The following is a 59,768-nucleotide window of genomic DNA, read 5'->3' as shown; positions in this document are numbered from 1 at the left end:
AGTTTCGTCATCACACTGGTTGTCACGCCAATGGCTCTAGAAAAACCATGAGCCAGATCCCATTGCAGTCCCTCATGGTTGTTGAATGATGCTCCATTTGTGCTTAACTTTCACCCAATCCTCCACTGGCTTGGCATATTTCACTACAATAGCAACTTGGCCAAAAAAGGAAAGAACTCTGCAACCTTAAAGCAACAAATTTCAATAGGTTATGATCAATAATCTTTCCTTGGAAAATCACAATACTTTGGACCCTGGTATAGCCATAAAACCAATCTACCAGAATTAAATAAAAGATTTGCCTTCCATCCTGCAAGCTTTTGTTTCACCTTACTAATCACAATGTACTCATGACTGCCTTAATCTTCGTTCTAGGAAGATGATTATTTGTTATGTCTCTTTCTTGAACTTACCAAAATTCAAATATATAATTGTGTCAAGATTTTTATAGCTTAGTAGTATTGCTCGATCTCTCATGAGGAGAATCTGGTATTTGAAAAATCTTACCTATGATTATTCTCCTGATACGGAGGACAGGATGAGTTAAAGATCAGATTCAATTTTTCTAGTTTTTGTTTCAAATGTCCATCAATAAGGGGCTTTTGGGCAGGTTATTTTGTAAAATTTGTGTTAATCTAAAACTCTTTGGGAAAGTGATACGCTTTTCAAATTATATCTTAAAACGATTTTAAGATGGGTGATGCTATGGTTATATCAAGATAATGTAAATTTTACAACATAAACTTTATAAATTAATTTATCACCAATCACAAAAAATAAAAACTTAAATTCTTTTTTTTTTAATAAAAAATTCTTAAATTCTTTTGTTAAGTGCCCTCGTTTGGGAGGAGGAAATGAAATGACATGGAAATGAATGAAAAAAATAATTTTAGAATATTCTTCCCTTCCCTTGTTTGAGAGTTTTAATTGAGAAAATGAAAAGTTCATTCCCTTGCTTAGGAATTTAAGTGGAAAGAAATGGAATGAGTAGGGGAAAACACTCATATTGGGGAAAAATCCTAATCCTCTTAATGTCTATGTGTGAATTAAAATATATAACTACCAAGCAATAGCAATATTATGGAAACAAAAAATTTCAGCAAGCACCATATAAACACAACGACACAAGAACACCAAATCTTATGTGGAAAACCCTCTAGTATAAAGGGAAAAACCATGGGGCAGTTTTGAAAAATATCCACTATGAAATAGAGATTACAACTATCAAGTTTATGCTAAACTTGAGTCCACAATAAATTGGATATATGACAACTAAATCTCAAGGAGTGAATACAATCTCACCACAAAGCCAGTAGCAAAATCTTCTTTTGAATACTCCAACTCTCCATGGTTCTAACACTCAAAAAACTCCATGAGAACTCCACCAATTTATCTTCCTTGTGTCTAACTTGAGCAAAAGAAAAATGTCTCCTTTTTCTTTTTCACTCTCTCACACTCTTACTGTGTTTCTCTCTATTTCTTCATTCGGATTGCACCTCTCAAGCTGAAACTCTCTCTTTCTCTGTGTCTTGCTCTCTTTGGAACTCACACAAAATGGCCAAAAATGGCACTCTATTTCAGCTCTCCACTCAAGGCCAAATCACCCTTGCTTTTTGCTTCACCCAATTTTCTTTCTTCCTCCAGCTTGTTAGACACGCTTGAGTCAAGTCTCATTAAGAGGAATGGCTAACTTAAAGACTTTTGGAAGCTTGAGGAAGCAAGCTCATTTAATGAGCTTTGACCCAAGCATGTGGGTTGGACCCACACGGTGCTTTACATCTAATAATCTCCCCCTCTAGCCCATTACGGAGGAGATCTTCAATCCAACTCTTCAGTTAGAATTCATGCCAACCAACCTGGCACAAAGCTTTAGCTTTTCTCTAGACATAACCTTGGTCAACAGGTCAGCTAGATTTTCATCTGTGTGAATCTTCTCTAATTCAAATGACCATTGTTTAACAACTAGTCTCAACCAATGGTATCTCACCTCAATGTGCTTTAAGTGTGAATGGTACATAGAATTCTTGCTCAATTCTATAGCACTCTGACTATCACAATTAACTACATACCCATCTTGCTTAAAACCCAATTCTTGGAGAAATCGTTTCAACCAAATCATCTCTTTACCTGCTTCATTAGCTGCAATGTACTCAGCTTCAGTTGTAGATAAGGCAACACACTTTTGCAATCTTGATTGCCATGATACAGCTCCCCCTACAAAAGTAAATAAATACCCCAATGTAGATTTCCTACCATCAAGGTCACCTGCCCAATCTGCATCTACATAACCCTTCAAAATTGGTTTAGAATCACCAAAAGTCAAGCACAATTTAGAGCTACCTCTTAAGTAATTGAAGGTCCACTTCATTGCTTCCCAATGATCTTTACCAAGATTAACCATGAACCTACTAACAACACCAACTGCATGAGCAATGTCTGGTCATGTGCAGACCATAGCATACATCAAACTCCCAACTGCTAAGGAATAAATAGTTAATGCTATGTCTTTTTTCTCTTTCTTGGATGAAGAACAAGATTTCTTTCTTAGCTTGAAATGAGCACCAAGAGGTGCACTAACTGGCTTGGCATGCTTCATATTGAACCTTTCAAGAACCCACTCAATTTACTTCTCTAGTGAAAACCATAGCTTCTTAGCTTTCTTGTCATGCAGAATTTGCATGCCCAAAATTTGTCTTGCTAAATTCAAGTCCTTCATATCAAATGACTTGAACAAGTCCTTCTTCAAATCTCCAATCACACTTGCATCTTATCCTACTATCAACATATCATCTACATATAGCAAAAGAATAACAAATTTACCATTGGAAAATTTTCTAACATACACATAATGATCTGCATTTGTCCTTGTGTACCCGTGACCTACTATGAATGAGTCAAACTTCTTGTACCACTGTCTTGGAGCTTGCTTCAAGCCATACATACTCTTCTTTAACTTGCAAACCATATGTTCTTTCCCTTTTACTTTGAATCCCTCTAGCTAATCCATGTAGATTTCTTCTTTCAAATCACCATGAAGAAAAGCAGTCTTTACATCAAGTTGCTCAAGCTCAAGATCCAAGCTAGCTACTAATCCCAGAACTATCCGAATGGAACTCATCTTGACTACTAGAGAGAATATCTCATCAAAGTCAATCCCTTGTTTCTAACTGAAACCCTTGACAACCAATCGAGCTTTATACTTCACTAACTTGTCACCATCTTTCTTTAGCTTAAACACCCATTTGTTTTCAATACCTTCTTGCCTTTAGGAAGTTCCACTAAATCATAAGTCTTATTCTTGTTCAAAGAATTCATCTCTTCATGCATAGCCTTCAACTAGCTTTGCTTATCCTTATGAGACTGTACTTCCTGAAAACTTTCTAGCTCCACCTATTCAGTAATCATAGTATACTCAGAAGTGGGGTATCTAGTTGATGGATGACGCTCTTTAGTAGACCTTCTTACCTGAGGTTCTACCATATTTAGTGGAGGAGGTTGCTCCCCCTGCTCAACACCATCTGTATCTGTCACATCATCACCATCAACACTTGTTGGCTCATCAGCATCAAATTCAAGTAGTTCACCACCATAATTCTCATATTGCACCTCTTCCCTATTTGTGGCATTATCTAAGGAAGAAGAGGTAGGTGTAAGATCAGGAACACCTCCAACTGTAGCTTTAAGCTTCTCAGTTTTCTCAAAGTCTACCAAGTTTTCATTCTCATGAAAAACTACATCTCGACTTTTGATCATCTTCTTCTCTTTAGGATCCCATAACTTGTAGCCAAATTCTGCATCTCCATATCCAGCAAATATACAAGAAGTGGATTTGCTATCAAGTTTTGATCTTTGTTCCTTAGGCACATTAACAAATGCCTTGCACCGAAATACCTTCAAGTGAGAGTAAGAAACATCTTTCCCTATCCATACTCTTTTTGGAATATCAAAATCTAAAGGAACTGATGGAGATCAATTAATTAGGTAGCATGCAGTCACAACAGCTTCACCCCAAAATGACTTAGGCAGATTAGTCATCCTCAACATACATCTGACCTTCTCAACAATAGTGCGGTTCATCCTTTCTACCACACCATTTTGCTGTGGGGTACCAAAAACTATCTTCTTATGTCTAATGCCTTTCTCAGAGCAATAACTCTTGAATTCATTAGATGTGTATTCACCTTCGTTATCACTACGGAGACACTTTAAAGGCTCTCCTTTCTCTCTTTCCACCATGGCATAGAATTTCTTGAATTGGTCAAATACCTAGTCTTTTGTTTTAAAAACATAAACCCACACCTTTCGTGAAGCATCATTAATAAATGTAACAAAATATTTATTGCCACCTAAAGTCTCAACATCAATGGGACCACATACATCAAAATAAACAAGATCTAATACATTGGGTTTTCTAGTAGAGGGTATATTAAATGAAACTCTATGTTGTTTGCCAAATAAACAAAAATCACAAGGATTTAGTGACATACCTTTGGCAAAGGGAATGAGAGACTTCTTTGCTAAAATCCGCAACCCTTTTTCACTCACATGGGCCAGCCACTTATACCACAAGTTAGGTGAAGAATCCTCCTGAGCTGCATTAACAACATTCTTGCACAACTTTACTTGTATCTTGTAAAGTGTACAACAAATCTTCCCTCTAACAAACACCAATGATCCTTTACTAAGCCTCCATTTTCCATCACGGAAATAATTGCCATAACCTTCTTTATCACAATAAAATCACTTGAATTTTCCTTTTGACTTTGACCAACTTCTGGATTTACCTCGCCCTTTAGAACTTCTACTCTTACTTCTCCCCCTGTTCTCTGTGACAAGAGCCTGTGCAATATCCTTGCCCATATCCTTTTTTCTCGTTTCTTCATTAAGCAAACTATCTTTAACCATGGCAAGTTGTAACACACCATTTGAAGCAGAATTACTAAGTGACACTACCAAAGTCTCCCAATTGTCAGGTAAGGAACTCAGCAATAAAGCTTGCAACTCATAATCTATTACTAGCTTCATTGTAACCATTTGATTAACCAAGTCTTGGAACTCACTAAGATTCTCGGCAATGGACTTACCCTCCTTAAGCTTAAAATTCACAAGCTTTCTAGCAATAAAAGCTTTATTTTTTGAGCTTTCTTTCCTTCATAAAAACTCCTTAATTTTTCCTAAAGAACCTCTACATTTGTTTCCTGAGACACATGGTGAAAAACACTAACATCGATGCATTGTCTAATACACCCGATAGTTTTTCTATTTAATTTCTCCCAATCTGTATATGACATATCACCCTCAATAGGGTCATGCAAATCCTTGCAATAAAGGACATCCTCCATTATTGGCTTCCATATCGAATAATTCAATGCCGAGAGTTTAACCATAGTATTCATAGTCATATTCTCCATTTAATCCAACACAATACAATCAAACCCAAGCAACCAAAAGCTCTAATACCACTTGTTGGGGAAAAATTCTAATCTCAATGTCTATGTGTGAATTAAAATATATAACTACCAAGCAATAGCAATATTATGGAAACAAAAAATATCCAACACCGCATAAACAAAAAATATATAACTGACATGTTGACCAAGGTTGTGTTTAGAGAAAAGTTAAAGTTTTGTGCCAGGTTGGCTGACATGAGTTCTAACTGAAGAGTTGGTTGAAGAACTCCTCCATAGTGGGCTGGAGGGGAGATTGTTGGGTGCAAAGCACTGTGTGGGTCCAGCCCACATGCTTGGGTCAAAACTCATTAAATGAGCTTGCTTCCTTAAGCTTCCAAAAGTCTTTTAAGTCAGCCATTTCTCTTAATGAAACTTGACTCAAGCGTGTCTAACACGCTGAAGGAAGAAAGAAAATTGGGTGAAGCAAAAAGCAAGGGTGATTCAGCCTTGAATGGAGAGCTGAAACAGAGAGCCATTTTTGGCCATTTTGTGTGAGTTCCAAAGAGGGCAAGACACAGAGAAATGAAATTTGTGATTATTCTATTTCAGTCCCTTATGAACTTGCAAACAAAGCCTAAGAGTCTTGTAACCCAATGGGCAATGGCAATATCTTGTGTTTCCAATGGAGACATTCCTAAGCTTCTTAACTTAAAAAGTATAAAAAAATAAATAAATAATTTGGAATTTATTTATTATAAGTTGATAAAGTGATTCATAATCATTATAAGATTTTTTTAGGTATAATTTCATAATTTTGTAGTAATTTTAGTATTTTCCTTTTTTGAGATTGATTTTAAATAATTAAAATATGAAAAATGCTAGAGTTACAAACCTATTTTACAATATTTTTTACAAATTGTTGATGTGATGAGTGGTTGTTATTAAGTAAAAAAATAATATTAGCAATGGATCCAAATCAAAACTAATAAGAATTACTTACACCAATAATTTATAAAAATGTTGTAAAATAGTTTGTGGTTAAAAATAAAAAATAAAAAATTAAAAAAAAAAAAACCTCGTTTAAAGAATGTATACTATTACGCCAAAAATTTCGGATTATGCATTGATTCTTATTGCCTCCCAATGTAATACTGTGAAAAGTCCCAAACCCAAACTTGTCGGAACATTAAAACAAACCACATTTGATTTCACCGTTGGCTTGTCTTGTCTGAACGAGTTTTCTATTTTTTTTTATTAGCGATGGCAAGTGGTAGTGGTGATGATGATGATGTGCAAGTGAAGAACAAACAAGTGATTCTCAAGGACCACGTGTCTGGTTTTCCTAAAGAATCAGACTTTTACATTAATACCAACAGTACAATAAAATTGAAGGTCCCAGAAGGTTCCGTTGGGATTGTGGTGAAGAATCTGTACCTGTCCTGTGATCCTTACATGCGTAACCGAATGAAGAAGGCCGTTGCTGGCAGTTACATCGACTCCTTCAAGCCTGGTTCGGTGAGTTTGATGAGTTTGACGAGACTCCCACCTTTTTCTACTACCTATGGTTATTTTGTTAGTCTTATCCTCTTTGTTTGGCTACAATTGAAAAATGAAACTTTCCCAATCCCCACTTTTTCTCTTTTGTTTTTTGATGGTAAAATTAGAGAACTACGTGTAAAAGAAATTGGATTTATGTATACAATTCACACATAATTTCACAACTTTCTATAGCGGTCGACTGTTAGTTTACGCCGATCATTTAAACATATTGTGAAATTGGGTGTGCCTGTGGTGTTATTGTTGTTTATATGTGGTGTAACTCTTTGGAATTATTATACCATTCTACCGATGGATTATCCAATATATTTGCTGTTAATATACACTCTAAATTTCACGTAAATATTTGTTTCTAATAAAATTAATTAATGTTTATTATTTTATGTGATAATTTTAAATTAAAAAAAAAAATTGAAATTTATTATTTCGTGATGAGGTAGTTATTGATGTATGATCAACTAGATGCACATAAAGGCTATAAGAAGACAATGTAATTTAATAATGAATTATTAAAACAATCATCCAATACCTAGTATTGAGTGATGTTACATTGATAAGAGTTACACACTGACACTAATTGCAACATGAATCTAATTTTATAATTATATGTATATATATATATATATATGTGTGTGTGTGTGTGTATGTGTACACACATATATGTATTATCAATTTGTAAATTAACGAGAGGAAAAAAAAAAAAAAGAATTATGAAGATTTTATGGATGAGAGAGCTCTTTAATGTCCAAGCATGATAAGCAATAGGAGGATACAAAGTCATATGCCTATCGCATATATTCAGAATACTATATGGCCATTTTTACCATTTAAGATATAGAGGTGACAATTTGTTGTGAATTTCTGTTTTAGAATTGTCAACATTCATTTTATGCAATTTGCAGTAATTAGTTGCAGGCCACTGTCTTCTTTCTAAATAAAAGTTTTTAGGCAGAATACGTATAATGACATATAGATTATCATAGATCTTTGAGCCAACTGGAAGCTTAACTTTTCATCTACTTTGATTTATGGAGGGTTTTTCAGACTGATCTTTTTTTAATTGTCTGCTTTTGATTTAAAATTATGCAGCCCATTAGTGGATATGGAGTGGCTAAAGTTTTGGATTCGAGGCATCCAGACTTCAAGAAAGGCGACTTGGTTTGGGCAAGAACTGGGTGGGAAGAATACAGTTTGCTTACAAATTTAGTGACTCTGAATAAAGTACTACACACTGATGTGCCTCTTACGTACCATATGGGAATTCTTGGTAATCTCTTTTTCTTTTCTTCACTTTTTTTTCTGCTCATAAATTGTTTTTCATAGTAGATTTGCAGCAGTCGTAAAACAGAAAGAAGTTTGGTCACCATCTTTTTTTTCTTTTTTTAATGTACTTGAGAGATGCAATACAGAATGCTAGGAAACTGATTGAGTATATGAGGTAACTCCTTCAGTGTTAAGTTCACCTACATTGTTACCGTTATGATTTTATGTAAGACAAAGCAACCGAAGGATTTTTCTTCATGTTGGAAATCATCTTCCATAAAAATATTATAATCATGATCATGTTCTTAATGATCAAAGTATGATTCTGATAATTAGTAGACATTTACTATATGTGTATGTTGCTACAAGCTTCTGTTTTTTTTTTTTTTAATGATCTACCTTCATGAGATAACCTTGTAAAACTCAATTATTTGGTGTAGCCTACCTAGATGGCTTTCAAAATTCTTGGTCTTACACAATTGTAAAACAAACATCCAATCCTGTGTACCTCATCCATTTTGCTGAAGTGTTCAATTGTTTGTCCAAAATAAAACTTATCTATTGTTAATTCTTGTGGTGAGTTTGATTGTAGAACTAAGAACTAAGCTAAAAAAGTTGCAAGTGGGACAACTTATTATAACTGGCAATATAGGCTTTCCAAGCTAAGCTGAAGTTATTTATGGAGATTGATGCCATCCCAATCATTATTACCATTAAAGATCACATACTTCTGGTTAGCTAGTTTTTTATTTTTTTATTTTTTTATTATTATGCTATGTTTTGGTTGGTGTTAAAAGCTCATTTATGGTGTTCATTATGTGTAGGTATGCCTGGTTTAACTGCTTATGCTGGTTTTTATGAGGTTTGCTCTCCTATGAAAGGAGAGTATGTCTTCATTTCAGCAGCTTCTGGGGCAGTTGGTCAGCTTGTTGGGCAATTTGCAAAGCTGTTAGGGTGTTATGTTGTTGGAAGTGCTGGAAGCAAAGAAAAGGTGACTTGCTGAACATGTATGCCCAGTTGTTCAATTCAATTAATATTGTACTCTACATAATGTGCTCAATCCAATTGGTTGTATCCTGTACCTAATCTTTGTTCCATCCTAAGCAGTTCTACTGTTGATAGACTGTATCTTAATTCCTAATTGAACTCTCTTCTCTAATGGATGGAGAATACTGGCATTCGTATGCCTATATTTTTACAAAAAACTAGTGAACCATTGCAAGCTAACTCAAATCTTTTCTTCCAATAGATGTTAGATAGTCTATAAAACATAGGATTCTAATTCTTTTTCTTTTTTTTCCTCATAAAATTTTTCATGTCCTTAGCAAGTAAACAGGAAAAAAAAAAACTAAAAATAGGAACAAGAAAATTTTAGCATGGTAAACAAGAGTGGACAGGAAACATTAGTCATTTCTAACACTGATTTGAAGAGTGCAAAAATTCTTTTTTCTTTACCTAAGTTAGTACAGAACTGTTTGGTTTGTTATGTGTTTTTGTAGGTAAGTATATGTATGGTTATAAATTTGAAATTTGTTTTGCTTATGATGGTGTGTATGCATGTAAATAGACACCATAACAAGTATACACACACACACATATTTTGGAGAAATTTATAAACATATATGTTTAATGGTAATAATACACCTGTCCCATGTCTGTATATTTTGGAGTCACTGCCAGAGATCAAATGTTCAAGTCAAGATATGACACCTTTGTCAGTTATCAATTTCCACAAATCATAACAGATATTGATAACTATTACTGATTGCACAGTTCAACATATTACTGGTGTGCGAAACCAGAGTGGTACACTTTGCTAACAAGCATTTTTCTGTTTTATTTTGTTTCCTTCCATTATACTTTTGGCAACAAAAGGTCGATTTGCTGAAGAACAAATTCGGGTTCAATGAGGCTTTCAACTATAAAGAAGAGCCTGACTTGGATGCAGCTTTGAAAAGGTTAGTAGTAATCAAATGTGTGTGTGTGCACACACTTATTCTAATCAGAACATAAAAAATATCATTTCAAGCTTTAACATGGGTTCTACTTATTAAAAAAGAAACAGCTTTAACATGGCTTCTAATTTGATACTGAAATAAAAATTGGACATCCCTTCATAGTTAGTGTGTTCAAAATTTTTTAAGGTAAAAAAAAAAAAAAAAAAAAAAAAAAATTATGTTAAGGATTAATTTCAACTTTGTATGCCTTCATTAGAAATGTCAAGAAATACTGGGCTTCTCTAATATGTTTACTGAAGAAATTTCTTGGGTTTTGACTACCCCATTGGGGTTAGACCTTTTGACAAAACTTTTCTATTTTGTTAATTCAAAAAAAAAAAAAAAAAAAAAAAGGGAGGATAGGGAAACAGGAAGGATTATGATATAAGAAGTTTTACCCTATGAACTTGGGAAATCTAGAGAATCGCTGACTTTTCTATCTTATTTTCTGGTCTTAATTTACTAGTGTGAATGCTGTATTGTTTTTCCAGGTACTTTCCTGAAGGTATCGATATTTACTTTGACAATGTTGGGGGAAAGATGCTTGATGCAGTGCTACTCAACATGAGGGTCCATGGCCGCATTGCTGTCTGTGGCATGATGTCACAGTACAACCTTCACAATCCTGAAGGTGTGCACAATTTGATGCATCTAATTTCCAAGCGCATCCATATGGAAGGATTCCTGGTTTTCGATTACTATCACCTCTACCCAAAGTTTGTGGAGGAGGTGCTCTCTTACATTGCAGAAGGGAAGATTGTATATGTGGAAGACATAGCTGAAGGCCTTGAGAATTGCCCAGCAGCTCTTATTGGGCTCTTCACTGGTCGCAATGTTGGTAAACAGATTGTTTTAGTTGCTCGTGAATGAATGTTTTCATGACCAAAAGCTTTAGGTCCCCTGGAAGATTCCTACTGCAGATACACCTTAGACGTCCATACCTTTTATGGGGACAGTGTTTCACTCTTGGTGTTCACCAGAAATTGTGTTTCCTAAATAAATGTTATGTTGTTGAAGTCAAGAATTTCAGAACTAGCAGATTCTGTTGATCTTACAAGCTAGAATTCATTTTCCACATATTAAGTTCCAGCAGCATTTGTTTTACTTTTTACGGTTCTTACCCTATTAAATCTCAATTACTTGTCCTGTTTTATCAATAAAGAGTGTTGACTACACTTGCAAATCGGTAACTGTGCTGTAATTAATGAGATCTACTCTATACAGAGTTTTCCCATACTAAATACTAATTAGCTTGAAAGATTATCTAACTAAACTTGAACAACCAACGAGATCTGGCCAGATTTTCTTAACTCAAGATTTGCTCAATAATATACTTGCCTTTAATGCTAATGATTTGAGTTTGAACAATGAGCTACTCTCTGCAACTGGCTAGATTACAATTCTAAACATGTGAAGTCCACCTACAGCCTATATAAATCTCATCCATGTAGGCAAATGACACAAGTTTGTCTCTAATATTTTCTTTGTGCATGCTAGACTTTGTCGATCTCCCAAGGGAACAAAACAAGCATACAATTACTTGGACATCATCTATATAATATCTGAAAGTTTAAGGGTAGCATTTATTATTACTACGCTTCTATAAAGCCACATTAACAATGCATTTCGATTCACTTCAGCTTATTTAGGATTTGTTTAGGATCTGCTTATTTTGTTGAAACTAAAAATTTTTTGCTGAAAGTATTGTAAATAAAGATAAAAGTTAGCCGAAATAGTACAGTGAGACTCATGAATAATACCAAAAAGTGGAGTGGGGGCCTATAAATAGTAGCAAAAATAAGCTGAATAGAAAATTAATTGACTCACTTTAGTCCATTTCAATTGTAAGATCTATTAGTAAATAATTAAATGACTTAATTTAATTATTTTGTCCAGATCTATTAGTACATGAAGTCATTCAAGCATTTTTTTTTGAAAAAATTAATATTAATTAAACAATAAGATCTTTTAAATAATGCATCTTATGAATGTTTTCAATGAAAATTTTAAAGTAAAAAAAAAAAAAAAAATTTAAATGATGTCGTTTACTAAAAAATTACAAAGTGGCATGATTGATAAAAAAAATTCCAAATTTTTTTTTTAGTGATACTACAGTTATTACATATTTTATTACATAGAAGTCTTACAAATCTATTTCTATATATAATATCTAAAAGATAAAGTATAGAATTTATTGTTGTTACATTCTTTTTTAGCCATATTACTATAGCATTTTAGCTCATTTTGATCTAATTTGATCCACTTCGGTCCAATGCGATCCACTTTAGTCCATTTCTATTCAATTCAGTCCATGTCAATGCAATTTGGTCCATTTCAGTTCGATTCAATCCATTAGGTCCAATTCAGTCCACCAAGTTCTAGTTTAGTCTATTAGGTCTAGTTTCGTCTACTTTAGTCCATTTCGGTTTATTGCAGTCCATTTTGTCCACTTCGGTCCAATTTAGTCCATTTTTGGACTAAGTGGACTTTAAATTAATTCGTTTTTTTTTTTTTTCCTATAAATTTTTTGTTTGAAAAGTGTGAGATTTTATTCTATTGGAGCCAAAACTCTTTAGTTTTGAGCTAAAAAAATAGGCATTAGAAATCAAAGATTTAGGTCCTAAAAAGCAATTAAAATGATAGATATTCAAAAGATAACCTTAATGTAGCATTTGGTACGGGGTAATGTATTAGAATTCCGAACAATGTTTAAAGATTCCCATGTTTGGTTGCAAATTATGCTAGGAAATCAAATGCCAGGGGAATTTGGATTCCCCCTTTAAACGCCTCTTAGTAGGAAGGTGGATTTCCTTTAAAACAAATAGGTATTCAGATTTCCAAACTTAAAGGAAATTGTATTTTTTATAAATTGACAATTTTAACCATTTTTTCTTATCATTTAAGCAGTTAAGATAAAATATAAAACAAATCATCAATATCTTTTCTCTTGTATTATAAACCTAAACGTTGTCAGCTCATTTTATTATTGATTAAACTCTTTTAAAAAATAATTATTAAGAATGGAGCAGTTGAGAATTTAAGTAGTTATTTTTGTATTGTATTTGTCATTTTAAAATGTTAGACTACATTTTTAATGAATTTGCCATAATTAATAGTTTATATTTTGTTTTTCATTATTTATTTAGAGGAAATTTTTTTAAAAAAAAAAAGACTTGGTAGTTCACATTCAAATCTAAGGATAGAATGGGAAAATTAAATAACTCATTTAAAATTTCTAGGAATAAACCAAACATTATCATCTCACATTTCTAAGAATTTTAAGAGATTCTTAATAAAATCAAACATAGAAATAGCTACATTTCTAGGTATCCAGATTTCAAGGAATCACATTCCTAAGAATCTGGATACCAGGAGTAATATAGATTCCCTCGTACCAAATCATAAAATTGAAGTTTCAAATATATAGGCATTATACTTATATTTATAAAGAAAAACAAATGCTACAATTAAAAATTTATATAATAATGTAAACTTAATGTAACATGTTTCACATGTTCCATAGAATGTAGGTATGCATTTTTTTTAATATTTTTAAATATTTTCAAATTAGTGAACTAATTATGGTATATTTAAAAAATTGCAAGATTTAGATACAGTACTTAAGTGTTATTCCTTAGGTTCTTCCTTTAAGATTTTGTTATGTGGTTTTTTTCTCATAGGATAGAAGTATATTTTTTCTTTAATTAAGTGGCCACATAGCAAAATCTTAAAAGGAAAACTAAAAAACAACACCTAAGGTACTATACATAAGTTTTGTCCCTTAAAAAAATCCTTTTAGATAATGTCTTCTCTATTTATATAAAATAATATTATAATTATGTAATTTAAATCTGTATATTAAATTACATTTTACATATATATATATATATATATATTTATATCTCATTTTGTATTGTTATTGAACACAAAATACATTATATTTTCTATTATAGAAAACTAATAAAAATAAAAATTCTTTTAAATTAATCTACAAATTTTACATTATATTATTATTAAATAATTATATTACATTTTCTCAGATATCGCCTAAGTTTGCAACTAGTTGATAATAGTTGTTATGAACTAATTCTCTACCTGTGCATCAGCTAGGCAAACCACGTGGTAAGATTTTCCAACCAGTACATGTACATAGCTTGTAGTTTACAAACTTACAATGAGAGCTCATAGAGTTGCCAAATAGATATGTAATGAGGCAGCATCAGCTGAGAGGCATAAGCCTTGGTCGTTTATGCTAAGCAATGCCAAATAGATAGTAAGATACCACAGCCAGCTTTTTCAACCCTTCTGACATTGTTCACTCTTATTCATCAGTTTCATCGCTTCTTACTCAAACTCCTATATTACAGTACTCCTGCTATATATAAGACTAGAATACACAAAAACTAGACCTCTAGGTGAAGTTCTTGCATACTTACATTCATAGAAGAGAGTTTAACAATGGCAAGTCTTGCAGAGGAAGTGAGGAACAAGCAGGTGATTTTGAGAGACTCTGACTGGCTTTCCCAAAGAATCAGACATGTGCGTGACCACTACCAGTACCATAAAATTCAAGGTCCCTGAAGATTCCAATGCTGTTTTAGTTAAGAACCTTTACTTGTCCTGTGATCCCTCCCAGCGAGCCCGCATGACAGGACAAGTAAAGGTTCTTAACTGGTTTGAATCTTCCTTCTTTTTTTTCCTTCAAGCCTGGTTTGGTGAGTGATCATTCTGACCCAGTTCCTCATTTTACTTTAGTTTTGTCACTCTTTTGACATCTTTCATGTGAGGTTTAACCATCAAAATGTTAAAGAGACTGTATCAGGGCCTTTTGCATGAACTTTTTCAACTATTCTTTTTGTGCATATTATATGAAGAAATTTATATAATTTGGAAGTTATGGTCTAAAATGTTTTAACTTGCATCCTAATATTCGCTTGTCAGTCATTTTTTCTTTTGGAAAACAAAACTAAGTCAAAGGACAGATTTCAAAAGGTGCTGAAGATGCTACCATTCATTAAAATGTTAGGATTTTGTCTTAACAATTAATGATTGTGGGGTTTAACGATTCGTCTTGTGGCGATATTGAGTACTTGGATTGATGATTTTGACTTGAAACCAAGCAGCCAATTAGAGGATATGGAGTGGCAAAAGTTTTGGATTCTGGGAATCCAAACTTCAAGGAAGGTGACTTGGTTAGGGGAAAAACCGGGTGGGAAGAATATAGTCTCATTACAACAACCAAAGACCCACTGACTAAATTGAACACACTGATCTGCCTCTATCCTACTATACTGGAATTCTTGGTAAGCTGCTTCTGCTTCCTATCCTTGAAAATACTACTATGGTGAAAGTTGCAAATTATGATGATATATATGATCATAAGGACTATGATCATAAATAAAAAAAAAAAAAAAAAAAAAAAAAAAAAAAAAAAAATATGGAATATATAAGATATTTCTTGACTTTGATTTACATTCCAATGTACTACCCTCATTTTATTCAGATGCTGATCAGTTAGTTGTCAAAAACTAATTTTAATTTATTTCTATTGAATATATATATTTTCTGAAAATAGAACTAACCCATTCCAACTAGTGATGTGTACATAGGTTTAACAGTACTAATAATTAATATCTTAGTTACATTGTTGGCTTAACCAGTCGAAATTACTTGTTGGAAATCTAGCCAGGAGTTGTGCCATCCTACAGCAATTCTAACAAAGTTTAATTCACATATTGCTAGTATGCTTTCTAAGTATATGTCCTATTTGATTCCCAAAGTTGTGCAATGCATCCATTGTATGTAGGTATGCCTGGAATGACTGCGTATATTGGATTTTATGAGGTTTGCTCTCCTAAGAAAGGAGAGTACGTCTTAGTTTCAGCGGCTGCTGGAGCAGTTGGTCAGCTTGTTGAGCAGTTTGCAAAGCTGTTGGGTTGCTATGTTGTTAGGAGTGCTGGAAGCAAAGAAAAGGTGGGTCACTACTTATGAGTTCTCTAAGTGTCAATTCTATAATGCTGTGGGGTAGTTACCATCCTGTGACTGCAAATTGTTTTGGAGTGATTAATGATTGTTTAGTGTTGAAGGTAAAAAAGAAATATGAGTGGATATTCTTTATAATATAATGTGCCTGGTTCTGAAAGAAAAGCAACAAGATTGTTATCCTTTTCTGCCCTCAAATCTAGTATGCACCACAGGTTGAATTTCACAACTCCTTTTAAAATAAACAACATGAAGTCCAAGCAATTGATTTTTTAGGATTCCCACATTTAAATTATTTGGTAGATATGCTAATACCCTACTCCACCCATCTAGAAATCTTGGTTCAAACCCTTCCCTACCAGGTGAAAGATGTCTTTTATTCGCATTTATTACGGTTCTTTCTTCATGAGTATTCTAATTGTAGCATTCTTATTATTACAAATAAATCAATTTCCATTTTTTTCAAAAAGTAATCCAAGATTTTTTGGTTCCTATATTAGTTTTACAATATATTACTAGATGCAGACACACCCAATTTGGACAAATATATATGTTTAATGTCATAAATTTGCAAATATGGACATTATACAATTGAGTAATGTTTGTTTGAAGACACAAAACTCCTGTCTGCATCAAATTAGATATTGATTGTCTTACCAGAGTGCACAACCTCATTAACCAGATTTGTTTTTACTTTGTAACTTTAGGTTGATTTACTGAGGAACAAGTTTCAGTTTGATCACGCTTTCAATTATAAAGAAGAGCCTGACTTGAATGCAGCTTTGAAAAGGTCAGTGAATACATCTTCCAAGCAGAACATAAAGCACCATTGTCTAAACTTTAGGATGAGTTTGGTTTAGCTTTTTGATATTGTGTTTTTTGAAAAAATGGATGTTTTAAAAAGTATGATATGAAACTGGGCTTTTTATAAAAGTTAAGGCCTTGTTTGGTTTAAAAAAAAATGATCACTTATTACTCAGTTTTCATCATCCATCACTCATCACTCAGTTCTCATCACTCATTACTTAAAACACCCCATCCCGTTTGGCACCATCACTCACTTGTCATCACTCAATATTTTTCAACTATTTGTGGGCCCCTTACCTATATCTTGTGCAACTTTTACATTTTTTTTTCCTTCAACCCCCAGTACCCAAACTCACCGAACCCAGTGAGAAAAAAAAAAAAAAAAAAAACCCAGAAACCCAAACCTAGTGAAAGAAGAAGGAAAAAAAAAGAAAAAAGAAGAAGAAGAATTAAAGACCGAACTAGTGAAAAAAAAAAAATAAAGAAATAAAGAAAAAAAAGAGAAGAACTGAAAACCGAACTAGTGAAAAAAAAAAAAAAAAAAAAAAAAAAAGACCAAACCCAGGAGAAGAAAGGAATAAAAAAAAAGAAAGTCAAAGGTCAAAAGGTGCAGCTGTGGGACCCTCCATGTGTGTTTAATTACAAAAATGCCATTGAGTTATGAGTTATGGAAACTGAAAATAGCTAAAATGTGTTTTCAATTTCCATAACTCATAACTCAAAAATCAGATAATTGAGTGATGGAAACTGAGTCACGGATCATGAGTCATGGAGTCCAAACAAGTGCTCTTTCGTGGGCCCCACCAGTTTTAGATCATGAGCTATGAAAACAGGATGATATCACTCAAAACTCTCTTCATCCAAACATCACCTAAATGTTTAGTAAAAACTGTTTTTTGAAAAAACTGAGTGTTTGACTAGCACTTATAAAAGTGGCAGTTTGAGAGGTAAATTACCAAAAATGACAATATATATATATATATATATATATAAGAGTTTACTTCATACTTAAATCAACTACTTCATATACTTACTCAAAAATCAATTTTTGAGTAAGTATATAAGGGATTTTAATTTTAACACACCATTTAAATTAATTTTTTCTCATCAATATTAACTAGTAATAACTCATCATTTAAGATTTATTGTAAAAATATTGCAGTAGTATTTCTCAATTTTAATTTTTTATTTTTTATTTTATTTTTCCCCATCTTTTTAGTTTTTTTTGCATCCACACATTTCTTTTTTTTTTTTTTTTTTTTTTTTTTTTCTCTTTTTTTCTCCTCCACGCATGTAACTCTCTATCTTCACTTTTACTTTTACTTTTCTTTTCTACCATTATCCACTCTAGAACATCTGAGTACCAAAAGCTCTCTCTCTCTCACTCTCAAACAGTTACACACACAAAGATCACCGGCAGATGTTCGCGCATGCCTGTCCTCTTCCCAACCATTGCTTGTCCCCCTACCACACCGCAACTCAAATGGGCCAGATTTGTGTTGTCTTATTTTTTTTTTTTTTCCCCGGTTTGATTAATTTTGAAATTGTGATTTGAGTTTGAATTTTGATTTGAGTTTGAATTTTGATTGAGATTGAGTTTAGAGATGTTTGAGAGAAAAAAGATCTAAAATTATTTTGTTGTTAGCCATTGTAAATATTGAGTAAAAAATATAAATGACATATTTGGGTGTGAGGAATCTGGCGTAAAGTGAGCTCCAAAGAGGTGTTATCCTTTGATTTATCAAAGGGTAAAATTCGATTTTCAATAAAATATTTGGACAATTTGGTAATTGAACACTGCCTCTAACGGTAATATTTATGAAACGCGCATTGGTTTTTACAAAAGTTTCTGAGAGCTGTCCACTATTAAATCGCTCTTCCTTCACATTTCAAAACGCAGCTTTTTAGAAAAAACAACTTTTAAAATCTTACCAAACACACATTTCATTTCTTTGATTTCAAAAAGTATGTTTCAGCTTCTAAAAGGTGAAACAAAAGCACGCTTAATCAGAGTTATGAGATTGACAGTGAGCTAAAGGCCACCAATTTGTATGGACTAATAGTCATATACAATGCATTGAATCTTATTTGGTTAGGAATATATGAAGGTTTTAATTTTTGTTCTTCTATTTCAATTTTTCCAGTCTGATTCTATGGCCTATATATATGCTGCATTGTTTTGTCAGGTACTTCCCTCAAGGTATTGATATCTACTTCGAGAATGTTGGGGGTAAGATGCTTGATTCGGTGCTACTAAACATGAGGATTGGTGGCCGCACTTCTGTATGTGGGATCGCACAATACAACCTTGACTCTCCTGAAGGTGTGCACAATTTATTGCAACTGATAGTGAAATGGATCCGCAAGGAAGGATTCCTGGTTCCCGATTACGATCACCTTTATCCAAAGTTTTTGGAGTTGGTTCTACATTACATCAAAGAAGGGAAGGTTATATATGTGGAGGACATAGCTGAAGGCCTTGAGAGTGGACCGGCAGCTCTCGTTGGACTCTTCACAGGCCGCAATGTTGGAAAACAAGTTGTTGTAGTTGCTCGCGAGTAACTTCATTTACATCTTCATTCCCCTAAAGCTATAGGTCCTTGGAATGCTATCACCTGTAAAAGTATGCACCTTATACTTTCAAAAGTTTTGCACGGTAGTGTTTTGTTACCGTGTGAACTAGAAATATGTTTCCTCAGCAAATGTTAAATTTTAGAACAAGCGCTCAGTCTTTCAACCATGATACTTTTACATTGGAAGTATCAAGTTTCTTTTATATCTAATTTTCTAAATAAGGATGATTTGTGATCAGAGCAATATCATTTTTACATGAGTCCACAGCTGAAACCACATTTATTAACACCAATCACACCATGCCAACTCAAGAATTATGAAAAAGACTGAAAAAATTGTCTCTAGACTAATTGTTGTTAACAACAGTAGAACATCTGTGCCTGGAGAAGCATCCTTAAACAGAAAGGCTTGCTTCTAAAAGTATCATAGATGAAAAAACCAATTATCTACCATGAAAGCAAATAAAATTTGGTGTTTTTTTCTCATCAAAAAAAAAAAAAAAATCAGATTTTTTTTGGGACAGACCAACCATGGTAGAGTGAAAGAAAAAAATCAAAACAATCATGTACAAGAGACCTAACATGAAATTCTGGCCTGTTCTCTTACAAAATTTTCTGTTGCAAAGCAAAATTGACAGTCTGACATGACATATATAAGAACAAACAGCCACAAACCCCCACAAAAAAAATTAAAACATATTAATCCAATACACACAAGCTTAACACTAGTACCTTGAGGCTGAATTCCTTTGGCTCCAACTTCTTTCCATTTTACCCTTTCCTTGGTCAGACAAATATATACAGAGACTGAATGCGCAGATGGATAATTCACTCAAGTTTCTCCAACACTGCCAGAGATGCTTTCCCAAGTCCTCAAATTATAATGGAAATGAATATCCACGAAGGTGCTTGGAATCCACACCTGACTCCCGGACAAGTGCTATCCGCCCAGTTCGCGCCACCTACGAAGAAGAGGAAGAAACATCAAAAAAATCAGTATAAATTTGTCACATTGCATGAAGGCACATTTTAAGGATACAAAAGAAAATCATAACACTCGCCAAAATACATAGAAAATCCCACTGAAACTACAACTGAAAATTCATTTCCAGTTGATAAAATTAATGACCTCAAGTGGATCCAAGTGAAATCAGAATTTTTGGAACAAACACTTTCAATAGATGTTGTAAAGGAATCGATCTTGGCCACTTACGACAGAACAACTGGCTCAGATAACAAAGTCAAATTTCGATCCCCTAGAAAATTCTAGAATACACCTAAAGTTTAAAGATTGGAAGACAAACCTCACAAATGCCATAGGGCTCTAATAATCTCTGCAGCGCAACCATCTTGTCCAAATCCCCCGTAAGCTAATATTCAAGTACCAGAAGCAAATTTTATTAGTTTCAACAGTAAAAAGGGCCTATAAAAAATAAAAAATAAAAAAGTAGAATATTCATTTTATATTAACAGCAGGAAGATAAACTCCAATAACACCTTTTTAAAACTAACATCCATTTTCTTTGTCGCAATCACATTTATTATGTATTAAATCTTCAAAACGGCCACTAGATTCATCTGACATGCAGACAAGTATAGAAAAAGAAGAGTAGGGAACTGCAAGACATGTCATGCTAGTAACAATTGTAAAGGCATATGATAAAGCTTCTGATAAACGACCTGTAGTAGAGCTGTGACAGTTGGCTAAACTGCAGGTAGCTTAAGTTAGGTGTGAGGAGTGGAGTTAGTTATTGATGCAAGTCCATGTGTCAGCATCTAATCAGTCTATACATGTGTCAGTATCTGATGTGTTTGTGTTAAGAGTTTGTTAGGGTAATTCCACACTCTGCGGACATGGTTATTGAATACATATTGGGGTCTGTAACCAGGATCGATGCAATTAAGAACTAGAATTCCATTTATCAAATTCTTCTTCCTTTACTCTGTTTTTCTTGTTCTGCATTTCCTTTCTTCTTCTTGTATTGCTTTTCAACAATAATAATTTATGCAGTAAATCAAATAATTCTCATTTTGGATTAATGATAGCATATTTAGCCAAAGAAAAGAATTATGATAGTCTTGAAGAATAATGATTAATGCATGTTATTGCTAATTGCATTATCCGGGGAAAATGGCACAGAAAGTGTATGCAAACATTATTATATTTATACCTTCCAATCTGAACATGGATTGGACACTAACAAAGATAAATTTCTTGCCTTTCTTCAGGATCCTTGGGCATTGACAGACAGATCTGACCAATACAAGTAGAGGTGGATCTGGCAAGTGTTAATTAATGATTGCATACTTATCCAAGGAAAAAATCTATGATAGCCTTGAAGAATATTTCACATAATTGCTAACTGGATTAACCAGGGAAAATGGTACATAAAGATTAAAGAGTGTGCAAATATTATCATTTGGGAAAAGTTACCAGATGGCCTAAGGATAGGAAATACTTTTAGAAACTTTTATGGGAAAAGAGAAAATCAACTAATTATTTTGATAGCTTTTTATATTTCCCATGAACATGGTATCAAAACTTTCCTAAAATAGTCCATTAAAAAATGTCCTAAGAGCACCCACTAACCGGACCCTTGTCATATTTATACCTTCCAATTTGAGGGTGGATTGGACTCTAAAAAAGATAAATTTCTAGCCTTTCTTCAGGGTCCTTGGGAATTGGCTGACAAATTTGACCAATATATGGCGAGGTGGGTTTGGCCAGTATTAATAAATTATTTTTAGGCAAAAATACAGTGTTAGTTCCTGAAATTTACCAACTAAGCGCTTTTGGTCCCTAAAGTTTCAAATGAGCCTATTAGTCTCTAAAGTTTTAAAAACGAGCCTTGTCGGTCTTTCTGTTACATGTCATGAAACACATGACCCATTTATTAACCAAAATTAAACCCAATTTCTCCCGAATCCAAAATCAAACCCACCAACCCTCTCCACACTCTGGCAGCGGCTCGTCCAAATCTGGACCTCTGAGAAATCTCTGGCTGGAGAGATAGCAAATCCTCCCCCTCCGACTGTCACACATATACGAAAAACCCAACTATGAATTGGGTTTCTAGAGAAGGGAATAACTGGAATTTAATTAAATTTGATTTAGTGAGGTACAGAGGTTGGTGGAAAAAGGATATGGATAAGGGGGAGAGGTTTTTGTTTTTTGTTTCAATGGAGATGATTTTATTGATTTGTTTGTTAAATTGTTTTACTTTTCAACAAAAATTATCTGCAGAGGCATTTACAACTTAAGCTTGTAACTTCATATCCTGATTGTGATTCTTCTTAGAAATGCAAGGTAAGATCTAACGAAAAATACCCAAGTGGTTCTTAGTTCTTTGACTTCTTTTTATTTTTTATTTTTTTTCTCTTTCGGATTTGGTTGACATAAGAACTACAATGTTTAAATGATGTGCACGACAAGAGGATGGTGAGTTACACAGATCAGACTTTTGTTGTCTTGTACTCGTCTGAAATGGTAGGGCCTGGGTTGACATTTATGTGTGTGATAGCTGGATGTCCAGATTGGGGAGGAAGTGGGCGGGTTTGATTTTGGTTTGGGGAAAAATGGGTTTGATTTGGGTTAATAAACGGGTCATGTGATTTGTGACGTGGAGGAGGATGATAATTTTTAATATTAAAAATGGTGCCACATCACTTGAAAAATGACATGTCTGTCAATGTTTTGTTAGTCACATAGGTAAACAGATTACCGGTAGTTAACAAAAGGACCAACAGCAATCATTTTTAAGACTTCCAAGGACTAATAGTGCTCACCTAGTAAAGTCTAGGGACAAACACTGTATTTTCGTCTCATTTTTAATTTGGACCTTTTCTACTTATCCTTTAAAAGAATTATTAAAAAAAAAAAAAAAAAAAAGCCATTGCAGCTAAGAGTGATAGGATAGCTATGCTTTCTATCGGATCTCTGCACATGCATCTGAGCATTGAGTGTTGTTTGGAGGCCCTTAGAGAATAACTAAATCAAAAATTATATATTTAAAAAAAAAAATTAGAAGAGAGACTTCTTTGTCATTACATCTCTACAACAGTTGCAGATTACTCTTTTTTAAACAATCTGTAGGGCATAAGTGTGGACTCTGAATTTTGACCAATTACCTCCCTACTTGGAACTAACGAGCTACAGACATGGACTAATGCAAAGAGTGAACAACCCCACCTCTTAACTCTATCCTAATTAGCATGCAACTTGCAAGGTCTTTAGTGCGACTCTTGCTCAACAAAAAAATCTCACAGTCTCTCATCAAATTCTTGATGGCATCAACATATATGGTCAAGAGATACAATAAAATAAAACTTGAATGGAAATCTCTGTAGGAATTATAAAAATTACCTCAAGGGTTACTGTGTGATCAGACACATCAACAGCTTTGGCCCTAAAAATGTTGGCAATGTCAAGTACATCCCGTCGAGCAGTAGCATTGACAGCAATCTTTATCAACATCAATTCGCGCTCAGCAAATGGCAAGTTGGTAATATCATGAACCTGAAGGCAGCATTAGTTAGAAATTGGACATTGAAGGAATCACGCCATAAGAGTTTAGAAAGGCCGAAATTTATGAATCCTTCAAGGAGACCTCCTCACAGCTAGTCCAAATTACCAAGATAACAAGACCAGCAAGAACCACAAAAGCATCAGGACAAAGGTTCCAACTGGAATTTGTCAGATATAGAGTGATCCACTATGATTGGCCATTGTTATCATACAAGTAAAAAGAACAGGAACCTACAGAAAATTAACCTCATCTAAGACATATATGCATACTTTAACTTGGGATCTAGAAGGTAATGGTGAAACTTTTAAATCGCCATAGCTAGGCAAGGGCAAGTTCTCTTCCTCAGAAGATCGTGGATAGGTCCCACATCATCAAATATATGCAGCATACCTAAGTTTATATAGTATATGTGCTTTATTAGGTTATTGGGTTTTAGTAGCAATTAGTTTGCGCTTAGTAGTCAAAGCCTTGGGAAACTGTGGCATTACATGCAATCCTTCCATGTATGTTAAAACTATGCCATATTACATAAGTATTTACATATTTAATGCAATGCATCCTTCCTCATAGTTGAGTATCCCCACCTCATGAAGATCTACTAGCTTATTAAGTTGCAGCACCAACTTGCTAATTGATTCATCTGTTCCGGGAACAACAGTTGTAATGCGAGAGAGCCCCTCAACTTCAGCACGTCCGACAGCCAAACTCTAATATGAAGAAATAAAGGAAAGTGAGCGAGCAAATGAGGAAACCTTGCAAACAAAAGCATTATTAATTTTACAAGAAAAAAGGTAAGAAAAAGAAGCAAATTACCTGAATGTTATAGCCCCTTCGAGCAAAAACCCCAGTAACAATGTTGAGAACTCCAGGAAAGTCATTTACAAGCAAGGATAAGGTGTGCGATCGTAGTCCATTTGTCTGAAAACAGCCCCGTAATTAATTTGCATGACATAAAACTACTAATGCTAGTAACCACTTTATTTCAACATCACCAACTGACAGATTGTCACATGGCTAAGTCTCAGTCATAAGCAATAGGCAAAAACTGTATGCAATATATAGCCCTTTGACATCAAATACAAGTATGAATAAACACTCAAAACTAAAGTCAAAACTTGTAGACAACAGTGTTCCACTAAGCCTCACTGTAAATTCCTGAAAAAGCTCATAAACCTTTCAAACTCAAATTATGATATCACGAGCTTCTTAGCAACCAAGGTTGTTGACTAAGATGCCAAATATTGTATCTGATTATGTATGAGCTTCCAACTAGAATCAATTAGACTCAACTTGGCGTTTCTTCAAGTTAGATAGTACACATAGCAAGCTACCCATTGCAATCAGGGTTCCTTAGAAAGACAAAGGTAAAGGAACTCAAGCAACAATTTGATAGTTTACTTGTTGTAATACATAAATAAAAATCAAATTCAAAGTTGACAATGTCATCTACAAAACATCCCACAAGCATCAGCAGCTAGATTCATCCAGAAGGTACCAGAATGCTTGGGAGAAATCTTGTCTTTCGCAGGCATGAAAAGGTGTAATACAATGCAATCAAATGCATATTTCATACCAAGAAGTGCCATAATCATATTTTCTTAGGAATTCTATGGGAGCCCAAGAACAAATTTGATGGCTCTAGAATGCTGTGCAGCAGTTAAAAGTGAAGTGGTCCATAGCAGCTTTACCATGCGTTCAACTCAACTAATTAATTCAAGCAAGACTACGCAACCGTGATTAACTGAGTTCCCCAACTGGCCCATTCTTCATTTCTCAAGAACTAAACTAAGGTGGCAAATATCACTCAAAACTAAAATTAATAGCCTTTAATTAAGAAATCAACTATTACATTTTAACTTCCAAAATAAACAATAAAAATGGATAACACAAACAAGTATTACCCAAGTTGGACTACGATTCCAAGAAGAAGATGAAGAAAAGAAAAGAAAAGGATCATAACTATCTATAAATTATCTTACATCTTCATCATTGAGAACACCCCAGTGAGCATCAAGAACTTGATTGAATGCAAATCCATCAGATGTCTCCACAGGATAAACATCACCCTTCATGAAGAAAAAAAACATATGAGATACTGAATAAAAATTCAAAATGATATATATTCCCTCCTTCCCATAATTAGTGACTCATTGCATTTTGCTTGCCCATTAAATATGTCTACATGCAATAGTAAAAAATTACTTCTTTTTTTGACAATGTGGAACCTCATCAAGGAAAGGACCCTTGGATCCACCTCTACGGAGTAAACCATAGATACCCAATCCCACCTGCCAGAACCATGTATAGCTCATCCCAAGCCTCCAACCACTAGGCTACATCCTAACATGTAAAAAAAATTACTTCTTTTTTATCAGCAATTTAGGAAATTTTTATTTAAAAGTTTGAGTTAGTCTTGATTGTTTTTGTTAAAATTTGTGCAAATATGAATTGAGCCACTCATTATGGGATGGGAGGAGTTAATAAGTAAACAGAAAGGAGCAGGAAAAGGAATAAATTCAGAATAATAGGACAAATAATTAATTTCTTTAGTAGCGATGCCATGATAAATGTGTCGAGACTATGGTTTGGATGTACAAATATTATAAAAAAGTGTCAAGACCTTCATGCAGAGACATAAATATAGAAAGAAAAAAAAAATTGTACACTATACAGTGTGCTTAACAAGTCAAATGTAAAGATATATTTATAAATCAATTACGATAGTCTCTATTAAGGATAATAAATATACAGCCAATAACAGGGCAATAAAAAATAATGCTTAGAACCACTACTTACCACAAATCAAATCATAAAGTCCAATCTCAAACTCTAATTATTACAATTTTGTACCAATGTCAGATTTTAAAAATTATCTATGCAAAGTGTTCAAGCTAACATCATACACCATACCCCAAACAACAAATAGGTAAATACCAAAATTATTCTTTCTTAGGTACTACCCCTCTTCCCCCGCAACAACAAAAAATAAAAAAGGTAAAGCTTAGACAAGCTCATACCCCTGCAGATATGTCATTTCCACCATTGAGTTCTGCATGTTCAAGAGGACCACGGGTAGGCATTGTTACTTCAAGATCTGGATATGAAGCTGCTGAGAATCGCCAAAATGGAGCAGATGCACCCATTCTTTCCCTTCTTAATGCAATCTACTAAGTGGAACAGTTTCAAAAATTAAGACATGGAATGCATGTTCAAATAATAAAAAACCAATGTTTCATAAGAATAGAGAAAAGAACAATGACTTTCAAGGGAAGTTCTGAACCTTTCCAGTTCTGGCGATTTCTTTGATTCCAAACTTGCTTAAGTTCCTTTGCATAGCAACCATCTTCCCTGGATCTCCAGTTACCTTTGTAACATTCAGAATAAATAATTTGTATTAAGGACCTTATAACAGCAATGAAAATAAGCAAAACTGTATACAGATGCTCAATTAAATATGAGATTTAATTAGATCCAAAAAGATGCACACACAATTGACATTGTCTACCTCCACTAAAAACCTCAAACAAGTTACGCACAAAAAAGTATGCATCCAGAAAGCATCATGAGTCCAATAGAATGAGATCAAGATCAAAGATACAGAATTACGCTCCCATCACATCATGCCAAGTTTAAAATTTTGCAAACATTCAATTGTAATATTATTGCGTATCCAGTGACAAAATACCTCAAGGTTTCATTTGCTAAGTTGATGTGCACTACCGACAATAAAAGCTGTCCTGGATGTGATTTAATGAACTTTTCCCAAATCATGAAGCACAACTTCCAAGATTCCATAGAGAGGATCATTTAACGAGCTGCAGCCCAAGAACTTCCCCACCAGTTCCAATTTGTTAACAATATTCAAACTTTAAATGTTAAAGTTATGATTTTCCAAGTTTTAAACAAAGCCTACTAACCAATAACCACACTGATATGCACTCTCTATCACACACAAGCACAGAAAATTATAAATGTCAAACAATGTAAGAGTTCAAGTTTTTGACTGCTCAGACAATGTATAGATAATATATGATATAAAAAGGAAGAGTAGAATAACGCCAATCTTCACCTCAATTGTTAGAAAGTGTTCTGAGATATCCACAATCCTTGATCTGAAAGTGTCCACTAACCACATAATCTGAAGATCAACCAAGTAACAAGGTTTTGTTATCAAAGAAAATGGTAAAAATTAAACGCATAAAACTTCTATAGATTCAAGAAAACTCTCAATGTTCAGCATTTAGATAATTACTATGTAACTACCTCAGCACGGTACTCCGGATTTGCATTGACTTTTATGAGCATTAGCTCACGTTCTACTTGTGGCTCATTTGATATATCTTCGACCTGATTATCAAATCAAAAGCCACAAATTAAGAATTTTGGGATTTGATACAGGTAATAATCTGAAAGACCAAAAAAGTAAAGTAATAAAAGATGGGGAAAAAACAGATAACACAAATAAGTCAAGAGCTACCTTTTTTTTCATAAGGAATTTTTTAGAAAAGTGTAAAAGGGGCACAACCCATATACACAGGGTATATACAAGAAATACACCAAAGATTATCAATTAAAACTATAAAAATCAATAAATTCAAGTAAATTTTAAAAAAGAAAAAATTTTATGTGGAGGTCATCCAATAATATAAAGTCCTCAAGAACACAAGCTTTACCTCAAAGATTGATTTCTCACACCCTGAAAAGCTATGAGTGCTTCTTTCTCACCGAATGCACCTCATAAAACATAAAGGGATTGCATTCCATGTCTATACATTATGATGTCAACCACTTTCCTTTCCAAGAAGCCAATAACTCAACCACACTTCTTGGCATGACCCACTGAATTCAAATGAACGTAAACCATAGCACATAACTGTCTAGAAACAGAACAATGGAGGAGTTCAAGATCAGTAGTTTCTCCATTTTCCTTGCACATAACACCAATCTACTACAATAATCAGGCGATACCTCAAATTAACCATCATTATGATTTTCCTCCCAATGCCATTGTCCAACTAAAAACGCCACTCTAGTTGAGACATTGGTCTTCCAAATGCCTTTCCAAGGAAAAGACAACCTCCATTAGAGTTTAAGACTTACAGAAAGTCTTCAACTCAAATACAGAGTGTTTTGAATAGTACTAACACAATGTATCCCCTCCACTCTTCCCCACTTGGTAGAGTAGAGAGTGTCTAGAAAAGAGACTAAAGACTCTAACTCCCAATTGTTCATTGCTCTAATAAAAATGACATCCCAATGAAGATTTCCAATAGATGACTTCATGTAATCTTCCACTGAAACCTCTTTATTCCAAGAAATTCAAAATAATTCTGAAAATGCCTCCTTCTAGACCTACTCCCCACACTATAATCATGCCAAAACTTATTGCTAGTGTTGTCACCCACCTCAAATCTATTGAACCTAGAAGAGTTTCCCAACCCTGCCTTCTTTTTTGTCATAAGCTAACCCCATATTTCCCATTAGCCACATTTGAAACAACCCTGCTCCTCTTCCCCACCCATTTAAGCCTTAGCCATTCCCACATCAATGCCTGGTTAAACATGACCAGATTCCTAATTTCCAAACCTCTAGATTGAATCAATTCACAAATCTTCCATTTGACAGAAAACATTGACAACTCTTAGGGTTTGATTGTGCCAAACATGATTTTACATATCAGGAAGCCAGTTTTACACATAATTCTAAAGGATAATCTTAAATCTATACATTATTCTAGAGATAATGATTTTTTATGGGTAATTACAAACACCCAGGTGCTTAAACCCATGAAATCCTGTCCAAGGCCGGCCCAAGCATTTCGAAGGCCTAAGGTGAAGTCTTCAAAGGTGGCCTTTATGTTATCACTTAAATAATATTTAACTAGCATTTTATATTATAATTTTTTTTTTAAATTCATTCTTTTTAATTTTTAATATGATTTTTTTTTTTTTTTAGAAAATGCTAAAGTTATAACAAATTTTACTACAAACTGGTGTTGTAATGAATGTAATCAATGACATGAGACTTACAAAAATACTAGAAATATTATAAAATTTACAATATGAGAATTACAAAGATATATCAACAATTACAAATATTCATTCAAAAATGCATTCAATAGTTTGTTAAAATCTACCTATCATATTCTTTGTCATATCAAATTATAAAAGTTATGAAGACTACCATATACCCTTGATGCAGTGATTACTCCACAAGTATAAGTTCTTGTAGGGTGTAGAGGGCAATGGTCGAGATTTAAGTCTCTAGAAGAGAGTTTCGCATACATATACACTTAGATTAGGTTAAAGTAAAATTTTTATTTTGTATACAAATAATTAAATAAATGAAAGTTATGTAGTAAAATTTATAGTATTTTTAACATTTTCCTATTTGAATTACTTGTGATTAGTAACAAGTCTATTTATAAGACCTATTTATTTAAATTTGTCTTATCTCTATCTCTAACATTACTTAATTCTAACATTACTTAAATTCTTTGAGCCTTTTTAACAGTGAAAAAAAATGTAAATTAAAATGTTTTAAGATCTTCCAAAAATATTTATATATAAAAAATAAATAAATAAAAATTTGCCCCAAATTTGGGGGCTTTTCTAGTAAGGGGGCCCTAGGCAATGGCCTAATTGGCCTAAGCCTAGGGCTGGCCCTGATCCCGTCCACATTGCTTTTAAAAGGGGAAGAGCTGCCATTTGGGCAAGAGCTTAGCTAAAAGACAAAGTGCAAAATTAAATTCAAGAGCTAAGTTTTAACCTTTATAACATTCACAAGCTTCTGAAGCTGCTCCACAACTTGTTGTAGCACACTTTCAGTTCCACACACGACTATTGTGAAAAGTGCTTTGTCCCTGTTCAGACCAACAGCAAGGGACTCAATGTTATATCCCCTCCTTGCAAAGACCCCTGCAATCCGATTTATCATTCCACTTTCATCTCCAACAAACACTGAAATTGTGTGCCGTCTCACCCTGGATCAAGAACAGAACGCAGTAGTGTAATTAAGTAAGGAGACCAATTCAAGTGTACCACAAACAAGCAGAACTTAACTACCTAATGATTCCATTTCACCCAGAACATGAGTAATCACATTGTAAATCATATAACTTCTATAGAGAGCAAAAGATTAAAAGAAGTGAAAAGCTTCCTATGTAAGGTGATAGAAACCTTTACATTTTGAATCTATCAAAGAGGGAAAAAAACACACACACACAAAAGATAAATCCATTATTTATGAGGTAAAATGTAATAATGCTACATTTGTACCACACTATAGTAAAAGATAGTGAAAATCATATCTTTCTTATTGTTCATGAATTTGATAGTGCCGCTCCTTATACATAGAAAGATTATTCTTGGATTATAAAAATTTTATTATTAAAAAAAAAAAAAAAAAAAAAAAAAAAAAGAGCACGACCCACCAAAGGAAAGCAAAATCCAAAACATAATTACAGAGCCAACACATTAAATATATACATATTTTCAAATTTTGACCACATATTTAATGGAAAATAATGGCAAAGATATCAAATTTAATACAAAATAATGAAAAATATATCAAATTTAGCAAAATTCAATAGAAATCAGCACAATCTAATTGAACAATCACACATATACCACAACCACATAACCAATTGACATCATTAATACATAGAGATTACCGAAAATGAATGACCCACAAACCAAAACAAGAAAAATTCAACAAAAACAATCAAAACCCAGATGACCAATCACATTCAAACACATGCAACCACAACGAAAAAACTAAAAGATTAAAAAAAAAATTGATATCAAAGCAAAAAGTGTAATTTTTTTATTGTACAAACTTTGATCGGGACGAGGAAGGATTAGAGCCATTAGATGAAAATGCAGAGCCAGCGATATTCTCGTCCACGTTTCTTTCAGAGACCAACACCGCCGTACTCCTCCTTGACCTTGGTTCATAGTTGAGAGGTTTTGAGAGAAACCCAGAAAGCTTTGAAGGGAAAGCTATGGCTGTTGAGAAAGCTGGGTTGAGAGAAGCGGCTGAACGAGGGTTCGGAGTGTGAAATGTTGAGGGTTGTGTTGCAATGGTCGCCATGTTCAACGAGACAGAGAGAAGAGTGAGGATTTGAAAAAACGACAAGGGAGGTGACTGTTATACAACTTTATAGTACCTCGCTAATCTACACCTACGCGTATTTTAGACGTGGCATCATTGGTGATCGGTTCGTACCATTTGGATCCGTGTAAATCTAAAAATTTTTTTAGAGTAAACAAGTATTTGAACTCTAATTGTTTTCAATGCGGTGTCAATTTAGTATTTATTATTATATTTTAGATAAAAACTACTGATATGGTAAACTGTTAAAATAAAATTTTAATTTATTCTTACATCAGTGGAAGCTTATTTTTTTTTTTTTAGTCATTAGACACGTCATTAATTTTCATTCAAAAAATAACGGTAGGGACTAAATTGACACGATATTGAAAGTATAAGGACTAAATTAAGACAATTGAAACGTTAAAGATCAAATTGAAATATGGTATATAAGATAGGGACCAAAAACATAGTTTACCTTTTTTTATATTTATTTATTATTATGGAACGGCCAGATTTTGGTTTTTGAAAATCTCATTTGAAATTATTTTTGCACATTTTTCAATATATAAGTAGTAAAAAAAAGTTTAAAAAAATATCATTTAAATTTCTCAAAGATGACTTCATGTTAAATGAAGCTAAAAAGAGAAATTAAGAGATAAATTTTTAACTAATTTTAAAGTGTTACCAAATATAGAAAAATAATGTGGAAAATAATTCATTTAAAAAAATTAATATTGAAACAAACAGATGACGTGTACATAAGACCATCCATAAATTTTATGAACAGATAGTGTAGTGGATTGAATATTTTATTTATTTTATAGTAATAATAGATTGAACTTTAAACTTTAAGATTTACATCATATTTTAGACAAATGAACTTATCTATCACTGGGTATCCTCATAGTGGTTTTAAGAAAAAACACCACCAATCATGATAAATAAAATGATATAATTTTTCTTTCTCAAAAAAAAAAAATGATATAATTTTGTTAATATTAGCGCAATACCCTCTATTAGTAAATTAGTTACACTTGCCTTTATTGACTTTGCAAAGTGACTGTATGACTATCTACGTATTTTAAATTATATAACTCATTTAGTCATCTAAATAAGCAGCTTATTATTAGAAATACATATGGTTAGTCATTTCTTTTTTCTTTTTCTTTTTTTATTGAAACCGATATGGTTACTCAAACAAGTAATTGGGTTAGGGGAATTTTTTTTTTTTTCCCTCCAAATCAATCTGAAAGAAAATTGTATCTATATTCTAAAAAGTTTCAATTCTCAAAGAAAAAACTAGTAAAAAATAATAATAATATATTAAAATCCCTTAAATTCATAAGAGGTCAAGCTCGTTTTTAACATATTTGAATAGAAAAGTAATAGATTTTATGTGACACATTAGTGGTAATAGGGTAATAGCAATTTTTGTTTCTTTTTTTTTTTTTTTTTTGCGCCACATTTATACAGTTTGAACCTCACTTTCTCCTCCCATACTATCTACCCATAAAAATAAAAATATAAATAAATAAAAAATCTTTTTTATGAAAATATAAAACATTTCAGGGAAATTATTAAAATTGTGCTGGTTGACTTTTCAAAATGAACAATGTTTTAAAACCTCTCAAATATATAATGGACAAATAAAATGGGATAGATGAAGTATAAAGTTCCTAGATAATAAAATTAAAAAAAGAAAATTACATTTTAAATCCTATAATTTAGGAGTGTGGTAAATTTAACTCTATAGTTTATCAAATTAAACTCTCAAATCATAGCTAACCTCAAACACAATGTCACTCCACTTAAATGAACTAATGTTTAATTTGTCTTTGATAGGGTTTAATGTGTAACGTTTTGAAACCTTAGGGTTTAATTTTGTATATCCCTAAACTATAGGATATAAAAAGTTATTTTTCCTATTGAAAATGAGTAAAGATAAGAATAACATTTTCATAACAAATTTTAAGTGGCAAAATATTAGTAGTAAGTGAAAAAAGTAATGTTTGTGGCAGACCCAATTTGGAACTAGAAACAAATTGTCATCTAAGTTTTGTTGTGAAAATGAAGTGAAAGTAACGTTACTCATTAACAATGATAAAAATTGAGCTAATTTCTTGCAAGTTTAAGATGTCTTAGTTAACATATTCATGATGGCAGCAATTTTGTACAGGCTTTAAACAATTAGTCCCAAGCTTGATATCATTACTTATGGTACCAAAAGACATTAGGCCTCCAAGCCCAATGAAAATAATGGTAGAATTAAACTTCAGTGGACCTTTAAGCCCAGTAAAATTTAAGGACTTCACTACATGCTGTTGTGTTACTTGCCTAGCAAGCCGAGTTCATTCAATCTTATGGCTCCTATCACCTATGTCACCAGCAAGCAACTCAAGTTTCACAGGGAAAGCATATGTTGCCTAGTTTCAGGCCTTTCCAGTGTTGCTTGATCCATCATCAAATGGCCAACTCATACGAGTGGGCCAAGCCCACACTCTAATTGTAATCAGGTGAAGGGGGTGGTCTGGCTATTAGAAATTTAGAACATGATTCTCTCCATCTCAAAAAAAGAGACCAAATTATTGCTAAGATTTATTTTTAGAGAAAGTCCAAAGACAATATGTGTGCGTTTGGGTTAAGATTAAAAATTAAAATTACTTTACTATGTAGCTTATTTTTGCTACTCTCAAATGTATAACTGTGAGTGATGGAGAAAAAATAATAGATTCATGTGAAAGTGATTATCTATCGCTCACAGTTAAAGAATTCATCAAATTGTGAAAAAAGTTGTTATTAAAGTTGTGGACATCAAAGAGCTGTTTAGTTTATGAGTTTGATAAGGTACTACAAACTATCACGTCATTTAAATTTTAAATGACACTTAGAAGATCCTAAGTCTAAATGTGTTTTGAAGAAGGGGCCACCTGATATGCTCATGTAGCATTTTTTTTTTTTTTCTTAGCTTTGTTAATGTTGTTTTTAATTTTTGCCCCAGGCCCTCTAACGACCTGGCTCATTCCCTTGCCCATTGGGCCTCTTTTTGTCTAACTTGGGACCCCAACCCATCTCCTCCATTCCCTCCTGGGTCTTTTGTAAGGAGGTAGATGGGCAGGTTCCGCCTTTGTTGCCACTTGCCTCTTTTGGGCCCCCTTATTACTATCCTCTCTATTTTATGCCCAAAAAAAAAAAAAAAAGATAGGATAGGTCCTTGTACGAGTCATGATATATGCTTTCCATAATTATTATTAACGTCCAATTTTACCCATTCTTTTCGGCATAAATCCATATTTGAGTAAATTTATTTCAAATCTCTTTTTATATATTATTAATTTTAATTAACTAGAAACACCTTTCAAAAAAAAAAAATTAACTAGAAACACGAAAAACTTCATTAAGCTTGTTTTTTTACTATAATAACAATAATAATAACAATATTTACAACGAATAGCTTGAATTTATAATATTTTTATTTATTTATATTTTATAATAATTGTTCTATACTGTCCTATCAAAATATCAATTAATTTTTTATATCAATTAATTTTTGATATAAAAGGTAACAATCTATAATTCTTAAAATAGAAACACACCAAAAAAAAAAAAAAAAAAGAGTCTAGATAATTGCCACCAAATAACATTGGCACCAACTCTACTTTCTTATCTCTTCAATAATCGATAATTCCAAGTCAGGTTGAAAGCATCCAACAACCAGCTGGGGTCGGAACATCATTGTCCTGTAAGAAAAAACTTGAACATAATGCCAAACTTTGTCAAGAATACTAGCCATTTGCAATGGATAAGGACGAGTTTGACGGACTACCCTGATCCTCGACCTCGACTCGAGCTGTTGGTACTTGCCGGCTCGCTATATATTCCTGGTGGCACTAAACCTAACGTGTCGTTTTGTATGGACGTTGCAGAAAGACAAAGACTGTGCAGTGGAGAAGACCCGGTCTTCTTTAAATGCAAAATCGTTTGTTTGGTTGCTGAGTAAACGGAGGAAAAGAAAAAGAAAATGAACCCATTTTTTTTTTCCTTAATCCTATTGGAAAATGAAAGACAGCAATTATTCAACTTATTAATTAAGTCAGGTTTTGAACTAAAAACAGAAGGTGTTCACCAGTTAAGTTACTAGCAGAGTTTTAGTAAATTGCTTGAATATGTGAACTGAATGCATCTTAGTCTTGATAGGACCATAGTCCATGTCAGTGGGTTTGTAATTATCAACTTGGATTTTGACTAATTCTTGCACTCATTTTGGTTTTGTGACGGCACTTTTGTTACCTTTGCCGACATACTAATATATAAATATAATCTTAGCAATACAAACCTATTATATTTGCTCCATTATGATTTTTTTTTTTTTTTTAATATCATTGGGTCAAGGTACTAAATGGTTTTGGTGTAGGTGGGGGCTCCGACCTTAAGTCTTGTGTGTTCAATGCTGCAATAATTAGAATAAGAAAGATCTCTTTTGATTCTACTTAAGTGGCTTGTGTATTGGTTTAAGTTGTGATGCGAGTTTGTTTTATCTTGCCTAGTTTGTGTGTGTTGCAACCTTGGTTGTGTGTGTGTGTGTCACAAACTTGCAATTATTATGGTGAGAGATCCCATTAGGTGGTGTGTAGCAGTTTGAGCTAGAGAAGATATATTGTTCTTTAGTCTACCTTCTTAGAGATAGCTATTTGGGTGTATCGAAATTTTAAGTTTAGTAAGAATGTTGTTGCAAAAGTAAAAGCTCTGATATTAATTTGTATTAGGAAGGCCAGAAAGGCCTCCAAAAAAAAAATTCCCATATAGAATCCGTTTGGATTGAACTTATTATTGCTGAAATTGAAAACTAAAAACACTGCAGTAAAATAATTTCTAAATGTGTGAATAGTACTATGAGACCTATTTTTAATATTTTTTAGTATGTGAACAGTGCTGTGAACAGTGATACTACAGTGATGAACAGTAATTTTTGTTCCCTACACAGTGATCCATGTGAGATTACTGTTCACGTGCAGGGAGGAGAAAAAAAAAAAAAAAGGTAGAAAACGTGAACTGAAAAACACGGACGCGCAGGAGCAGAGCCCAAATGCAGACATAAGATTAATTATGAAAATATTATAACTTTTGAACATTCTCGAAACAATTAACAAAAAAGAAGAAATTTTGCAAGAATTAAAAAAAAGGACACAAATGCACAAAAGAAAACACCAAAGATTTACGTGATTTAGCAACAGCATACATCTATGAAAAACAAATACTTCCTCCATCCCACTTTATTTGTCTTCTATTCCATTTTGAGATATCCCAAAATATTGTCCTATTTCTAAAAATAAAAGTCATTAATTTACTAATGTTTCTATTATATCCCTATTAATTTACTAATTCAATTTTTTGATAAATTTATTTAAGAATAGTTTTGGAAACTTATACATTTTTAAAAGATAGATAAAATAATAAATGATATTCCTTTAAAAAGTTTAACTTTTCAAACAGGACAAACAAAATGAAATGGAGAGAGTAATTAGTGCACTTTACCAAAGAGATATTACAAAGTTCTAACACACTTAAAAGGAGAATTCACGAATAATAAAATATCTCTAGAGCTCTCGTAAACTAATTCAAAGTCCCTCGCCATTTGAGGTGGACAAGCTCTCCTCCTGTTCAAATTTCTCTAGTTTTCTTCATTCTTTATCCTGATGGAAGACACATGGCACTTAAAACATCTAAACGTCAAAAACATGCCACATCAAACCTCATTTATTCTCATCTTGTCTACCTCTTTCAGCATCCTCCATTCACAAACCCACATTCTTGGCAAACGGACGACAAGGAGCTGTTAGAATGATGCCGAAGAAGCCACCCACTAACACCCACTTGGTGATTTCCAAATTTCACTCTTTTCTCATCACCATTTTTCACTTTTTGGTCTCTGAGGAAGCGTAAGAAAAGAAATGAAATTGAAATCTTGAAGCTTTTATTAAAAAAAAAAATGGAAATTGAAATCTAGTACATATGGGTAATTTTCTTTTCTTTCCTACAGTACTGTTTCATCTCCTCTTCTTCTCTAAGCTCGCATAGAAGCAGGTCCCAATGATGGTTTGTGAACAGAGGTTGCTGAAAGAGTGGGTTAAATGGGAGTAATTAACGATTTGATGTGGCATGTTTTTAACCTTAAGATGTTTTAAGTGCCACATGTCCTCCATCCGGATAAAAAATGGAAAAAACTGAAGAAATTTGAACGGAAGGGGAGCCTATCCCCATGTGAGAGACCTATGGACAAAGTCGCCTTATTCATACCAAGAAAACCCAAGCTAAGTCAAAATAGGAATTTGAGACAATATCTCACAAATCTTCTCTTTGACTTCCAAATTCCACAAAGCAAGAGTCACAAACTAAGCCAACCTCCACAATAAATACTTCTACACCATCTTTGTTGAGGATGAAATGTCTTCTACATATATGTCCTGCCATTGTGCTTTCTAAATCAAACAAGCACTGAGAACTAAAACATTTGGATTTTCCTTACCTAATTTGATTCTTGAAAATGAACCATCTTGATTTGCGAAATATTGGCCATACAAAAACAATATATACTACTTCTTTGTTGACTGCACGATGAAAACGTTGCAGTTAATTGGCTTTGATTTTGTTTTTGTTTTTTTGGGTTATAATTTGACTTATACTCTACCCGAGTACAAATCTGCTATTTTACTGAGGGAGAAAGATTGCAAATTTTCAATGGTGGAAAATTCATCATTTTGAAAAAAAAAAAAGGCATTAATAAATACTGAATCGAGATCAGCTTTTTGTTTTGCCCAAATGACTTAAACAGGCCAATGTAACTTGATTTGAAAAGTGCAACCATTCTCTTTAACCAGGTGTAACTACAGCAATAATTATGGAAAATAATAGTAATATTCTCACAAATTATAATTCTTTTATTAATTACATAAAACCAATTGAGAGCTCAAGGATCATGGTGGTTTTTAGAATATTTTAAGATATTATTATATATCAGGATACTACGGTACCGTAAATAATGTATACCATGAATTAATCAATTTTAACATATTTTTCTTTTTCAGTTGGAGATTTAAATCTTACACATTTTGTTGAACATTAAGAGTTGCTAATTGTGGGTTCCAGTTAACTCATAAAAAATTAATAAATTGGTCAAAATGCTTTAAAAAAATGTACTACATTTATAATATTTTCACAACAAATCATAAGTTGTAATTTATTATTGATTCTAATTTAAACATATCACTGAAATTACTTTCCTACCCTACGATAACAACTCATAACAACCTACCACATAAGATTAACAAAGTTTCTTTTTAAACTAGTTTGGAGAGAAACTCTTTAAACTTTTCATATATTTCTTTTTTTGGTAAATTTTGAAAATCTAACCGTTGAATTTTATATTCCTTATGTTCTTAAAATGCATATCAAATTTTGTTCAAATCGGATATTATTTTCTATTTGATCAATTAACTTATTTTTTATATATAGGGTCCGTTTGGATTGAGCTTATTGTTGCTGAAACTGAAAACTGAAAACTGAAAACACTGTAGCAAAATAATTTTTAAATATGTGAATAATGTCGTGGAACCTATGAATATGAACAGTGCATGAACAGTACATAAACAGTGTGTGAATAGAATTTTTGTCTCCTGTACAGTGCTTTTACTGTTCACATGCAGAGAAAAAAAAAAAAAAAAAAAAAAAGCAGGAAAACGTAGAGCTGAAACGCAAGTTTCAGCTCTACCCAAACGGTCACATAACTTTAGATTACAAAAACTTGAAATTATAACATTTATTTGATGACATAGCAATTTATCTTTGATTTTCTTGAAATTTTGTAAGCATTAAGGATGTAATAAGAACATGCAATCTAACGGTTAGATTTTCAAAATTCACACTCAATATAAATATATATGATGAGTTTGTAGGGTTTCTTTCCAAACTAATTTCGAGAGAAACTTTGTTCACATAAGATTTGTTGTAAAAATATTGTAAAAGTATCACTTTTCTTTTAAAAAAAAGTTGCTAATTTATCTCTTATTTCCACTCTCTTAAAAGTCAAAACTTTAAATTTAAAAGCATATTCTAGAACTCTTGTAAACTAATTCAAAGTCTCTCCCCATGTGGGTCTTATGGGCAAAGCTGCCAAACCCTTATTCAAACTAAGCGTGCATTTGGATTGTAATTATAAATGAAAATTATTTTACTATTTAACTTATTTTTACTACTATTTATGCGTTCCACTGCACTTTTTGGTACTATTCATGGGCTTCACTATACTATTTTAACTAACTTTTACATTTATCTACAGTACTTTCAGTAATAATTTTTTAATTTCAGCAAAATAAATGGTATCTAAACATACTCAAAATAGGAATTTGAGACAATATCTCACAAATCTTCTCTTTTGACTTGTAAATTCCACAAAGCAAGAGTCACAAGCTAAGGTGACCTCTACAACAAATTAATGCTTCTACACCACCTTTGTCGAGGATGATATACGTCCCGCCATTGTGCTTTCTAAATCAAACAAGCACTGAGAATGAAAACATTTGGATTGTCCTTATCTAATTTGATTCTTGAAAATTGATTTGCGAAATATTGGCCATACAAAAACAATTGACTGCATATGTTGAAAAAGTTGCTTTGATTTTTTTTTTTTTTTGGTTATAATTTGACTTATACTCTACTGCTATTTTACTGAAAGAAAAAGATTGCAATTTTTCAATGGTGGAAAATTCATCATTTTGAAAAAAAAAAGACATTGATAAAAAAGACATCATTTTAAGCTGCGTTTTCTATAGCCGCGTTTATAAAAACGCGGCTATAGACCGGCTTAGAGCCGCGTTTACTAAACGTGGCTTCAGAGCTGATCTGGAGCTGCGTTTGACAATGTTCCAGCTGCGTTTTTGTCAGAAGGGCTATAGCCGCGTTTTAAAAACACGGCTATAGACCCATTTACGATATTTTTTTTATTTATAAATATGTCCTAAAGCCGCATTTGGAAAACACGGCTTTAGGGGGTATTTGGAGCTGCGTTTTTTAGTAAAAACACAGCTTCAGGATATATATTAAAGCCGCTTTTGGAAAACACGGCTTTAGGAGGTATTTGGAGCTGCGTTTATAACTAAAAACGCAGCTTCAGGCCTTGGTATGTATATTGAAGAAAAAATCTCTAATCACCAGGAAACAAACCCTATCACTCTCACTCTCAAACAAACCCTCGCTCTCTATCACCCTCAACACCACGCCGCCGCCGCCGAGAACCTCTCCACCCATATTGCCCCGTTCTCCATCTTCGCTCCACCGCTGAGAACCTCTCAGATCGCTCCACCGCCGCAACTCACCACAATTTCTTCCCTCAACCTCTCAGCAATTTGTGGTTTGTTTCTCTCAACTTCAGTTTTTCTATTGGTTTTATTTGATTTTTTGTGGGTTTGTTTGGGTTTCATTTGATTTGTTTGTGGGTTTTGTTAGATTTGTTTGTGCATCTTTTTCCATGGTATTTTCAATGATTTGTTTTGGAATTGTGTTTGTTTCCTTTTTGTATTTTCGTTTGTGGTGGCATAGATTGGACCATTATAACCGTCATTGGGGAACTTGTATTTGGCTTCCTTGAAGATTTGGAGTGCTGTTAATGGAAGTAACAGTAGTAATCATGCTGAAAAAGTTTGTGAAGAGTTAGGGCCCTGTAATTCTGAATCTCGAGGAGACGTGGCTGAGCGTCGATTTCTTCGCTCTCAATACCTTGCTGTCAAGGCCCTCATATTAGTGGTATATTTTTTTGTTGATGAAAAATAAATAATTTAATGGTTTTTGGCTTCTTTAGCAATTGGGTTTCATTGTTTTGCTTATTTAGCAAATGAGTTTCATTGATTCTAGTATTTCGCCATTTTTGCTAAGACAACTCAAGAAATCATTTGAGCTTTGATTTTTGAAAATGGGTGTGCTGAGTGAGGGACTTACACAGATTCTGATACATGTGGCTGCCTTCATTGGACTTGGGTTTGCTTTGTTTTAGTGGTTCTTGGTCTCCAAGGTCAAGGTCTCAGGTGGCTATGGTGAATATAGTGGGTATGTTGACACTCTTGAGGTTTCCATCAAGTGTGCTGAAACTCAGAATGCCATATCTGTTGGTGAGCTTGCTCTCTCTTGCGTGTGAATTTGTTTTACTTTGTTATTTGCCCACTTTTTAGTACATGTGTGATACTATGATGTTTTGGTGGAGCTTTTGATGATTGAGATTTCTAGTTTTTATTTGCTTTTCCATTCCGTGTTGTATCTTATGAGCCAAAGATATCCTTGTGTTATATTTTTTAGTGTGTGATTTTGTTATTTTATTCAGGATGATGAGTAGTTTCATACGTGAACATCTATTTTTTTAAAGCATTAATTTGTTTAATTTTTTCTCTTCTTGTCTGGTTTATCTGCTAGGAATGCTTACTGTACTCATGAAATTGTCACTATTCACTTATTTGCAATTTTCTTTTGTTTTATTGTTGCTTTTAGTGACTGACATATTAAGTTTTAAATTTCTGACCTTCTGTCTCTCTTATCCTCTCTTTTTTCTTTCTCTTTATTAGATGACTATTTGAATTGTCTATATATAAATAGATCTTGTGGTTTTTTTTATCCACAAAAGGAGTTCTTGCTGTAAATAACCTCTGGGACTGAGTGATTCATTCAAGTTTTAAGAACTAACTAATAGTATCAACTAATTTTATCCCTTTCATCACATATATGTCACTTTTGTTGGACTGATGATTGAGACTAAGCAACATTTAACAACTACATGCAAAGATCAATAGTCAAAACCCACAACAAACAATTTAAAGGAAAATTTGGAAACAAGAATTAAAAGGGGATCTATAATCATCAAGTTACTTCTATAAAAGAAAATCCCAATTATGAAATATTGTTCAGTGGCAGCTTTTTCAAAATTCTTCTTCCTCGTTTTTGGTTGAATTAGAAAATTAATCAAAATGTGTTGAACTCAATGCTTTTCAATACTTTAGACTGGTTTACCATTAGCAGGCAGATTTATTTGTCACTGTTGTATGCGATTGAATCCATCATTTCGAACCTGTAGATTTTGTGTGTAAATTTTGCACTATCCAGTATTGCTGTGTGTAATCTACATAGTAATTCATGCCCTTTCCTCTTATGGGTGCTTTGCTAGGCTAGCTGAATGGTTGGCCTTTTCACATGTTAGTTGTCTAACTACCTAATGTGATGATAATCATAGACCATTCATATCAATGGTCTGTTAAAACCTTATATTTTCTCCTTATGATATACTCCAGCTCCTATGGTCTTGAAAATGCTATTGCAACACTATGCTTAAATAATCTTTTTTGTCTTTGCTTGAAATGCATATTGCCAAGAATGACTAGATTTCAACAGGACACACTTTCATTAGGATGATATATCTGAGATGGCCCCAGAAACTTCTTAGAAATGGTAGACATTCCTCGTATCTTTCCACCAATCATATACTTTTCATAATCAGCGAGTTAATGAGATTATATTGGCATTTAGTTCAACCTGTTCAAAATCTTTAAAAGAAAAACAAATTGGGGAAAAGTGAACGGTAAGTTGTATATCCAATGCAAACAATGATGGTCATTATGACATATGTCCTAATGCCATTGCTTAAATAAGTGTTGCCTTGTAACTTTGACTCTTTAGTTTTCCTATTAGACCTGCCACCATTTTAAGATCCTAAATCAACTTGCATGAAATTTTGACATGTTCTGCCATCATTTTTCAGGGCTTTGCTATTGGATCAGCTGCTCTTGTTTCCCTTGCTTTGTTTGCTGCCTTTGTGAGCAAGGCAGGCATCAACATTGTTGATGTGTTGACTCCAAAGGTCTTCATTGGGTTGCTTGTGGGAGCCATGCTTCCATACTGGTTTTCAGCCATGACAATGAAGAGTGTGGGAAGTGCAGCTCTCAAAATGGTTGAAGAGGTTCGTCGACAGTTCAATACTATTCCCGGCCTTATGGAAGGAAGAGCAAAACCAGACTATGCAACCTGTGTCAAAATCTCTACTGATGCTTCACTAAGGGAAATGATCCCACCTGGTGCTTTGGTCATGCTTACACCACTTATTGCTGGAACCTTCTTTGGTGTGGAGACTCTTGCTGGGGTTCTTGCCGGTTCACTTGTTTCTGGTGTGCAGGTATGCGGCAATACTTGATCCTTTTGCTAGAGTGCATCTTTGTCTCAATCCACCTACCTTACCATTATTCTTATAAAATGAAACCCAAAAAAAAAAAAAAAAAAAAAAATTGCTTTCACTTGTTGATCAATATGTTTTACTTCAAAAATTTTTCAGGATATTCATCCCTAATAATCTCTAATGAATCTTTAGAATATAACAAGTTTTCTATTTTATGTTTTTCTTCCTAGGTTGCCATCTCAGCTTCAAACACGGGTGGTGCATGGGATAATGCAAAGAAATACATAGAGGCAAGTACTTTGCTCTTCCAACTTTTGATTTGATAATGTTTTCTATTATATTTCAGAGTAAGACCTCATTGTGTTCTCAAGTTTAAGAGTTACTTTCTTTGTATCAATCTCTGAGTTTACCGTTTGATTTTTACACTATAATATGTCACTTCCAGGCTGGTGTCTTCAATAATTCAATCTTGATTGGTTTTAATATTTTTTTTTTTTGTTATTATTATTTTTTTATAGGATTTTTTGTTATTATTATTGAAGTTTGAGTATGTGATGGCTGATGGGTTTTAATGAGTATGGTCTGGTTAGTATGTGATGATACTGAGGAGCAAAAAATGGCAATGAAAGATTAGGCACTATTGGGATTGGGTAATTTTGGGATTGGACTGGAAAAAAAGCTTATAGCTGCGTTTTCTAAAAAAAAACGCGGCTATAGACAAAAATTCTATGGGAGGCTGTAGCCGTGCTTCTAAAACACAGCCCAACGTGGACCTATAGCCGCATTTTCTACAAAACGCAGCTATAGGTCCTGCATCTGTGGGTGTATAAAAACACGGCTATAGGACGAAATAAACGCGGCTATAAACATTGTTTGGGCTGCGTTTAAAACGCAGCTCGATGTGTCACCTATAGCCGCGTTTCTATTGAAAACGCGGCTATAGGTCCCGCATCTGGGGTTGTGAAAAAACGCGGCTCTAGGCTATCTAAAACGCAGCTACAGACCCAGGTTTGAGCTGCGTTTTTGAAAACGCAGCTCTAGGTCCCCGCAAGGGGCTATAGCCTCGCTACATAGGCTGTGTTTGCAAACGCAGCTATAAAAACGCAGCTATAACCTTTAGCTGCGTTTTTTTATAGGCTATAGCAGCGTTTTGAAAATGCGGCTATAGCCTCTTTTTTTATAGAGTCAGCTGGAACAACGATTGTGTTTTCATTGGATATACGTTAGCTTTTTGTTTTGCCCAAATGAGCTCTGGCATAGTTAAACAGGCCACTGTAACTTGATTTGAAAAGTGCAATCATATTCTTTAACCAAGTGTAACTACAACGAAAATTGTGGAAAATAATCGTAATATTCTCACAAATTATAATTCTTTTATTAATTACATAAAATCAATTGAGAGCTCAAGGATCATGGTGGTTTTTATAATATTTTAAGATATTATTATATATCAGGATTCTGCGGTACCGTAAATAATGTATACTATGAATTAATCAATTTTAACATATTTTTCTTTTTCAGTTGGAGATTTAAATCTTACACATTTTGTTGAAAATTAAGAATTGCTAATTATGGGTTCCAGTTAGCTTATCAGAAACTAATACCATATGTTCATAACATTTTTACAACAAATCATAAATGATAATTTGTTATTGGTTCTAATTTGAACCTACTACTGAAATTACTTCCCTATCCTACCTCTAACAACGCGCCACAAACAATTTGTTGTAAAAATGTACCATTTCTCTTTTAAAAAAAAGTTGCTAATTTATCTCTTATTTCCACTCTCTTAAAAGTTAAAAACTTTAAATTTAAAAGTATATTCTGCCTATACAAATAATCAATTTAGATTAGCCATAATTTACTTGACTTTTACTCATAGCGAAAATGATCATACACAAGAAAGCAAATGATTCTTAGTTTGCTATTGAATGGAATTTCTTTTCTTTTCCTTTTATTTTTGTCACCTTGACTGTTATTATTATTTTGGTAGTCACGCTCACACTTTGACACTTTTTTCACAGACTCATGTTGTGTTGAGTCACGCGTGTACAGCAACTTCTTTTTCAACATAATTTTCAAATCTCTCTCAATCAGAACTGTCATGTTCACCGATTAAATAACCTTTCACCACTCAACTTCGAAGATTTGTTAGCGTAATGGGATATAATCAAAGTTATAAAAATAATAAAAGCAGTGATTTTGATTGGAAAGCTCTATGCTTTTGAAAGGTTCTTATTTCTAGCAGCCACATGCCATCCCTGAGCCCCACTTGATTTTGGAAATACTCTCTTTTTCATCTCAATGTTAGGTAAAACCTATCAATCAAAAAAACCCTTTTTTTATGTTTTGTTTTCTTCTATTCTCACTCTTTTATCTCCCAAAGACATGTAACAATCAAGAACATTTTATCATAAAATAAGAGTCCATTAGTATTAAAAATTAAGATTATGACTTATGAGTTTGAATGAGTGAAAAGGAGATTGCTAACCATCGGGATCAAATCGGGGGCGGCGGCAAGTGAAGGTTTAGGGGTTCAAATGAACCCCCTGAGCTTGCAAAAAAGAAAAGAATTATGTAAATAATTTTATTTTGACCTTTTAAAATAAAACTTTGAATCCTCTGACCCAAGATTTTTTTTTTTTTTTTAGTTCAATTGAAATAAGCTTGAATATAAGCACTTTTGACAATATTTTAGCCTTTTTGAACAAAAAAGGAAAAAGAAAGACCGATATGAACTAAAATTTGGGGAAAAAAATAGTAAGCCCAACATCAAATTAGAAATTTGTTGATCTTAACTTTCAAGAAAATCCTATTTAGATCTTAATAAATTTGACAAAAAATTACTTATAACTTCTTTACTTTGACTAATAAATTTAATTATATTATTTGTTGAGTGGGAACTAGGGGCATAGCCTAGTCAGTTAGTGGGTAACAAATGTTAGACTAAAAAACAATTAAATAATTAGACAAGAGTGATTTAAAAAAAAAAAAAATAGAAAAGGGGTGTGATACAGGGGAGTGATTGAGTGAAGATAAATGCAAATGTTCACAATAAAAATTTTCTTAATACAATTACAAAGACCAATAGTTGTCAAAGTTAAGTTGAATTGGTAAATAAAATAATTGTAAAGAGTAAAAACATAAACTAAAAGATAAAAACAAATTGAAATTCACTTAACAACAATGATTAATATGTTTAATGTATTTAGAAACAATAGATAATTTCTAAAATTTAATCTTAGTAACAATAATCAACATGTTTATTGTATTAAGAAACAAAATATCAAATGAACTTATAGTTTGTCTTTTGTTTTCTTGCCAACACTGAAAATTCGTAATAAGAGAACCATGTAAACCACAAAATCCATCTATTACTCAAAATTCATTTTCTTAGTTTTTACTAACCTCCTAAAAGAAAAATTCTTGGAATCCCTACTGGATTAAATTAAACATCAAATATAGGGTTCCCTTGTGAAGCATCACAAACTCGTGTGGTACACGTATCACCAACAATAATGTGCACTTTTGTAGTGAATAATGAGACCCTGCTATCTTGGAGATAATATAAAAAATTAGAAATTTATGTACTAGAGATTAGTAGAATGGACTAGATTGGACCCTTTTCGGCCATAGGATTGATTGCATTGGATAATGCTTTAATGGCACCTCCAAATTCATGAGTTTCTTACTTAGGCTTGCCCATTATGATGTTTTAATGGCACCTCCAGGTTCATGAGTTTCTTACAACATAGGCTTGCCCATTATGATGTTGAACTTGGAGGTTATTCTAAGTGAGCAACAATGTGAATAAGGTTTCAAAAGCTGTTGGACTGTTCCACCGTGATAGTTAGGAGATAGGATGCTTGTATTCCTCTGTATAATTACTTAATTTGTGTGGGGGTGGAATACTACACACATGCTCAGGGGATAGACAAATGCTTGAACAGCTTCGAATACAAAATTTCCAAAAAAAAATTTTGTATTTTAATCCAAAGATACTCTTGAATTAAATTGATTTGATTTTTTTTTTTTTGGTGATTTTATTATTTTTGTTTATGTTGAATAACTTAAAATACAATTCTAATTTTAGTAGTTTACTTATAAACTCACATGTTTTCAAGTGTTTAACTATCATATATATTAAAGTATTGAATTTGAGATCGACTTTAGACCAATATCTTATAAATCTCATCTACTCATACTTAATATTTTTTCCTTTCACTCACTTGAAATTAAAGCAAATTAAACATCGTGGTCCAATATTGGTGCTTCAATTTTTGAAATTAATTAATTTGGGTTGTTATCTCCAAGAATTTCCTCACCAGCATTTTGGGACTCTTGAATGGGTGGGTACGAAGCTCCCGTGAATATGGGCCACCTTAACCCTATCTCTATGCATCAATTTGGCAATTTGGCACACGGTTTTTGGAACATGACTTCTTTTTTTTCTTTTTTTCTTTTTTTTTGATTGGAAACAGATAACATAACTTCAATTAATCTGGACAGAAGTCCAAGAAACTTACATCAACCATAATCTGGTGTTCAATTAGGGGAGGAGTGTCCTCTACCCAAATTACACTATCTTTCACATTCATTGCATTCCTAGCTAGTAAATGCGCTGCTTCGTTAGTGATTCTCCTAGAATGTACAGCCTTCCAAGAGTTGAACCGCAGCAGAAAAAGTTTCAGCCCTTCAACAACCTTCAGAATGGACAGGGCCGGTGTGATGCAACCATTTAGAGCTTGTATAACTTGTTGAGAGTCTCCTTCCACTACTATCTCTTTCAGTCCCAGGTCCCACGCTAAATAGATACCCGCTTCCATAGCTTTTGCTTCTGCTTCAATAGGCCCCAACGGAAACTCAACTTTCTTACACAATGCACCCATCAGCTCCCCTTTGTCATTTCTAATTACCACGCCAAAACCACAGCAGCCCCAGTTTTTGATACGTGGAACATGACTTCTTGACTAAAAGACATAAGGCCCATAACATCATAAACCCATATATGATGATGCATATGATTACAGCTATAATTTAATCAATTGCCAATAATTTTTTTTTTTTTAAATTCTTGTACTGGGATTTTCCTTTTCTGCTTTCCTTTCTTTATTAATTACGGTGAGAGAGAGATCCATTCACGTGTAGATAATACAAAAAATTGCATTTATTAGCATATTTTTTTGCTCAAAATGGATCAACTTTAATAATGGATTTTGTCATATCAGTCACATCAAGGTGCATGAATGATTCCCTCCCTCAAAAAAAAAAAGTTGCATAAATGGTGTACACACACGTGTTTTTTTTTTTTTTTTTGAGAAATAAATGAACAAAGTTATATTATGTACACACACGTTTGATATATCGCACTACCTTCTATAATTGATGTCGCATGCATGTTGCATTATTAGAGATTCCTTTCTTTCCTTTTCTTCTCTTTTGCTGAATTACTAGATTCCTCATCGATGCGCATATAAAAGCAGGATAGTGATAAGTAATATTTCCCTACTCTCAATCTTATTTGTTTTCTTTTAACTTGAGAATATATTTGTTCGTGCAAAAATACAATACTTAATACTCTTGACGCTTGAGTTATTGTCAAATAGCTAGGTTTGAGACCTTAATTTCTAAACTGATAAATTTGGTTCCAAATTACTATGAGAAAGAGGAGAAAAATGAGTAACTATTTATATACTAAGTTGAATTTAGATGCTAAATTAATTAGTTTTGAAAAGTTTTATACCTAATTAGCATTAACCAAAATCTCAAGGATATTAATTATATTTTATCCTGTTGGTTAAGATTCTTAAGGTATTGCACCAGACAAGCCAAATCAATGACATACTTTTCTACCTTTTTTTTTTTACTTAACTTAGGATATTTGATCCTTTTGCCATTGGATTCAACTATGTGTGGTTATATCCTTTTCTAGCAGCCTCATGCTTTCCCTGAGCCCCACTTGATTTTGGAACTACTCTCTTTTTCATCTTAGGGTTAGGTATAAAACCTATCATTCAAGAAAACTATATTTTTATCTTCCATTTTCATTCTTTTATCTCCAAAAGACATGTAACAATCAAGAACATTTTATCATAAAATAAGAGTCCATTAGTATTAAAAATTAAAATTATGACTTATGAGTTTGAATCAGTGAAAAGGAGATTGCTAACTATTGGGGATCAAATCAAGGGCGGCGGAAAGTGAAGCTTTTAGGGTTCAAATGAACACCCTAAGCAAGCACCCAAAAAAAAAAAAAAAAAAATTATGTATAATAATTTTAAAATAATTTTGTTTTGACCCTTCAAAAATAAAATTTTGAACCTCTTAGCTCAATTTATTATTTTTTTTTTTTAAGTCTAATTGAAATAATCTTGAATATATAACCTTGACAATATCTTAGCCTTTTTAAACAGAAATGAAAAAAAAAACAATTTGAACTAAAATCTAAGGAAAATAATAGTAAGCCCAACATCAAATTAAAAATTTGTTGTATAATAATTTTAAAATAATTTTGTTTTGACCCTTCAAAAATAAAATTTTGAACCTCTTAGCTCAATTTATTATTTTTTTTTTTTAAGTCTAATTGAAATAATCTTGAATATATAACCTTGACAATATCTTAGCCTTTTTAAACAGAAATGAAAAAAAAAACAATTTGAACTAAAATCTAAGGAAAATAATAGTAAGCCCAACATCAAATTAAAAATTTGTTGATCTTAAATTTCAAGAAAAACCTATTTAGATCTTAACAAATTTGACAAAAAATTACTTATGACTTCTTTACTTTGACTTATAAATTTAATTATGTTATTTGTTGAGTGGAGACTGGGGTCATGGGCCAGTCAGTCAATAGGTAGCAAATGTTAGACTAAAAGACAATTAAACAATTAGACAATGGTGATTTTAAAAATAAATAAATAAATAAATATTAGTCAAGGAGTGTGAGACGGGGGAGTGATTGAGTGAAGATAAATGCAAATATTAACACAATCAAAATTTTCTTAATACAATTATAAAGACCAATAGTTGTAAAATTAAAGTTGAGTTGAATTGGTAAATAAAATAATTATAAAGAGTAAAGACCTAAACTAATAAATAAAAACAAATTAAAGTTCACTTAATAAAAATGATTAATATATTTACTGTATTTAGAAATAATAGATAATTTCTAAAATTTAATCTTAGCAATAATAATTAGTATGTTTATTGTATTAAGAAACAATATATCAAATGAACTTATAGTTTGTTTTTTGTTCTCTTCCCAGCATTATGGACAAATTTATAATAAGAGAACCATATAAACCACAAAATCCATCTATTACTTAAGATTCATCTTCTTAGTTCTTACTGAAACCCTAGAAAAAAATCATACAATGCTATTAAATGTTGTATTCGAGATTCCTTTCTTTCCTTTTCTTCTCTTTTGCTGAATTACTAGATTCTTTGTTCATGCGCATATAAAAGAAGGATAGTGATAAGTAATATTTCCCCCCTCTAAATCTTATTTCTTTTCTTTTAACTTGAGAATATATTTGTTAGGGTAAAAATACAGTTAACATTCTTGAGGCTTAGGTTATTGTCAAAAAGATAGGTCTAAGACTTTTCAAAACTGAAAAACTTTGTTCCTAATCACTATGAGAAATAGAAGAAAAATAAGTAACAATTAAGGGACCAAGTTGGATTTAGGTATCAAGTTGATCAATTTTGAAAAGTTTTAGACCTTATTAGCATTATTCCATACCTTTGGAATATTAACTATATTCTACCCTATTTGTTAAAGACTTAAGGTTCTTAGGGTACTGTACTAGACAAATCAATTCAATGACATACTTTTTCTACTTTTTTTTTTACTTTACCTAGGATATTTGATCCCTTTCCCAATGGACTCAACTATGTTTGGCTATATATTATGTTGATCTTGACTATCATTTAGGGATGACAAAAAAGTTTTACCTTACTTATCTCGTCCTATGCATCCCGCCAAATGCTAATTTTCTCACCTTGAAGAAGTTATAGAATGCAATTAGTTTTTTTTTTTTTTTTTTCCAACCTGTCTCATGTGGACTATGAATGCGTACACGTATATTTTTTTATTTAATAGGTATAACTTTTTTTTATTATTATTCTATTTATAATTTATAATAGTATTACCATCCATCAAAATACTTGTTTTCTCTTTTTCTTTCTTTGAAAACTCTCATGATTATTCCTTTATTTCTTTCTCTTTCGTATTTACCATATTAATATTGAAGTCACTTCATTAATAATACACACAAGAGGGGATGAGAGAAACAATGAAAGACTCTTACATGTGAGAAAATGAAATTCTCATTACCAAAAAACATGCTTTATCCCAATTCCCAAACAACAAATGATTGAAGACAACGTTCGTTTTAAGTAATTGAATTTAGAGTTTGACGATATTGTATCAAACTATTAATTGCTTCTAATTATTATTACTTATCTACCACAAAGACTTGACCACTTAATCAACTACGTTACGTTAATAATCCATGTGCCCTAAACTAAATGTTGACTTGGTATTGCGTGGGACTTTTGAAAAATATTTCTCAACTTTTAATTAACTCGTCAGCCGACATGCAAATTAAAATGACAGAAATTAGTGTAGGTGTAGCTGGATACCACATCGGCAACGCGGACAAATGCATGGAATTCTTAGTGCAGAAGACAAACTTCAGCACCAAGAACCGGACGTACACGTTGCCGCGTTTTACACTACTAATCGGTATTCAAAAATTATTACTAACGTTCTCTTTGGATTTTTTTTTTTTTTTTTTTTTTTATAGAAAAAAAATATCAATAAACAGAGTATCGAATTTGTTGGAATGTTAACACGTGACAAATTTTTATACATGTTAGCTTCTTAATAAATCCAACAAATCCAATGTTCTTGTGCACGGGACCCAAGCGGATCCCTAAATCCATGTTACACATTGTATATGATTCCTGCATATATATATATATATATATATATATGTGTGTGTGTGTGTATATGTGTATGTGCGCACATATATACACTTTTGATTTAACTTGTCTAGCATATATGATATTCAAAGCCAAACAGTGTGCAAACAAACCACCAAGAGTAAGATTCTTAAGTTAAAAGGATAGAGGTAACAAAGGTCAACTATCTTTATGCTTTTATATAGATATATATATATATATATATATATATATATATTAGGCAAAAAAAAAAAAAAAAAGTCTTGGCATTGTCCCACATTAAGTGTGTGTATTGGGGTGTGTGAGTTTATATACTGCTCTACAGAATTAAGTGTTGCATGCACTTTTGAATTTGGTTTTGATATAGTACTATTAAGCAACAACAAAAAAAAGTATATATATATTTGAACATTAATTTCTTGATAATTAGAGGAGTGAGTCTCTTGACTCTCTTTGTGAGGATTTAATTCAATACATTAAAATTTAAGTTGATGAGTTAAAACAAAATGATATTGTATTAATTACTCACTCATAGTATGTGGCTAATATAATATGAGACTTAACTGCTCAATTAATTAAATAAAATTTTCTTATTTTTTTAAATAATTAATTAAGACATTCATAGAAAAAAAAAAAAAAAAAAACTTTTCAAAGATGCTTATTAAGATTTTTTGTTGCTAAATAATACATAAACATATTCATCTACATGTTAGAGTTGACAATATTGTATCAATTGCTTTAATTTTATCATTATTATGTAACGTGAAACTTGACCAAATCAACTACATCACTTTTATTACATATACTTTCAAATTTCAACTAATTATGTACTTGACTTTATTTAATGCTTGGTCATTGTGAAATTCTTAAATTTGTGCGTGGAAATCACTCTCTCCTCCCCACAATAAATCTTAATTTTATACAAAGTATGGCCGACATGCAAGACTATTATTGTATAACTCGTTTATATGCATAGTATAATAAAAATAATCACACTTACATATATATATATATATATATATGAATTCAAATTATATCTAATCACACTTTTTTTTTAAGTTATATATGAGTTTTACACTTTTACTATCTAGTCTTTATCACTTTCTTTTCTTTTTCTTTTTCTTTTTTAGTTTTTTTTTGGATATACACTAGTTTATTATTTTTTTTCAATTTTTATTGGGTTTTTGATGATCTATTTATATAAAACTCTTCATCTTTTGCAGAACATTAACTCACCTATAATAAAAAATTTTAAAAACTTAAATAGGACACATGGTACAAAATTAGATAACAATTGAAATACAATTTAAAATCTAATTAGATTTTCTCTCAACTTTGCCTTTATTTAATTATAATTATATATATATATATATATATATATATAGATTATTTGTAATTCACTTGAACTTAAAAAATCTTTCTCTAGTTGTAAGTTTGGTTGGGTTAGGAGAAAACTAAATTCTGCAATCCATGCTACTGCTAAGCTTGTTGTTAGGGATTAAAAGCCAATTTTGCTGTAATAAGCATGAAGCCCCTAAAGTCATCTTGGATACTTGCATGCATTATTTTAGGTGTCTTTGTTTGACTTAATTAATGAAGTTTGCAGTTACAAAAAAAAAAAAAATTGTTTATCTAATTACTTTTTCTTTTTCCTTCTCCTAGTGACCTTTCAATTTTTTTCTTTCTCACTTTTCTATCTCCTACTTTTTAAACCATGTGCCCGCCATTAAAATCTTAATCAAATATTAAACATGAACTCTAGTTTTGTAAGACTCATGTGCCCTTACTCAGGAGGCAACATAATAATACCGCGATTGGTACTATTATAATGGGCAAGACTTTAGGCGTCTTTGTTTGACTTAATTAATGAAGTTTGCAGGTTATAAAAAATTTTTTTTCTCACTTTTCTATCTCCTACCTTTTAAACCATGTGCCCGCCATTAAAATCTTACTCAGATATTAAACATGAACTCTAGTTTTGTAAGACCCATGTGCCCTTACTCAGAAGGTAACATAATAATACCGCGATTGGTACTATTATAATAGATAAGATTTAAGTACAGTACTTAGGTATTGTTCTTTAGTTTTTTCTTTTAAAATTCTGTCATTTGATTTTTTTTTTTTTTTAATTTTTTTTTTTATGGAATGGAAGACTATTTTTTAGTTAAGTAGCCACATTACTAAATTTTAAGAAGAGAACTTAAGGAATGACATCTAAGGTACTATACTTAAGTTTTGTCCTATTATAATACTATTTGGATAAATTAAAATAATTGTTTTTAGTTTTATAAACATAAAATGTTGCGGAGAACAAAAATGTCACAATTCGTAAGTCAGAAAAATAGTAATTTTTAAGCCATGCGGATCAATTAAAGGATTTATAAAAAGGGTGAGTATAGGACACAACGCTTTTGGCAATATTTTTGTTTAATAATACTATTCAATTAATAATATTATTAAATTGAAAATTATATATGAAGCAACAGATTATACCTTTAAAATCTAATCTTGATTCTTGACCATAAATTATAAACTAGATAAGATTTGAAAATAGCGAAACGAATTCGTAAAACGATTTTTTTTTTTTTTAATTTTTTAATTTTTGATGAACGTAAAAACGATATTGACGTAACTGTTGTGACACAAGAATAAAAAAAATTGACGTAAAACATGGATCCAAAAACAAAAATCACACGACTGTTTTCCACTCACACAAAAAGACACCATATCAACTTTTGCCGCGTTTAAATGTCTGGTTCCAGCTCCTAACCAAAAAAACAACAACAACAACAACAGCAGCACTTATTTAACCAAAAAAAAACTTATTTATCAAGATAGTTTGTTTGCATGCTATTGGCTTTGAGTATCATTATCATATATGCTCAACATGTTGAATCAAAATAAGTATATATTTGAACATTAATTTCTTGATGATTAGAGGAGTCTCTTTGTGAGGATTTAATACAATACATTATAATTTAATTTGATGATGAGTTAAAACAAAATGATATTGTATTAATTACTCACTCGATATTGTTACTATCTAGTATGTGGCTAGTATAATATGAGACTTAACTACTCAATTAAAGCATTTTTTCCTTTTTTTAAAAAATAATTAATTAAGACATTCATAGAGAAAAAAAAAAAAAAAAAAAAAAAAAAAAACCTTTCAAAGATGCTTATTAACATTTTTTGTTGCTAAATAATACATAAACATATTCATCTACGTGTTAGGCTCAAGTTACATTAATTACTTCTTCTTAAAAAACACTACTTACTTGATTCTTAAAAAAAATCACACTAATTACTTTCTTATATAGTGTAGACCCTAGAGATAGATGCTTAAACTCTATTGTCTGTTCTTATCAAAAAAAAAAGAAAAAGAAAAAGGTTATTACCTATGTTACACCATAAACCTATTTATTGCGTTAATATTCTAATTCAATTATTGGACTATACATTCCATTTTTTTAATATTCATACTTAGAGTTTGTTTGAGATCTACTTATTTTACTGAAACTGATAAATATAAAAGTTAGTTGAAATAGTACAGTGAGATCCATAAATAGATCTTTGTCAAATAGACACTAAGCATGGATGGTATAAGGAAAAAAATATAATTTAATATGGGATATAAAAAATAAAAAAAAAAACATTCAATACTCTTTCATCTTTGTAAAATATATTAAATAGCTTAATATTATTATTATTAAAAAAAAAAAAAAAAAAACCTACATTTATGCTGAGAAATCAGTCTATTTCGGACCGTCAAAACCATGTGCCATTGTGCCCTAAATCTTAATAAGATACTTGGAATGTCTTCTTTAAGATTTGACATAAGAGTTTAAAAAGTATTCTATCCAAATTCCAAAAACGTACGTTAATTGGGTGAATTTATAGTTGACAATATTGTATCAATCCCTTTTATCATTATTATATATCTTGAAACTTGACCAAATCAACTACATCAACTTTTATTAGATATACTTTCAAATTTCAACTAATTATGCACTTGACTTTATTTCATGTTTGTCATTGTGAAATTCTTAAATTTGTGCGTGGAATTCACACTCTCTCCTCTCCACAATAAATCTTCATTTTTTGGTAGAAGACAATAAATCTTAATTTGATACAAAGTATGGGACTTCTCAATATTAGCTCAAATTTAACTCGTAAGCCGACATGCAAGTGACATATAATTATTACTAGTAATTGCTTACCTAACCTATTATTATTATTATTATTTATAATTCACTTGAACTTAAAAAATATTTCTTTAGTTGTACGCTCCGTTTGTTTCGATGGAAAACCTTGTGTAAAGATAGTTTTCTGTGTTTTCCAGTGTTTGGTAGTATAAAAAAAGATGAGTCAAAGGAAAACTATCTTTGATCAACATAAAAAGTATGGCTTATTTTTAGACATTGTTTTCCATTAAATTTTTTTGGAAAACAACTTTATCTCATAGCAAACTAAATAAGGGAAGTTATGAAATTGTTTTTCAACTCATTTAAAATTGCTACCAAACATTGGAAAATGAGATAGTTTTATAGAAAATAATTTTTGAAAAATGACTCATTTTCTAGAAAACATCATTGTTGAAACAAACAGAGCGGTAATTAAGTTTGGTTGTGTTTGGAGAAAACTAAATTTTGCAATCCATACTACTGCTAAGCTTGTTGTTAGGCTTAAAAGTCATTTTTGTTGTAATAAGCATGAAGACCCTAAAGCCATCTTGAATACTTGCACCCATTATTTTAGGTTTGCAGGTTATTAAAAAAAAATTGTTTATTAAAAAAAAAATTGTTTACCTAATTACTTTTTCTTTTTCTTTCGCCTAGCGTCCTTTCAATTTTTTTTTCTTTCTCACTTTTTTATCTCCTACCTTTTAAACCATGTGACCGATTAAAATCTTAATTAGATTTTATAAGACCCATGTGCCCTGACTCAGCAGGCGGCATAATATAATACCGTGATTGGTACCATGCAGATCAATTAAGGGATTTATAAAAAGGATAAGTATAGGACACAACACTTTTGGCAATATTTTTGTTTAATAATACTATTTCATAAATTATTTTATTAATTAAGACAGTTTAAAACTATTTTGACATATAATCTTTATAACATTGAATTACTAGTTACACAAAACATGAAGAGACGGGTTTCACTAAAACATACATCTAGTCTTCTCCAGGAGACAAATTTAGTGTTGAAAGATTTAGGAAATTAAAGTTTACTTCTTAAAATAACTTTTAAGTTTTATTATTTTACTAAATATATTTCGAAAAGGTATTTTTCTAGTAAAAATATTAAAGTACATTTTTGTCCCTTAAAGCTTTGGGTTGTTTTTACTTTGGTCATTTGTGTTTCAAAATTTTTATTTTGGTCCTTTATGTTCAATTTTTTTCTTCATATTGGTCTTACTGAGTTACTGTCCATTTCCGTGAGTATAGTGAGCTTTCATATATATATATATATATATATATATTTGCCTAGAAGAAGGAAATCTCTGCATTCCATGACATTTTACAACTAGTATTTCCTAAAACAATTAAACATAAAGGAAATCAACGATTGAATTATTAATAGAAATAAATGACAACCTAATGAAAGTGAAAGCATATATAAAGAGGCGACATGTTTGATTCCGTCTTCATGTTAGCCCCATCGTCAATTTCTATGTGTATAGTGACCGTTCATTTTATACATATCTTTGCATTTCACAACATTTTAGAACTAATATTTCCTAAAGTAAATAAACATGAACACTCAACAATCAAATCATTAATGGAAACGGGTGACAACCCAATATGAAAACAAAAGAATCTATTTTTTAGAAGAAAAAACAAAAGCAAATACAAAAAGGCAAAATGAAGACTTTAAAACATTAAAGGCCAAAAAGAAAAACAATCCCCCTTTTTTCTTTCTTTTTCTTTTTTTTCTTTTCTTTTGAGATAAAAGATAGAAAAAAAAAATCAAATTTTTAAGGTTTTTAACAATATATATTATTTTGTTTTAAATATACAATAAAAAACAGTAGTAAGTTTTGGTCCTTGAGTGATATAAGAGACCCTCATTAAAACAAAATAAAATTCATTTTTAAAAAAGACTTGAGGAAAGCTAAATCTCAATTTTTAAAAGCTAAAAATATATTTTATTCTCGTGTCTTTCAAACACGATCTATTTATTACATTTCTCGAGACAAGATTATTAATATTTTTATAAAGTTATCCACTAACACCCATATTATTAAAATGAAAATTTTAGTAAAGTAACAGATTACATATACCATTTACATTCCTAAAATCTAATCTTGAAATAGAAACAAACCCGTAAAAACGATATCGACGTAACTGTCGTGGCACAAGAAACAATACAGAAGTTGACGTAAAATATGGATCCAAAAAAACAAA

At 32.1% G+C, this 59,768-nt stretch overlaps 3 protein-coding genes and 1 pseudogene across 4 annotated transcripts; 3 read left to right on the top strand and 1 right to left on the bottom strand.

The window, feature by feature from the left end:
* The first annotated feature begins 6,512 nt into the window (after positions 1-6,512).
* Positions 6,513-11,311, top strand: LOC115962920 (2-alkenal reductase (NADP(+)-dependent)-like). Its single transcript, XM_031081801.1, has 5 exons — positions 6,513-6,905; positions 8,037-8,214; positions 9,035-9,201; positions 10,086-10,168; positions 10,699-11,311. The coding sequence occupies exons 1-5, from the start codon at positions 6,651-6,653 to the stop codon at positions 11,075-11,077; spliced, it is 1,062 nt and encodes a 353-aa protein (XP_030937661.1). The 5' UTR covers positions 6,513-6,650; the 3' UTR covers positions 11,078-11,311.
* A 3,354-nt stretch (positions 11,312-14,665) lies between these two features.
* On the top strand, positions 14,666-19,621 carry LOC115962717 (annotated as a pseudogene).
* Positions 19,622-20,112: 491 nt separating this feature from the next.
* LOC115963991 (acetolactate synthase small subunit 2, chloroplastic) lies at positions 20,113-32,232 on the bottom strand. 2 transcript variants are annotated; one of them, XM_031083271.1, is made up of 12 exons: positions 31,933-32,232; positions 30,864-31,077; positions 28,359-28,442; positions 28,165-28,233; positions 27,376-27,459; positions 27,113-27,259; positions 26,075-26,161; positions 24,909-25,013; positions 24,680-24,802; positions 23,933-24,085; positions 20,874-20,939; positions 20,113-20,531 (listed from the first exon to the last, which is right to left on the bottom strand). In XM_031083271.1, the coding sequence occupies exons 1-12, from the start codon at positions 32,184-32,186 to the stop codon at positions 20,448-20,450; spliced, it is 1,470 nt and encodes a 489-aa protein (XP_030939131.1). In that variant the 5' UTR covers positions 32,187-32,232; the 3' UTR covers positions 20,113-20,447. The 2 variants fall into 2 exon arrangements, with proteins under 2 accessions (XP_030939131.1, XP_030939132.1); XM_031083272.1 differs by lacking the exon at positions 20,113-20,531 and having other exon boundaries at positions 20,877-20,960.
* Positions 32,233-42,116: 9,884 nt separating this feature from the next.
* On the top strand, positions 42,117-44,729 carry LOC115965459 (pyrophosphate-energized vacuolar membrane proton pump-like). The gene is made up of 3 exons (XM_031084689.1): positions 42,117-42,346; positions 43,981-44,391; positions 44,622-44,729. The coding sequence occupies exons 1-3, from the start codon at positions 42,191-42,193 to the stop codon at positions 44,712-44,714; spliced, it is 660 nt and encodes a 219-aa protein (XP_030940549.1). The 5' UTR covers positions 42,117-42,190; the 3' UTR covers positions 44,715-44,729.
* The last annotated feature ends 15,039 nt before the right edge of the window (positions 44,730-59,768 follow it).

Source organism: Quercus lobata, chromosome 10 (genome assembly GCF_001633185.2).
Source record: "Quercus lobata isolate SW786 chromosome 10, ValleyOak3.0 Primary Assembly, whole genome shotgun sequence".
Taxonomy (NCBI): Eukaryota; Viridiplantae; Streptophyta; class Magnoliopsida; order Fagales; family Fagaceae; genus Quercus; species Quercus lobata.
The sequence above is the reverse complement of the archived record's forward strand: the minus strand, read 5'-3'. Positions and strand labels throughout refer to the sequence as shown.

Bases quoted from the DNA above. Each gene is read 5' to 3' on its own strand.
- LOC115962920 (XM_031081801.1), top strand. From the start codon at position 6,651: ATGGCAAGTGGTAGTGGTGATGATGATGATGTGCAAGTGAAGAACAAA. The intron at 6,906-8,036 runs GTGAGTTTGATG...AAAATTATGCAG, and splicing joins ACTCCTTCAAGCCTGGTTCG to CCCATTAGTGGATATGGAGT. The intron at 8,215-9,034 runs GTAATCTCTTTT...CATTATGTGTAG, and splicing joins GTACCATATGGGAATTCTTG to GTATGCCTGGTTTAACTGCT.
- LOC115963991 (XM_031083271.1), bottom strand. From the start codon at position 32,186: ATGGCGACCATTGCAACACAACCCTCAACATTTCACACTCCGAACCCT. The intron at 27,460-28,164 runs GTGAAGATTGGC...AATGTTACAAAG, and splicing joins AACACTTTCTAACAATTGAG to GTAACTGGAGATCCAGGGAA. The intron at 24,086-24,679 runs GTGGGGATACTC...TGCTGCCTTCAG, and splicing joins AGCTAGTAGATCTTCATGAG to GTTCATGATATTACCAACTT.
- LOC115965459 (XM_031084689.1), top strand. From the start codon at position 42,191: ATGTGGCTGCCTTCATTGGACTTGGGTTTGCTTTGTTTTAGTGGTTCT. The intron at 42,347-43,980 runs GTGAGCTTGCTC...ATCATTTTTCAG, and splicing joins TCAGAATGCCATATCTGTTG to GGCTTTGCTATTGGATCAGC. The intron at 44,392-44,621 runs GTATGCGGCAAT...TTTTCTTCCTAG, and splicing joins CACTTGTTTCTGGTGTGCAG to GTTGCCATCTCAGCTTCAAA.